The sequence below is a fragment of the Stigmatopora argus genome, chromosome 1, assembly GCF_051989625.1.
Source record: "Stigmatopora argus isolate UIUO_Sarg chromosome 1, RoL_Sarg_1.0, whole genome shotgun sequence".
In the NCBI taxonomy this organism is placed as follows: Eukaryota; Metazoa; Chordata; class Actinopteri; order Syngnathiformes; family Syngnathidae; genus Stigmatopora; species Stigmatopora argus.
In genome coordinates, this window is record NC_135387.1 from 24,811,184 (window position 1) to 24,883,272 (window position 72,089).

Sequence of the window (72,089 nt, forward strand, 5' to 3'; positions counted from 1 at the left end):
TTTGAGGTTATCTCATTCACATCACTACAGATTTTCTTTTGTACTTTACAAATAAGAAAACAAATACAGTAAATCACAGGTGTCAAAGTGGCGGCCCGGGGGCCAAATCTGGCCCACCACATCATTTTGTGTGGCCCGAGAAAGTAAATCATGAGTGCCGACTTTCTGTTTTAGGATCAAATTAAAATGAAGATTATAGATGTATATTATATTTCCTGATTTTCCCCCTTTTAAATCAATAATTGTAATTTTTTAATCATTTTTTTCTGTTTTTAGTTCAAAAATCATTTCGTAAAATCTAAAAATATATAAAAATATTTTCTGTTTTCCACTATAATATGGAACATGATGATTGAAAGAGATTTTCCTTTACAAAAAAAAAAGCTCAAATAAACATTGTTTTAGATTTATAAAAAAATGGAAGTTAGGGCTTTTGATCCAGTTCTTTTAATCCATTTATAAATAAATAAAATCTAAATATTATATCTAAAATGGTCCGTCCCACATCAAATCGAGTTGACGTTAATGCGGCCCGCGAACCAACCTAATCTATTCCCATTTTTTTTACAAAATCATGATGAAATCTAGGTTGAAAAATATTTTCAAGAAAATCATAACAAATAGAAAATGTGTATTCAACCTCAGGACAGCTCCCTGAAATATCTCCTAAGTACACTAATGAGTATTTGTATTCTGTGACTTCCCAACAGTGGTGAAAAAGCACACAATAGTCGCTTTTAAGACAGAGTATAGATATGTAAGGAGGGGCAGGAGAGTGATGAGACCCTCCTCCACGACTGAGTGGCGTCATAAAGAACAAGTTCTTTGTCCTCCCTTTTGTGTCCGAACCTGTGTGACTTGTTTGAATGGCTGATCAATAACCTTTTTTGCTGTCAGCTACGACGACTAAACACTGAGCATTCATGCACGCGCAGGCCACTGACTCAACAGCTGAGAGGGTGACCCCCCCAGGCCCCCCATATCTATGTATATTGATTAAACTAATCTTCCGCAAATCATATTACAAACGCTTGGCAGGGGGGCTATAGAAGCCAATGGAATCAAGCCCATTCCTGGATGTCACCCCCGACCGGTGTTGTGACTCATTTAACCCTTTCATGAACGAGTTATGACTATTATAAAAAAAGGAAATTAAAATCATTGAAATCATGGCCTGGCATTACCTATGTTAAATGTCCAATCTATTTTGACTGGGAGGGATGCATGAACATTTGTTCATATAAAATTTACTTTGTGCAATTCTATTTTGACAATATTTTACCATAATTTACTTTAACGCCTAAAGAAATGTATTTAATGAAGCTCACATGAATGGTTTTGGAAGGTGAGATCATTTTGGAGTAAGAAAGGAACATAAAAACATTAAACAGTTTGGCTAGAGCAGCGAGTCAAATCCAAAAATTCAGAACAGGCAAGGAAGATCAGCTAAAAAGAAGTCCAGTAAGGAAACCCCCCTGAATCAAAAAAATAATGATCACTACAAAATATTTTGTTTAAGGTTGTTCGGATAATGTCTAAATAACTCACTTTGCTGTTAGCATACTGTACTCACAGATTGAAACATTTTGATTCTATTCATTTACAGATAACCAATCATATAGAAGAAACAAAAAAAAGTATTTTCCAAATGTGTTTTAAGATATGGCGTTCCGTATTAAGAAGCTTACTCATGGTGATAAAAATAAGCAATTTCAACATTAATGGCATTTTTTTTATGTCACATTTGTAAAAAGGGAAACACTGTGTGAGCTGAGAAGAATGCAAATGTGAGTTATAACAACTACATAAATCAAGGGTGTCAGACTCGGGTTGGTTCGCGGGCCGCTTTAACGTCAACTTGATTTCACGTGGGCCGGACCATTTTAGATATAATATTTAGATTTTTTTTAAATAAATGGATGAAAAGAACTGGATTAAAAGCCCTGAATATTCAGTTTTTTTATAGATCTAAAACAATGTTTATTTGAGCTTTTTTAAAATATATTTTTAGATTTTTGATTAAAAAATTACAATTATTGATTTAAAAGGAGGAAAATCAGGAAATGTAATATACATCTATACTCTTCATTTTAATTTGATCCTAAAACAGAAAGTCGGCACTCATGATTTACTTTCCCGGGCCACACAAAATGATGCGGCGGGCCGGATTCTGCCCCCGGGCCGCCACTTTGACACATGTGGCATAAATTGTAGGAATAGGCTCCAGTTTACCTCCTCCCCAAATAAGGGCAATCAATTTTGAAAATGGTTAGATGAACGATAAAAATATCAATAATAATTCTCAAAACTCCCCCCAAAACATTCAATCATATGTTGAGTGGATTTCCAACCCAATATAAATATGAAGGTTAAAGAAAAAATACACGCAAAATAATAAATGTGACCTTTAACTACACCAAAACACAGCAGGAAAAAAATGTACAAAAATAACTGAAACAATGTGGTTACACAAGTTAGCAAACCATCATAAATGGGTATGGAGCTGTGTAAATTAAAAAAAAAAAATCACACTCGTGTTGTTAGAATCAGCACACATTGCTAACATTTACATGTGCTCGATTAACTCTAAATCAATCCTGGGAGTTTGCACGTTCTCCCCGGGATTGCGTGGGTTTTCTCTGGGTACTCCGATTTTCTCCCACATCCGCAAAACATGCAGGGTTGGCTGGTTGGACCCTCTAAATTGCCCCTATCTATGATTGGTTGTCCTTTGTCTCCCGGTGCCCTGCGATTGGCTGCCCACCAATTCAGGGTGTTTCATGCCTGGTGCCCGAAGTTAGCTAGGATAGGCTCCAGCATCCCCCGTGGCCCTCGTGAAGATCGTGACCGGACGTTTGGTCGACGGACGTTTGGTTGCCGGACGTTTGGTCGCCCGGACGTTTGGTCGCCCGGACGTTTGGTCACCGGACGTTTGGTCGCCGGACGTTTGGTCGCCCGGGTGAATATAATTTTGAGAGCTGGTTTCAACAGTAGATATTTAGATATTAGACTCTTTCAACAGTAAACTCTCTGTCATGTTGTCAAACATCCGGCGACCAAACGTCCGGTGACCAAACGTCCGAGTACCCGTGAAGATAAGCATTTCGGAAAATGAATGTAAAGTCAAAGTAATCTTATAAAAGGGTTTGAAAATATGCCAAGTTCCCTATGAATACAATAATCTGCGGTGAAATTTATGTTACACTGATGATTGTTGTTGAATACCTTTGAATAAGCAGACAAAAAAGGGGTGGGGGGGAAGTCCAGGAACAGACTTTGTGAGGCTTCTCCACATAAAATGATACAAATACACTACTTACTCTTTCCTGCAGATTTTTCTCATAAAATAACCCTTTGATAGTTTAGCCATCTGGCCCAACCGCAGAAAAGGTCCTCATAAAGGAAGCCCAAATAAGGTCAGAGGTTACTCTCTCCTGAGGTCAGGGCCCCTGGAAGGTTGTTCTAGTGGACTTTACTAAAGCTGTCAGCTCAGTTCCTTTTTGACAAATTAAAGTGCATTCTTTTCGTCTAACAAGTATTTCTTTACAGTGAGCAGATTGCTTAGAAGAGGTGGGCCTAAAAAATAAAAAGCCCAATATCCTGTAAACCATACCATTCTTACTTTAAAAAAGGCTAAAATTGTACATAGCATTTAAAGAGCTTTGCATATTAAATAGTCTGTCACATTAAGTATAATGAGCTTTCTTTTACACTGTTTGATATCATGGCACACAAAATTGTTTGTTTGCTGTATAGTTTAAAAAAAGGCTGAAACCATCGTGTTGAACAATTTGATTTAAAAAAAATTGTGGCGGAAAATGTCAGTACAAGGGGATATTTCAACATTTTTTAATCTAGACGCATTTTAGGCGATCAAATTAGACAATTAAACTACTTTAGATATAGTCAGCCATTACTCATGACATTGGTTATAAACACATTTTTTTAGGTTATTGCATAAGCAATTTGGTTTTGAAATTGTTCCTCAAATAGTAATATTTAGCGTACACAGACGTTCAAAGGTCCTGTATTTTTTCATACTCATATGTTGATCTATGCTGGTTCGGTGTGGCGTAGCTCTTGCGCTCCCAGTTGTGTAGTATTTAGTCATTCCATACACCACAACATCTTTAATTATTCTCAGTCTTGTGTTAATATTGCTCTACTCGATTAGACGATATCTCCCATTAGAGCACATGTATCAAAGTGGCGGCTCGGGGCCCAAATCTGTCCCGCCGCATCATTTTGTGTGGCCCGGGAAAGTAAATCATGAGTGCCGACTTTCTGTTTTAGGATCAAATTAAAATGAAGAGTATAGATGTATATTAAATTTCCCAATTTTCCCCCTTTTAAATCAATAATTGTAATTTGTTAATCCATTTTTTCTGTGTTTTTAGTTCAAAAATCATTTTGTAAAATCAAAAAATATATATAAAAAAGCTAAAATAAACATGGTTTTAGATCTATAAAAAACTGAATATTCAGGGCTTTTAATCCAGTTCTTTTAATCCATTTATAAAAAGTCTATCTAAGTTTATCTAAAATGGTCCGGCCCACATGAAATCGAGTTGACGTTAACGCGACCCGCGAACCAACCCGAGTCTGACACCCCTGCCATACACGGTTCTGCTTCGGTTGTACGAAAAGGATGAACGGCAATTACAATATTCCACTAGACATTTCCTTACACTCTTTGTCGGGAAGTTGTAAAAATAATGCCTACGAAAGCCGCGAAAGTCTGTAAGATACATTTTCTGCCCAACAGGAACATATAAAGTCAGGTGGGAAAAAAAGACAACATTTTTAAGGATGAAAGCAAATTTCCCGACATGAATGAGCTTTCATCTGCATCCAACATGGGAAAAATAATTCTAATGGGATTTGTAGGTCTGAGTGTAAAATGTTAGGATTTTAACAATAATTCATGATGAAGTAGTTCCACAGACTTAAAGTGAGTCAGCCATTTAGGGTCCATGAATTTTCACATACAGTAAGTGGCCAAACTTGCCATAATGATTAAAGCTTTTTCTCAGGACAAAAGCATGGGCTGTAGATGGGGTGAGCAGGAAGCCTTTTACTTAACACATACTACATTAAAGGTGCAATGGCAGCCTGTCATTAACCCTGACCCGTCTCTGTGTCTGGTCTAGTGTCCACAGGATGAAAGGCTACTGACCAACTTATCTCATTTAGTGGGCTGCACGCTGGATCAGCACTCAAAACAAGCCGGCTAACAGAATAAAGACGGTGTGAAGTTCTCACAGAGGTAAACGAGATTGAAAATAGAGTTGAAGGAAAATGATCACCATTTGACCATTTACAATATGACTATCAATAAAAATGTCATATATACCACGGTGAATCAGCAATTATATATCAATAAGATATGGCCATTACAACAGCTCCCTGAGGCAATCTATAACAACAATATGGTCCAGGATAAGGATTATTTTGATACTCCTGCAATGTATGTAGGGACATTGTAGGAATATTAGGACAATTGGATTGGATTGGATAACTTTATTCATCCCGTATTCGGGAAATTTCATTGTGACAGTAGCAAGAAAAGGCATAGTTATAAGTTAGACAGTACAGTCGCAAAGGCCGCAGAACAACAAAGCAAAAGCACAAAGTACAAAGCAAATCAAAGTGAATGGGATCATTGAGAATCACCAAATCAAATCATTAAGACAGAAAAGCAGCAAAAACACAAAACGAGCAAGAGTGGACGGGGCTACCGTCACCGGCTGCCACTTGAACGGCGCCATCTTGGTTGCGGTAGCAAAAACGGATACAGACTCAAAAAGATGCTGTAAAGTTGGACAAAAACTGGAACCACACACAGGAAGTCTTCCACAAGATGGGCAACTTGTGCAGACTGTGACCGAGGTCGAGAATATGCAGAGTCACTCTTCCAAGCTTATCCGAGCAGTTCCTCAGTAGTCTGGAGCTGAAGACAACAGTAGCAGAGTAGAGCCCCTCGACTCCGTTGCTGGTAAGCGCCGACAGCTCTTCCATCTTATCCCATGATGGAATGGTTGGTCAGAAGAGTTGCCTCTTCTCTCGGCACTTTTGTCCAGCTCTGAATTTCCAGCGGCATTGAAGTGTTGCTCCTTCTGCTGCGTATTGTAACAGCTAGTCCCATGTGTGTGACAGCATAGGCATGGCTGAATGGTTCCAAAAAAGAAGTAGCCGAAAGAAGTCAGGCCAACAGAACAAGGAAAGTTGTAAAAACATTAAAGTAAAAAGTATGACGTACAAAGTAAAGTAAAAAGGAATGTATTAAGAAATATTAAAATGTAATTAAAAAAAGATAGAAGGGCTGTAAAACACGAAAAACATAAGCGTGTACAGAGCTACTGCCACTGGCTCCCGAGTGAACGGCGCCATCTTGGATAAAGTAGGGACATCCTATGGTAAAGGGCATAAAAACAAGAAGTCGAATGAACTGCCATCGTACAATTTTAGTAGATGAACAGTATACATAAACATAATAGCATTTTTTTTCCACAAAAAGTTGACTTTCCAACATGCATGAGTTCCTTTGGTTGTGACACATTTGGATTCAAAGAACCATTTTGTACATGACACTCTTAATGAAACAAAACAATGTCAGGCAGAACACCTCACTGGCTGAATCGGACCCCCTCCTGGCCCCCGGGCCATATGTTTGACACCACGGATGTATGTATGTATTTGGCACTACACAGTTGCAAATCTGTCCATTGTGCGACTTCCGAGGAGACGCGTTAACGCTCGCGCTCCATGCTCCACTCGCTTCCCAGAAAAGGTTCTGCCGGGTGATACACGGGAACAAGTGTCCAATTACAGCAGAAAACCACCAAGACAATAGTTGGGGTGGGGGGCATGAGCTCCATTAAACACATCTGAACAGGTCGCTCCGGCAATAGGCCATCGATACCGCACACGCCACAGGTGGAAACCGTGGACAAAAGTTGAATGAGAAATACACCGTTGGGGACAACCTTGATGTTTCCGACTGGGCTCTCGCCAAGTATTTCATTTTTAAGTGTTTATTGGCACGAAGTCAAATCTATTTAGAGAAGTGGAAGAGTTTTAAATAAAGACATTTTTGGAATTGTGTGTTTTTCTCAGGTGCTGTTAAAAAAACTGATGTATAGGATCGAGTCACTCAAGTGCAAGTTTCAAGCAAGTCCCAAGTCATTTTGTCTTCTGCCAATCAAGTCATAGGTTATCTAAAGTTAAGTCGTATAGTAAGACAGGTCAAGTCTTCCTAATAGTGCACTCTGCAGTGTCTGGTCTTCTTCAAAAGGCAGAGAGAAACCATACGACAAAATATGATATTGGACAACTTATGTCATCGGTATGCATGCAATATGTAAAGCAGCACTTAAGAGAATAGCCTCCAATTCAACAACAGCTTCATTAGTTATCATGTACAAAAGTTGATCAAAACAGCCTAAATAGTGCGAACAGGCTTATTCAGTTGAATGCGCATCAATGCCTCAATAATTTTGGGGATTTTTAGATCCAAGATGGCGTTGCGTGGAAATGCAGCGGAATAAGGCTCTCCCGATTTGTGTACTCTTTTATTGTGTTTTGTTGTGTTGCTCGTCATAACCGGACTTAATTATTGATTATTTATTTATTATTCTTTGTTATTATTTATTATTTATTGATTATTTATTTATTATTCTTTGTTATTATTTATTGATTATTTACTATTCTTTGTTATTATTTATTGATTATTTATTTATTATTCGTTATTATTTATTGATTATTTATTTATTATTATTTGTTATTATTTATTGATTATTTATTCATTATTATTTATTATGTATTGGTTGTTTATTAATTATTCTTTGTTATTATGTATTGATTATTTATTATTCTTTGTTATTGTCTATTGATTATTTATTAATGATTCTTTTTTATTATTTATTGATTATTTATTTATTATTCTTTGTTATTGTTTATTGAATATTTATTTATTATTCTTTGTTATTATTTATTGATTATTTACTATTCTTTGTTATTATTTATTGATTATTTATTTATTATTCGTTATTATTTATTGATTATTTATTTATTATTCTTTGTTATTATTTATTGATTATTTATTCATTATTATTTATTATGTATTGGTTGTTTATTAATTATTCTTTGTTATTATGTATTGATTATTTATTATTCTTTGTTATTGTCTATTGATTATTTATTAATGATTCTTTTTTATTATTTATTGATTATTTATTTATTATTCTTTGTTATTGTTTATTGATTATTTATTTATTATTCTTTGTTCTTATTTATTGATTATTTATTTATTATTATTGTTATTATTTACTGATTATTTATTTATTATTCCTTGTTATTATTTATTGATTATTTAGTTGTTTGTTTGTTGTTGTTATTTGTGCACTTTGAGGTGAATCTTTAAATCTCATTATACTTGTATAATAATGACATTAAAAGCATTCAAATCAATTCAATGCCAGTAAAAAATCATGGTATATAAAATTGTGTGTGCTTGGTTGTTGCTTGAGCAAAATGTGACAGTGTATGACACAAGTGTTTGAACTCAGAACCAATTTTACATGACACACTTTGCAGTTTTGACAAAACGCGACCTAGTTTCTAGCCAACACTAATTATTCTCGGCACACTGATAGGCCATAAAAAGCGGCCTTCTTTTTCAATATCTTTGTTTTCAACTTTCTTAATGTCCAATATCAAGTGTTTTAGAAAAATATATATTGTATCGGAGTCTACAATTAAGACAAAAGTGCGACGTGTAAAAACCACATATGTTCCCATGCAGCAGAAGTAAAACGACCCTTGTCTGATTCTGTTGTCAAGTTTTGCTCACTTTGGGAGCCAAAAAGAATGCCAGGACTCTAATGACTTATAATCAGCATGACTATGAAAGGAGAAAACAAAAAGAGTGGTGCCTTGGGGGTCGCATTAAGGAGGGGCTTCATTTTAGCACACTGTTATTAATCTCAGCTAATTGCGGCCTCTTCCATTCAGACGTCCTGCAGCTGTACTTTTGGTGACTAAGCTTCCGTTTATACTGCCAGGAACTTCCACAAATCATCAACAAAGGTTTTTTTTTTGTCTTTTTGCTGCGTATGTGATATTTCTACTCGGAATAAGCCACTTTTCTCGGGTGACCACCTGCTTTGACTGGCAGGAAGTGACGAGAAGAGGGATGAAATTTGCATTCCAGGAGGTGAGCCGATGATGGTCTCCTCTTCGGAGGAAGGAATGCATCATGGTGAAATAATTGGCGTCTCACTCCTCTCTGACTACTAGTTAAAAGGGATTCAGATGCTTTGGGATGGCTGTGTGCAAGCACCCCTCCTCCCATGGGGCAAGAGAACATGAGAATTGGGGGATGGGGTTTGTTTGACTTGGGAAGGTTGAATTTGGAAGTCCCTGGAAGCATTTACATACAGAGGTCAGCCTACACGTGCTTATCTGTGCCATTAAAATATATTTCATTTCACCTTTTTGGAACCCCCCGCCAAAGTTAACGGCAGAAAATCACCAGTAAATTATAATAATTAATTGTTTTTAACCTCACGCATTGAATTAATATACACAGCAAAAAGTGGTGCAATAGAAAAGCGCCATTATCACAGGAAGACGCGATAACAATGGAATAGAAATTGCTCAAAGGTAAAACTTGAATAGGGGGGGATTGAGAATGCAATTCGCTGTTGGGGGGGATTTAGTCATCGGAAAATGTTGCATTGATTATTCACTCATAGTGTCGTCTTTGTTACAAGATGTAATAGTTTCTGCCAATTAGATTGCGGCCTTTGTGTTAAGCCTAGATGGAGCGTGCTCATTCTAAGAGATGCAATTTATTATTATTTTTTTTTAATACCTTTTTTTCTGGTGCATCACATTATGTCTTCATTTGAAATCCGCTCACGACCGGTTTGGGATTGCAAGGGACACAATTTTAGTTTCTAGGACTTCGTTGTAGACAAACTGGACACAAATGAGTAATTTACGTTGAATTTGTCTAGTTGAAATTATTCATGAGATAGATTGTTATAACGCCTGACTTTTTCTATTAGAAGTAGTCCTATTTTTTATCACTAGATAGATTTATAAAAGTAAATTGATTACAGCTTTTGTGGTGTGTGTGATAATGATCAATCCTTTTGACTGTTTGCAGCCACGCCCCTGCAAGCGGGGTAATTCAAACAATTTCAAGCCGAGGAGGAGGAGAAAGAGGAGGACAAGGTGGGGTGACGTGGCTTTGGGAGGAGGTTCGAGGGGGGGGAGTTATTAGATATCAAAACAAGGAGCAATGCAACAGCTTTGCTGCAACAAGGACACACTAGTGGAGGATTAGCGCCCCCTGAGGAGGGGCACTCGGATGAGTCAGCAATCTCACATGTTCGTGTGAGCAAGACAAACGCTAACAAATGGAACACTAGTCAGATTGTGAGCGGGGGAAAGTCATCGTCGTCAATTTGCCGCTGCTAATAAAACATTTATCGAACCAATAAGAGTTATTGTTTTCTGATTTGCATTTTTATGTAACCACACCAACTCCTTGGGCGACAAAGCATCCCTTTACCAGTTTGTGTGGGAATAGTCAATCCAGTTAAATATGATTTTGAATGGATTGAAACGACATTTAAGTGTCACAATAGATTCCAATTTGACCCCAAGATCGGTCACATTTGCAGAGGATTTAGACTTTGCAGCACGTCTGACCACTTTAAAACTGCTTAATTCATTTCTTCTACCTGCAATTTTTAATACTCCGTGACCGGATGTTTGGTCGCCGAACTTTTGGTCGCGGACGTTTGGTCGCGGACGTTTGGTCGCCCGGACCCAAACAACCGGCGACCAAACGTCCGGCGATCGTACCTACTCCGTGACCGGAGGTTTGGTCGCCGGACTTTTGGTCGCCGGACGTTTGGTCGCGGACATTTGGTCGCGGACGTTTGGTCATGGACGTTTGGTCGCGGACGTTTGGTTGCGGACGTTTGGTCGCCCAGACCCAAACAACTGGCGACCGTACCTACTCCGTGACCGGACGTTTGGTCGCCGGACGTTTGGTCGCGGACGTTTGGTCGCCCGGACCCAAACAACCGGCGACCAAACGTCCGGCGACAAAACAAGGTAAAACAACATGGTCTACGCATGAATAAAAGCCAACAATGACCCTGAGCAGTTTCACTGAGCAGACGTGTGAGTGTATAAGAGTTTGTATGTACATGCGTTGTCCCTTTAAGAAGCTACGTCAGTCAGGGTCTTAACAAGTTCTCCAACAAAACACAATAAAAGTACGGGAAATTTGGAGCTCTTCTTTAGCGTAATAATTAATAGGGCATTAAGAATGACTAAATAATAATTCACAGTTTGTATTTAGGGAATTTGAGCAACAATTTTAAATGGTAATGATCAATAACCTTCCGGGCGACCAAATGTCCGGCGACCAAACGGCCGAGTACCGAATACTCAGCATGGACTAAATATTTTTTTATATTCTGCTAGGCGAAAACTGACAACCCAGACACACTGGTGCCTTTTTCCTTAAAGTGGGAAATCTACTGGAAATGCCCCAAAATGAATCTTCCTGCCTTTCAAAGCTGAGTCGAGTTGCAATCTGACAAAATGCATTACATCCTCCAAAGAAGCACACACTCTGAATGACACTACTTTAGGTCCAGATCATGTTCACCCTGCCGAGGACCAAGTGGAATAATTCTGAGCGGACGTGTCGACAGCCGACGTCTCATCCCGGCCGGCTCTTAGTGCCGTTCTCTTATCTCCCAAAGCAGACCAGATTTATCTTCCCGGGAGGAACTGAATGTGAGCAGAAACAATCAGCCTGATTGAGAACATTCCCTGAAAGGAGTCGAGTTACCAGGGGCGCAATTAATAGATGAAATCTGTCTGCAATGTGATCTTTGTCACTTGAGGAATAATGCATCAAATACATAACCCAATTATTTATGTGGCGTGGAAATGTTGAAACGGGAAGTGACCCCAGTGTATTTTGGGTCAAATCCCGACAAAAGAGTGTAGGTAAAAGGATCTCTTTTTCTATTTGGAGGAATAATCACATTTGGCCTTCGCCAACCTCCTCCCCCGAAAAATGGCTCATTTCCATTTGAAGCCTCTCGCCCATAAATGAATGTACAACCATACACAGGCTCACCTCCCCCACAAGGATGCAATTAGCCTAACAAAGGCGATGCTAATCCAGCGGCCGGTATGAGTGCATGGGTGGGATGCATGTTTAATGAAGACCTCTCACATTCGTACTGGCCAAAGAGAACATTCACAAACGTCACACCTTAAAAAAAAAAGACGGCTTCCTGTCCCTCTAAGACCCTGCCTGTCACCCCCACTTTGCACCCGCTGGTCTGTGTGAAAATATGATTAGGAGCCATTCATCAAGTTTGCAAACTGATGTAATCTGAGGGACGTTATCAGACCACCAGCAGATTCATAGCCGGGGGTGGAAACACAAATGCGAATAAAAGAGATGTCTGCAAAACATTCCAGGCAGCCAAAAAAAAAAAAGAAAACAATACCAGACCCCCACAACCACCAGACCCCCATATGGGAAAGAAGCTCCATAGTAATTAACAATCACAGTAAGAGAGGTACAATGTTTTCATCAGATTAATGATTGAATTTGACCTCAAGCTTATTGTATTTGTTTACAAATAGTGTTTGCCAAACATCACTGACATCTTTACTACAATTTAAACTACAACAAATTAATATGCATGTTTCTATAATGTGAGCGGATCAGGAGTAAAAGCTACACAAACCCTTCAAAAGACTACAAAGTTGGGTTATTATTTATTAAACATGGTGGTATTGTTATTTTAGCGCCTTGTAATTTACTTTTTTATATGCTTGGATAAAGTCAGTGTGTAAAACAAAAGTTTGAATGTGTAATTTGCACAGTGCTGGGACACCGTCACATTTTAAGATCGATTATTGTGTTTGTTCAGTGCAATGGCTCAATATCCACCGAGTAGCCCATTTGGTATCCACATTCGTCAAGATCACCCCTATTTTGTTTTAAAATGTTTTTTTCCCGTGTTTCATCACTTTGTTTCATTGTCGCCATGTGGTGATGGTACAAGGTCGATTGGTCGCCGGTCTTTTGGTCGCCCCGAAGGTTATTGATAATTATCTTTTAAATCGTTGCTCAAATTCCCTAAATACAAACTGCGAATTACTATTTAGTCATACTTAATGCCCTAGTAATTATTAGGCTAAAGAAAAGCTCCAAATTTCCCGGACTTTTATTGTTTTTCGTTGGAGAACTTGTTAAGACCCTGACTGACGTCGCTTCTTAAAGGGACAACGCATGTACATACAAACTCTTATACACTCACATGTCGGCTCAGTGAAACTGCTCATGGCCATTGTTGGCTTTTATTGATCTGTAGACCGTGTTGTTTTACCTTGTTTTGTCGCCGAAAAACATACTACCACCACTCTGTGCGGTCGATTGGTCGCCGGTCTTTTGGTCGCCGTCTTTTGGTCGCCGGTCTTTTGGTCGCCCCGACCGCGACAACGGGCGACCAAAAGACAGACGACCAAAAGACCGGCGACCAATCGACCGCACACGGTGGTGATAGTATGTTTTCGTCAATCCACCAAGTAAATGCTCCTTAAAATCTGTTTTCAGTCGTTGCACCTAGCTCGCTCAACGCTCGCCATACTGTCATTATAATCAAAGATTGCAATATAAAATCCAAAAAAAGCCTCGATTCATAGCACCACTTATATCTTTGTCTGACCAGAAATCTTTCTTCATTTTAGGGAGTTTAAAAAATAAAATAAATAAATAAATATTTTTTTTAACCAAGTTATGGATCCTTTTTTGGAACTTTCCACCTAAACGCAAGTTTCGGGTGTCGCTGTCTTTCAGTCTGCCTGACTAACTGTGCTGGAGTCTCACGGAATTCATCAGCTATTGTTTCCCAAGCGCAGGCATTTTATGATGTCACTGCAAACATAAGCTTTGTCCTCCGATGAAGGATCAGCCGGCGCTTGTGCCCCGCTGGGGTCAAACAAACAGCAAATATGACTCGATGACACAGAGGGGGTTGGGTGCACGCAGGGACAGATTCCAGCTTTTTGGAAAATATAAGTTAGAACTATACAACCAATGTTAAGAAAAACATATGTCATAGCTTAACCTAGATCGCGGAATCCTACACGCAATAAAAGAGTATTCACGCCGCAACTTTTGGTGTAGAACTCCCTTGTTGCGCTCGCCTTAGCATCAGTTCATAAATGTCAAACGGCGAAACATGATATAAAGAACATTTTAACTGCTTGTGTACAAATCGTAAAGTCTCTGAGCTCCCTGTCCATCTCCAAGGACAGAATCGAAAAAAACGTCAAGATTATTGTGACAGCATATCCTATGGCGCTAGCTAGCACCTGTGCAAGTTTTTCCTTACACAACTGAGACCAGACCAAATAAGAAATGCCACTTTTTTGGTTCTCTTATCACAGTTGGAAGAAGAGCCCCCAAATTTTTATCTCTTCCTCTACCTCTAATCACTACCTCACTGCCCCATTCATCAAAATGATCCTATCACAATGAAAACAAGGATATTTCCTGGGTTAGACACCGACGGCTCAATAAGAAGTTCTCCAAACTATCAGAAAGTTCTAACAATACAGTTCCTTATTCCAAACAAAGATACGGTTTAAGCCGTGTCCACTATTATTGTTAAATCTTTAGCATAAACACATGACTAACATATCCAAATAAAGTGAATACACAATGCAGTCCACTCCACCCCAGTTTAACTGCTTTTTTGTGGCGTTCTAGAAGAAGCCCTGAAGGAATTGTGCTAACACTGATACTATTTGGAACTGGTCATATTCCTTCCGGCCTAAGGCACAAACAAAACAAAAAAACCAAAACCAGTTGTTTGCCAAACAACTTTTAGAATGACTTTAAAAAGGTTCAATCTTGGTTACATTGTTCCTTTACACATTGTATAAATGTTTGGGAGATTTTGTTTAGTTGTTACCAAATAATTACAAAGTATCTAATCACATTTTTTGACGTTATCTTTGTTCTACTCAGAGTGCTGCGAAGGTCAATTTGTCTAGTACTATAGGGATTGTTGTGAGTATATTTGGTGTCATATAAGCTCTTTTGTTGATAGTATGTGTGTATGTATATACGTATATGTTTATGTATATATATGTATATGCATATATATGTATATGTGTATATATATGTATGTATATGTGTATATATGTATGTATATATATGTATATATGTATGTATATATATATGTATATACGTATATGTATATACGTATATGTATATATGTATATACGTATATGTATATACGTATATGTATATACGTATATGTATATATGTATATACGTATATGTATATATGTATATACGTATATGTATATATATGTATGTATATATGTATATATATGTATATATATATATAGCAATTTCTTAATTGCAAGAGGAAGGTTATGGCTACTGCATTCAAAAAAACAGGCAAGGTAAACACCAGCAACATTGCATATTCATTCATTCATCTCCAACCCCCCCACACACGCACACAATGGCTTGCATCTGTAAAGATCAGATTTCCATCATGTTTGTTTTCTTAGGATAAGGCATGTGAGAACAAAGACAATATTTTGCTTGCTAATAGCCATCTGTTGAAACATGAGGAATTCCTAGCATTGTTTTGTTTTACATTTTTAAAAGAGGACTTTTTGTTGACCAAACAACAGGTTTAACAGAAGTATAATTGACATACAGTGTTGCATATTAATTTAAAGCAATTGTACATGGCACAAGTACTCTACAATGTTTATTGGGAAACAAATATTTTTTGCTTTTTTGGTGTCTAGTGTTAAAAGGAACACGTCCATTTGTCTGACTGTCTATAGAACACCCATTCTAATAAGAACCAGATCATTTTTCTCAGAGAAGAAGAGTGAATCCAAAGAATGGAGTAGTAGTGGCTGCTGGAACGGCTGGAGTAATTGTCCTCCAAATGTGAGCATGGAAAAGACAAAGAAACATGCTGACAAGCCACAACAACACAACTAGGTAACACCTGCAAAAAAACCCATTTGTGTCCTGCCAAAATATGAAATAAAAGACGATTGTTTTCCAAAAATAACAACGTACTGCCTTTTGGTGAAGCGCAAAACCTGAAACATTTGAACCAAAATATACAAAACGGTGGGACCATAAAATCATTGCGTCCCTTTGACAATCATACGAATCCAACTTTAAGGACTAGTTGTCACTACTCATCTTGCATTGCCATTGGCAGTCCAGTCATAATGGAATGGACGTCCAGGTCCGCCAATGGCAGCCATTTAGTCAAGGAGCCCACTGGGTAGCACACACGCTAGATACTACAGCATTCTTTTGTCTATTAAAGGACTTTTATCAGTGTTTCTGTTCCCACCAAGGCACTGCCTATTGTCTCACTCATAGAATTTTGCCGAACCCCCCCAAACTTTCCCAATTGCTGTTTTTAGTCTTAAATCAGCAACAATAACAAGTCAGCATGTCAGGATAATGCTTCCTGACAAGTTGTCTGAACTAAAAAAGACAAAGACAAAACGTTGAAACAGGCTACTCAACATTTTTGGATTAAAAACCCTGAATTATAAAAAGTCCTTCCTTCCCGGGAAAGCGGATTTGGACATTTATTTTGTTTCAAGAGTGAGAAAAAAAGGGACACGTATCAGCATTGAAGGACGTACGCGTCGTAAAAGCCGAATTGCAAAAAAACAAGGAGAGAAAATGGGATAAGAACCCAAAATGGAACTCAAAATTGACCTTATTAGGTGGCATACTTGTCAAGTATCAAGTTACCATACAGAAGTACTAGGTTAAACAATAGCAGTATGTCGCCCTAGTGTTTAACACAGTCCTTCAATCAAGCCTTCATCCTGAGTTTGCATGTTCTCTCATGTTTCTGCGGCTATTCTGGCTTTCCTTCACATTTCAAAACACTCTCGATAGCTGCACTAAATAGTATACATAGTGAATGTGAGCGTGAATGGTTGTTTGTATATTTGCATGGCGACCAGTCCAGAGTATACAACCTCATCTCTGTGAAAACCAGAAAAAGCTGAACGGACGGAAGTTTAACTAAACAACAGTTGATTTGCATCAATATTATCAGTTATGAATGTGAAAAATGTAATGCCCACATATTGACAAATCTCATCTCACAAAATTCTACATCATCAAAAGGTGCATTGTTTCATTTCTTCTTTTATATTTTCACATTCAGCAGTTACTACTTTTTACACTTGTCTAACCACTACGACAACCAGAATAAACAACAATGAATGAAGTGCTTTTTTGATGTAAATCAACTTCGCTGTTACGTTTTTGTCATTTAAGTTAAAACACAGCACTTTGTTTCGAGGTTTCAACATTAACTTTCCTTTTCATAGTGCTGGTAAAAAGTTGACAGACACTGGAGTAAGTGAATGAAATCACAGAAAATGAGGGGCCAAAGAATAGTGGAAAACCAGAAGGTACATTTGAGCCAGGGCTTGAGCAGGGTTTTCATTTTTTATTCTTTAATCCAATTTCCTTATGGGTAAAAATGTTAATATGCTACGAAAATGCCGTTGACGTTTTCAATTTCATGATAGTGACAATTGAACTGTATAAAGGTTTAATTATATTGAGCTGACCCAACTTTCTTAAATAAACGTAGTACTTTGTTTTGCACAGCATTAAAGGGTTCACTCAATAGGTTGTAAAAAACAAACAAACAAACAAACAAACACAAACAAAAGAATGGTGTTTCCTTTGGGCCATCCATCCAATTTCTCTTATTTTCTCATGCATGCTGTTGCAAAATAACCGATATAACCTACAGAAAAAAAACTAAAATTCATTTTCATAAAGAACTATTAATAATAAATTGAATAATTCATTTTAGTGACAGTGCTCAATAACAATAGTGTTGAACTCCAAGATGAGCAAAAAGTAAAATAATCCTGTATTTTTATCTTATTTTCTCATGCATGCTGTTGCAAAATAACCGATATAACCGACAGAAGAAAAAAACCCCATTCATTTTAATAAAGAATTATTAATAATGAATTGAATAATTCATTTTAGTGACAGTGCTCAATTACAATGGACAGGTCTTCAAGAATAGTGTTCAACTCCAAGATGAGCAAAAAGTAAAATAATCCTGTATTTTTTTTTTAAAATTGGACATAAAAATGTTACGATTACAAAATGTAATCATAATTGTCATATCATAAAGGCTCATTATGCCATATTACATGATAGAAAGTAGCCTGTGAGCCATACCTCGTCCAGCAAAGATATGGCGTCACTGTCATCAATATGTCAACAATCACTTAATTTCATTAGTGGCATTTAGTGGCTAGATGGCGCATTGTGTGCATACAAAGCAAAGGTCACAATGGTGGAGTTAAAGTTGTCACATGCAAACACACATGATCAGTCATTCTGCATCAAGACATGTTGACACTTTTTTCAATGGCGTGCTTGTGCTCGTTATTTATGTCCGGGAGGAATGCATCTCGCAAAACTTACGATTTCTTTAAGCAGCTGGTGAGTGGAAATGGCTTTTTTTGGGAAGGGGGTGGCATTTATGACCCCACTCAAACACAGGAAGGAAGGAAGTGAAGACGTGCCAAAACAATATCAAACTGCAGCAACCTTCAAGAGGAACACACACGCGCGCTTGCATGCATACAAAAGTCAATTGTCAAGATTTCTCTGGAATAGACAAATAAATAGACATATCAAATAATGCTACAGGTAGAAAAACTATTGACTGGAATTAGTCAGGACCACTGAATACACATTTCACAGAGGAGGAAAAATTCACGTCATAGTGTAGTTCCTAACGGGTACCGTTCTGGTTTGGAAGAATAAAAGTTCAAAGATTGGTAGAAGTAGCTGAGAATAGAGGAATAAATATGCTAAACCAATCTTTTGGAATGAGAGAAGCGTTTTGGTGACCTATTATGAATGGAAACAAAACAACAACAAACTATTCAGTTCATTCAAATTTGACATTATTATCACAGTGATCAGCTCAGCTATGCAAACCTACGACTCCTAAAAATTATTGTCAATAATCAAATAAGAAACAGAACTCGCAACTCGAGGACCGTATCAGTCTAAAGCACATGTGTCAAAGTGGCGGCCCGGGGGCTAAATCTGGCCCGCTGCATCATTTCGTGCGGCCCGAGTAAGTAAATCATGAGTGCCAACTTTCTGTTTTAGGATCAAATTCAAATGAAGATTATAGATGTATATTATATTTCCCGGATTTTCCCCTTTTTAAATCAATAATTGCAATTTTTTATCCATTTTTTATTTGGGTGTTTTTAGGTCAAAAAGCATTTTGTAAAATCTAAAAATAAATACATTAAAATATTTTCGGTTTTCCACTTTAATATTGAATATTATTTAAAAAAAAAGTTTCCATTTGAAATGAAAAACAAATGATTATTAGATGTTTTCCCTTATGAAGAAAAAAAACTTCAAATAAACAGTTTTATATCTATAAAAAACTGAATATTTAGGGCTTTTGATCCAGTTCTTATAATCCAATTTAAAAAAAATCTAAATATTATATCTAAAAATGGTCCAGCCCACATGAAATCGAGTTGTTACTGCAGCCCGCGAACCACCGTTTGATACCCTTGGTCTCTAAAGTATCACATATAACATTTGCCACCTCTCGGATACTTATAGTATGTCTCCATTTTCTCAAGCGTTTCTCAGAAATTCCTTTCTAGGTGAGCAGAATTCTTGTACAATCAGGATTAGCTGCCAGTTCATTGCAGGCAAAATATAGCCAATCATTCGAGTTTATATTCCCAACTATGGACAATTTAGTACAAGAGTGTATAAGGGCCAAATTTCAAATTCCCTAACAGTCGGATAGACCTGACCAAATTGGTCATCCATTCATTTTCCTTTCCGCTTATCCTCACGAGGGTGGCAGAATTGCTGGAGCCAATCCCAGCTAACTATGGGCAAGACAAAAAGTATTACATAAATTTTGATTGTATACATTTCTAGTGAGCCAGTTTAAGAGCCCAAACAAAACACGAACCGCAGCACTTTGTTGCAGAAATGTTAACAACTGTCACCGTGCATCACTATTTTGAAGAAGAAATAGACAGAAAAGTCAGAATACTGCCCTCATAAAAGGACAATTATCTAAATATAACTTATTCAACTTGTATTCGAACAGTTCTTTTGTACAAAGGTAATGTTGAAATGATTTTGTTAGCCTTCCACACAAACTAGCGGATTAGAAAGAAAAGAAAAATCCACTGCCAAGTTCAAGTGCAACCTTAACCTTTTTAAAACCAAAATAAATATCTATATGAAGTCAAGAGATGAACAAGAGGCCAAAAGATGGAGGTTAGAAGAACAGCACTTTATTGAAAAATCAATCAGTGCAGAGAAACAAGGCTTTTAAGGAAGACGGGCCATTGTGTGCATTATAAGATTTTCTATTTGCAAGACGCACAAAGAAAAGGACCTGAATGGATTCATCTGAAGAGAAAAAGAAATCAATATTAAAAGCCTGCATTTGAGGACTCTATTAGGGGAAGTGTGTCAATCTATCTGCTGCCTTCTTCTGGACTATCTGGCCAACTGCAGTTCAGCTATTCCATTCGCGAAATTTATGAAGGAAAAAAAAAAATCACACTGCGAAGAGCTCAATTAAAAAAAAAAAAAATTAAGTTGTAGTTTTTAAAAAAAAAATCGCAATCAAATAGCTTTTGCATAAGGGGAGCATTAGGAGTATATCCGTGTAGCAGTACACTTTTTGCATCATTAGTCAAATTAAGTTACATTACGGAGAAATACTGTTGTCTAGGTGAGGACAAAAAGTGTATGATTACAAATAATGTATTTACTCCCCTTGATGGTCAAAGACAAAAAGCCCCTGGGCCCCTCTGGCATGAGTGATTTTTTTATGTTATACTGGAGGGTTGGCAGCAAATTGCTGCCAACCTCCGCAGTCAAAATGCTTTGGGTGGCTATCAGCATCAATTAAAGCCAATGAGTTAAGATGGATATCAATGATATAGATCAGGGGTCGGGAACCTTTTTGAAAGAGAGAGCCATAAACAATTACTATTTTCAAATGTTATTCCCTGAGAGCCATACTCACAATTTAAAAGTCAAAATACATGAAAATGTGCTAATTTTTTAGTCATTTTAACACTTTTAAGGTACAAAAAAGTCTTTGAATTCTTTTGACAACATTGTTACGCTGTTGCTAATCAATGAATATCAATGAGTATCAATGAGAGAATAGATGCAGAAGACTCTAATGAAAAAAAAAAGTCAATGCCACAGTGCCGATGTGACGTTCCTATTGGTGCATTCGGGACTCGGCTCTCTCACCACCGGTTTCCATATTTTAGCTCAGAGCCATATGCAACCATCAAAAGAGCCACATGTGGCTCCCGAGCCATAGGTTCCCTACCCCTGATATAGATGTTTAAGTGACTTTTCATACAGACATGCCTCAAATGGGTTCCCTATCTCTGCTGAGAGGAGTACATGGGTCCACATGGTCTATTTTCACAGAACCTCGTAATCAATTAGTTATTCTAAAAGCTTTAAAAAAAAGCATAATCGCAAGAAAACGAAGGTGAACAATTGACTTCTAAAAAGTTCTTTACTGTACACTGCAAAACCTAACATTTGCTCATTATACAAATAAATACACATAACTTAACCTTGTAAAACAGAGTCACTCTTTCCAATCCAAAACAAATGTAGTCCTAACTAACTTGATGTTAGTACAATAACATGTTGGATTATTTTAAGAACTGTTAATAGAATCAAATGCTTCCTCAATAACTTGATTTACTGTTGAGTTTCTTTGTTTTAAATTTCAGAGAATGTGGTTTGGAATTATGAAGGGAACAACCAAAACGTGTCGCTCAAATGACGCCTCCAATGATAATGTTGCGGTGCTCACATGCTAAGGCACTGCCCTCGACCGTCCCCACCTGCCTGGGCCGGTCCGGTCGGACATGTGGCGTTCACCGTGCTAGCGTTCCCTTCTGTCACCACTGTCACCTCTGCGCCGCCTTCCTGAACCAAGGTGCCCAATTCCTCCAGTTCAGTACAGGAAGTGATGAATGTTTGGGGAAGGACGCCAGATGCCTGAGCGCCTATCGTCGGGTGAACTAACGTCTGCTGCAGACGGCTATCGCTGTCCTCGGTGGAGTACAGCGGCGTCAAAAGGACCGTCTGGGGTACCAAAGTGGCGTCTGTGCTTTCGGACAATCCAGGGGGCTGCAAAGGCGCCAGCAGATTGACCTGCTGGATCACCGAGTTCACCACCACATCCTGGTGTTCGGGACTCAAAAGAACCATTTTGTTAGGACTTTCCGCAGAAGAAAGGATAATTTTCAGCTGCGTGCTATTGTAAGGGACCAAGGAATCCACGTGAACCGGGACTTCCGGCGGGGGGGACGTCACACCCAGAAGCGGGGTGGTCCCTTGCACTCTCGGTGGGTTGACGCTCTCCTTGTGCTGCTTTCGGTGGCTCCTGAGCGAGTCCTCCCTCACGAACGAAGCGCTGCACGAGTCGCAGCTGAAGGCTCGGGCAGCTTCAAGTTTGGCCCGGTACCGAGAGCTGATGGGTTTCGGGGGTTCGTCGCTCGCCCTTTTTACGCCGGGCTTCTCGGGCGTGTTTGAGTGGAACCTCTTCCTGTGGATGACCAAATTGCTCCGCTGTTTGGAGGCGTAGTTGCACGAGTCGCACTTAAAGGGACGCTCCTCAGAGTGGATCCTTTCGTGAACTTTGAGGGCGCCGCGACTGGCGCAAGAGTACGTGCACTTTGGGCACTGAACGGGCTGAACGGGCCTGTGCTGGCGCGAGTGCTGCCGGAGCGCCATTTTGCTGGCGCACGCAAACTCGCAGTGAGCGCATTGGAAGGCGTTCTCGGTCCCGTGTTTGATCTGAACGTGAGACTTGAGGTTACCTTTCATGGCGCAGCGGTACTCGCAGAGGTCGCATTTGTAAGGCTTCTCTCCCGAGTGCACCCGAACGTGTCTTTTCAAGTCGGAGTTGATTTTGAACTTGGCCTCGCATTGTTGGCACTGAAAGGGTGCGTCTCCTTGGGGAAGAGACAACACGAGACGTCAAAAAGGATGGCCTCTCAATCCGTTGCCTTGCTCCAGTTCCAATCGCGCTTCCCTTTCATTCAACACCAAAGCAGTTGACGTCAATTTCTTCTCATATTGCTCACAGAAAGCTTTACCATCAAGGGTTGGTTACATGACCATGACAACCACAAGTCAACTGTACCACATTTAGGTTGAAATCTTTTTTTACTGGATCATCCAGTATGCGTTTGAATCAGACCACTGTGTTTACACTCGACTAAACAAACGCCTCGGGAAAGGAAAAAACTGCAGCTTGGAAGTGTACATGCTGATAAATCGTAAGTGTTGAGGAAGGATGAAAAAGGACAGCTATGTAAGCGATGTAAATAGTGGGATGACGTGATTTAAAGCACCAACGCGTTCAATGAGGATGAGGAAATCCGGTGGATACAGTTGAGCTTTTTTTCTTGATGCTTGAAGCTTTACCAAAAAGAAAAAAAACAATATACGATTTTTTGTTGTCTTTTTCAAAGCACTTTATCCCTTTATCAGGGTGTAGGATGTTTCAAGATGACTGGTGTTTGACGAATTCTCACCGGGCATTACAGGTAGTCCTAATTTTGAATTACCTTAAAAGGTAATCATCATTTCGTGCGGCATGACAAGGTAAATCATGAGTGCCAACTTACTGTTTTAAGATCAAATTTCAATGATTATAGATGTATATTATATTTCCTGATTTTCCCCCTTATATAAATCAATAATGGCATTTTTTTTCTTTTTGTGTTTTTAGTTCAAAAAGCATTTTGTAATATCTAAAAATAAATATATAAAAATATTTTCTGTTTTTCACTTTAATAGTGAAGATAATTAAAAAAAATATTTAGTTTCCTTTTGAAATGAAAATCAAATGATTAAAAGACGTTTTCCTTACTGAGAAAAAAAAGCTCACATAAACATTGTTTTAGATCTATAAACGGAATATTTAGGGCTTTTGATCCATTTCTTTTTATAAGATTTAAAAAAAAAAATCTAATTATATATAAAATGGCCCGGCCCACATGAAATCGAGTTGACGTTAATGCGGCCCGCGAACCAACCTGAGTTTGACACCCTTGCTTTAAAGCGTCCTGATAAAACAAAAATTTTTAAAGCGAAACTGACGTGTATTCATATTCTAACTAAAAGTAACATCCAATTTTTTTAAAGACCTTTCAAAATTGTGATTAAGACCTTTTATGAGATTTTAGGAGGATTTTAAACATTTGGCCTTCAATTCAAATCATTGGATTTAAGGCCTTTTCAGTTTCCGATTTTGTCGCTAAAATGTAGTCGTCCGGAGTGGTTGAGGGTGTCTCGTGCAAATGAGCGACCCACCGGTGTGCGAGCGGAGGTGCACGGTGAGCTGGCTGGAGTTGCGGCTGGCGTAGGGACAGATCTGGCACTTGAAGGGCCGTTCGTCGTAATGGATTCGCATGTGCTTTTTGAGGCTGCTGCTGTCGGCCGCCGCGTAGGAGCACAGTTTGCACTTGTGAGGCTTTTCGCCCGTATGCGAGCGGCTGTGCATGTTGAGCTTGTCCCGCCGGCTGAAGCGTTTGTGGCAAAGCTCGCACTCAAACGGCTTTTCTCCTGAAGGTGTCGATGGAGAAAGGACAGCTTGACGAACAGGTGCAGACGCTCTGATAGCTTTTAAAAGTGAGATAGAGACAAAAACGTACCTGTGTGGGTTTTAAGGTGGCGTTCCATGTCTTTTTGGCCATACTGCGTCTTAAAGGTGCACCCTAAAGAAGAGGAAACGCTACATGTGATACACTTAAGGCCACCTCCAGAAACCCTGCCAAGTTTTATGAAACAGCATTTGAATATTGTTTTTTTCTTTCATAAATAATTGCCCTCTAATTGCAAAAAGATGGAAATGTTATTGGGAAATTTTAGTTATCATTTTTTTTATTCATGCTTTGTTTTATTTTAGGTGCATTGTTTTTTTTGGCTTTTTCTGTATACAAGTTACATCCCCCAAAAGTTGGGACAATGTGAATAAATAGAAATAATAATTCATGGTAACTAGCAATGTTCCCTCTAAACTGCCACGCGTGTGCAATTGCGCAATACTCTCGTCTTCTCTGCGCACAGCAAATCATATGGAGCGCACAAAATAAAATCCCAATTTATTTATTTATTATTATTATTATTATTTTTAGCTGTGAGGCCGACGCGCGAACCACTCATCCGCCGGGCCGCCCATTCATAGATATTAATCATTACATTTTATTATTACTAAATCATTTATGTGTAGTAGACATACACCTGCTTATGGCAGGTGTGATACTGGTGTGTGCCCATAGCGAGCAATGATGATGTTTCTCACACTGGTACTCAGTGTGCTCAGGGAGGTTGTCTTTCTGCCCAGACAAACAACAAATTAGAGGGAACATTGGTAACTAGTCTTTTCAGCTGAGTTCATTTTATGTTTTGTTCTTATGGGATAAGACATGATGACACACCTGAGAAACAGCAGCTGTGCCTCTTTGATGTCAGGGTGTCTTTGAGCTTTTTGGTCTTCTGGGGTTTTGTCAGGATCTTCTTAACCCCTCTCAAAACACACGACTGGAAGGTTTCCTCCAAAACCACCTCAATACTGGCAGCTAAATGGGATTAAATGGGATGGCAAGATGATTTGTGATTCATGACTGTTTTTTAACATGCTTAGTCGGTACACGGTCGATTGGTCGCCGGTCTTTTGGTCGCCGATCTTTTGGTCGCCGGTCTTTTGGTCGCCCGGAAGGTAAGTGATAATTACCATTTAAATCGTTGCTCAAATTACCTAAATACAAATTGCGAATTACTATTTAGTCATACTTAATGCCCTATTAATTATTAGGCTAAAGAAAAGCTCCAAATATCCCGGACTTTTATTGTTTTTTGTTGGAGAACTTGTTAAGACCCTGACGGACGTAGTTTCTTAAAGGGACACCGCATGTACATACAAACTCTTATACACTCACACGTCGGCTCAGTGAAACTGCTCATGGCCATTGTTGGCTTTTATTGATGCGTAGACCGTGTTGTTTTACCTTGATTTGTCGCCGGTCCTTTGGTCGCCCGTTGTCGCGGTCAGGGCGACCAAAAGACCGCGACCAAAAGGCCGCGACCAAAAGACCGGCGACCAAAAGACGACGACCAAAAGCCCGGCGACCAAAAGACGGCGACCAATCGACCGCACACGAGGCTCCAGTACCCCCGCCACCCTTTTGAGGATAAGCGGTTCAAAAAATGAATGAATGAATAGTCCAAACTAAGGGGGTTTATCTGTGAATGAGGAAGACTGTATAAAAAGAGCAAAACAATGTTGCTTGGGTATGGGATGGGATTATTGCGACTATTTCTCAGTTTTTCCCCCCAATATCCTTTAGCCATAGTTCATCACGGACAGGTAACGTTTTAGTCTTTTTAAAACTTCAGTCGGCTCACACTGTTAATTCTCAAATGTTATCGTGCAGGCCTAGTATGAACTGTCTTTTGTTTTTGCGTTGTCACAGAAAGGTCAGCGTTAGGTAGTGTGCAGACAGTGTGTTGTTATGAATCCCACTTGAGGTCAGAGCAGGTCAAGGACGAATACATTATGAAAGAAAAAGTGAAGGAATAAAACCGGGATGAAGAACCTGGGAAGAGAATCACCTGACAGCGAGGGAGCTGCTGATGTTGCAATTGTTGAGGTGTCACGAGAAGGTAGTGAGCATCCATTCTGCTTATGGGCCAGAAACACTTCGAAATTGTTGTATTGCTGCTTGCAGAATCCACAGATGTGGATGTCGGGGCTCATTTCCACCACTACAGATTGTCCTTTCAGAGGTTAAGATCAAAGTTATCAAACACGCACAAGCTAGATGCATAGGTAAGAAGACATGAGAAAATTGATGTTTATTTACTTGATCATGTTTTCTTCTTACCTTCTGCGTCGTATGCTGCCATTGTGGGGATTCTTTTGCGACAAACAACGTCATCTTCTGGCTCCTCTTTGGGAAAGCACGTTTGTTACAGGCCGGTCCAAAGCACGGACTAGCCTCCTCATTGTGGATTATAAATTGCGAATTGTAAATTACAATAGCGGAGGAAATACACAAAAGTACAGAAGGCAAAACGTCTGTTTGGCTGTGTTTTGCGACGGGCTCACTGTGTTTACGGCTGCATTACACGCGCATGCGTAAACAAACTCCAGCTTCCTCGGACGGTGACGTCACTTGACATCGCCTATTTAAGTTATTTTATTTTGTGTTTTCATCACTAGTTTCAATTTGAGTTGACTTTAATCTATAAGGCAATATAAAAACAACATAACGACATCATGTAAAGCCAAATGCACCCTCTTTGCATATTATATTCACACTTGATCAGTTATTGTGAATCTATATGAGAAATTAGTTTGGAAAAATACTTAAGGGCATTGTCGGTCACCTATATAAATCTGAAATAATAATAATAATAATAATAGTATGTTGTAATATGTCCATTTTATTGCTACTTTAATAAAATAAAGTGTTTATTTCTCAATTTATCTCTTAAATTTGAATTTAAAAAATAAAATAAAAAGCCAAAACAATCTTTTTAGGCCACTTGATAGTGTAGTAGTTAATTTGCCTGACTTTGATGTGGGAAAACTCGGATTGATTACTGCCCAGTCGATAAATGAAATAAAAATATTATAATATATATAAAAAAATGACAGGTTATGATAAATTAGAACTATAACACATTTTGACAGATTTTTTTTATTAGATGCAATAAAACAATAAGAGAAAAATTCACATTGATCAATACAACTAACACACATTGCCTTAGTGTACATTATGCCAATGCAGAAAGCACTTTTAATTTTGCAGGTATCTACGTGTGTATAAAGCAAATGTACTCCATGAGTAGTTTGCATTTGAAGTCATTTCTTTGACCAGTTGACGTGTTCACCGACAACTACTGATGTCTACAAGGCCCAAACAACACATGTCAGCACATGGCCCTGAAATATAGCACTTACACATTTACACACACGTACACACATACATACACTTCCATCTCTCAAATTATGGCATTTTAGTGGCTTGTTGGGGCGAGTGAATGAGAAAAGCCTCGTTATGCGCTGCTGGTGTGAATAAGCCGTGAACGTGACTGACGCGCGGTGCTATTTTCACTGGCAGCTCCTTAACTGGTTCACTGCTACTGGGAGGCTGAAGACTTTGGCCTGATTCCCACCCTGCTGAAACAGCACAATCAGGCAAACAGGAAGTCCACGCACACACAGAAATATAGAACATAGTAGCTGTTAACACCTCGGACTTGTCACATAGATCGCGTCTCCATGGATACACGTGTGGCAAAAACACATCGCGTCAATCAGGGACTTATTAGTTTGGCGGACCAAAAATCTGATGACAAAGCGGAAAAAGGCAGCGACCAGAAAGGCGCTTGAGCAAATAAATAATTAGACGAGTGTGAGTGAACGGCGTGGAAATCTCATCCACATAAATCTGCTGCGGTTCAATGTGCATCAAAAGAGCACATTTAGACGCGGCATACGAGTGACCCACAGACAAACTCATTAGAAAAGATGCGTGACATTTGACTAAATTAGAGAGCAAGGCTTTAATACTGTACTTTGATCAATTTCTTCCAGTTTTGAGTAACTTGCCTATGCCAACATTGGCAGTAGAGGTTGTAACCCCTGCCTCACGGTCCAAAGATTCGGGGTTCAGATCTTCCTGTTAGGGTTTGGCATAGTCATCTCCGTGTGCGGTCGATTGGTCGCCGGTCTTTTGGTCGCCATCTTTTGGTCGCCGGTCTTTTGGTCGCCGGTCTTTTGGTCGCCCGGACCGCGACAACGGGCGACCAAAAGACCGGCGACCAAAAGACCGACGACCAAAAAAACGGCGACAAAACAAGGTAAAACAACACGGTCTACGCATGAATAAAAGCCAACAATAGCCATGAGCAGTTTCAGTGAGCCGACGTGAGTGTATAAGAGTTTGTATGTACATGCGTTGTCCCTTTAAGAGGCTATGTCAGTCAGGGTCTTAACAAGTTCTCCAACAAAAAACAATAAAAGTCCGGGAGATTTGGAGCTTTTCTTTAGCCTAATAATTACTAGGGCATTAAGTGTTATGATCACGCTGCGTCGCTGGGTCGTCGCAGCGCAATCGGGGGTATCAGTTACGGTCGCGCCGCGTCGTATGACGCGACCGTGGAAGTTGGTCGACCCAAATGCAGGAGGCAGGAGAGGACGAGGCATTAGCGTGATAACGAGTCCTTTAATGCATCAACCAAAACGTGGGAAACAAACGTGGCCGCATGCGGCGCGCATACGGACAGAGGAAAACAGAATGGCAACAGCATAACGACCGCTAACTCCCGCTAGCAGCTGCTAACAACAGTCAATGGTGGTCATCGACAGTGCACGATAGAGGGATGATCCGGCGACGTGTGATGACGCGTCGCTTACTTAAATACAGGAACCGAAAGTAATCATTGAATTGGCTACAGCCGGTACGTGTCGACGGCAACCCAGGAGGGCCAAAAGGGCACTCCTGAAATTAAGTATGACTAAATAGTAATTCGCAGTTTGTATTTAGGGAATTTGAGCAACGATTTAAATGGTAATGATCAATTACCCTCCGAGCGACCAAAAGACCGGCGACCAAAAGACCGGCGACCAAAAGATCGGCGACCAAAAGACTGGCGACCAATCGACCGTGTACCGTCATCTCAGACATGCGTCCATTTTCATCAGGCAAAAAGGTGCATACTAGGTTTCAGTGGCGGTCCGTGTTGTTGATGATGACGACAGGGCCTATGTCCGATTATTATTATTGGCAGATGGAGCTCACATCTTTTTTTTTAATATCTTATAATTTCACCCAACGGTCAGAAAAATGCAATTTTCAATCGATTTAATGATGATTGAAAACTGGCCGAATTATCACATTTTCAGAAGATCCTAAGGGGCCTTCAAACGTATTCATTATAAGGAAAGCAGCCAAAACTCTTACAAAATGAACCTTGGGTGACTACTTAGTACGTGTGATGGGATGAACATTTCGCTTCCAGTCCAAACCGGGGGCACTGGTGGGACACGATAGTAATTTGGAAGGTGTGTGCAAGTTTGCGTCCATCGCATGATTTTCTCCGGTGGAGGTGTGCCAGCTGCTTACATTTGCTTAATGGCTCCAGGCTGTCATCAGACATCAAGGCCTGCTGCCACACAAGTGCAACAACACACGCTTTTATTGCCCACTGACTTGTAGGGCAACAAGAGCAATAATACCTGGCCTCCACCTGAGGGCACCCCAATAACATCCAGTCTGCTTTACAGTATATGTCCTCCCAGTGTCTTTTTTTAACCCCCACTCTTCAAAACTGCTCCCATCATATTTAGGCATCAAATATTAATCCAGCTTTGTCACCTAAGGGCACGCTGCTGCAGGTTTGGCTTTGAGTCATTTTGCTCATTATTATTTGATGTCATTCAGGAGAGCCTCATTTAAGATGATTAGGAGTTAAAGGAGACGCATCAAGTCAATGAGTGCAAAAATAGTGCACTTTGATTTTATTTGGGTGGGTTTAGTGCATCCACAAATATGAACTTTATTCTTGTATAGTATTTGTGAAATGTTATTTTATTAATGTATATTATAACTGTTGACATAGGGGACAATTTGGGGTATTTTATCATTATTATCTTGGCATGGGTATGAAATCTCCATCATCTTTGGTTTTGGACATTTGTAAATTGATTAGTTTGTGAATTTTGAATAAAGGACAATAGTATGCTATTTTCCTTTATTCAAAGAGACCTTAGTATTTCCGCTAGTTTGTGTGAATAACAATTTTCTATTATTATTATTATTATTATACTATTATTGTTTTAAATGAAATTTGACGATTTTTGGATGATTTTGTTTATCCTACATTTAATTTAAACTATTGAAAGAAAATCAAATGTCCATAAAAATTCAGTTGGTACATTACAATACACTAGAAAACACAAAATAAGTGTAAAGTATGCATAAACGACCACAGAAAAGTTACAAACCAAATTCTAAACTACTCTTTATAGAATATTATCTGCACAATAGAGACCAGTCAATAGTGACAAATTCACAAAATGTAAACATAAAAAAAAAAAAGTCTAGCCAATCATAACTCAATAATGTGTGCAAAATGTGCCCCCCAAAAAATTACAAATCAAAGCAGAAACAGCCAGTGTCAACAAATTCAGCAACTTTCACTTGACAACTACAAGATAACAAAAAATCCCATTTGAGTTAAATCCAAAGGTCATTCCTGAACCAGGAGTTCAAGTAAAATAAGCTTCTCTTTTGGCCTCGGTTCAAACGAAAAGCAGAACAGGCATTTCAGACCTTTCAAAACGCAAAGCAGTCATCAGTTCCTTTCCTTATTCCATATTTACAACTAGCGCTGCTTCTTTTCTAAACAAAATAACCAATCTCATTCAACCACTTTGTGGCCTGCAGTCTGCAATGGCATATTCTTTCATGTTCCATAGTTACTTTCTCAGCATCAGGTGCCTCTTAGGTAAAAGGTTTACATGCTGTCAGCAGCCTCCACACACTTCATCATCCTTCTGACTTGGACACGTGAGCAAAGCGCAGCCATGGCATGTAGAAAAAAACCACACGTGCTCACAAGCTATTGTCTTTGTATGCGTGAAGTGATGCGGACGATATGGCTGCAGAACACACAAGAGCTATTAATGTGCCCACAAGAGATTATAAAATCAATTCAAGAAGCAAAAGGACGCCACGTTCAACAATACCTATCCTTATGTCATCACATGTCCAGTATCAGGTCAATTAAATTTCGTATTTTGCCATTCATGTTATAGAAACAGCTATTCTGGGTGGATAACGCCAGAGCGGTGTGTTTTTCGCACAGCCAATAGAGGGCCTGCTACATCAGATCAGCAGATCGAGTCGTTTTGAGGCCTGCAAACTAGTGCTCCACTTTGCTGTCGCTGACATTTTGGAAGCGGCGGGTCAGCAAAATGAAGAAAGCCAATTGAAGAATATAAAGCACTGACATTTCTTATCACGGAGCACCCCCATCTATTTACATGGGTTTTAATTAGCAACATTGCTCTGGGATGTCACAGTTTTTGTGTTTCAGGTGTCTGCATCATGAGGACACCAGAAAATGAGGCCAGGAGCTGATCCAAAACCAGAATGCACGGGAGCAATTCCCACGGCCCACATGGAAATTTAACCTTCAAAATTTATATACCATTCCCTTTACAGTATTTCCTTTTCTGAAACGGCCTTTTTGTAACACACAGTATACAGTGTACAGTAAAAAGCGACTGATTTCATCTTGGACACACTTGGAATTTAAACGATTGCCACATTGAAACAAAAAAAAGCAAATAAAGTACGACAACAATTCTATAAATATGAAAAATGAGTTATTTAATTAGGGATGTTTACAGTAATAGTTTATTTGTACATAAACTGAGTGACATCATGACTAATTGGATAAGAAAAACACTACTAGAATGTCAGTAGTTGTGAAAAATGCGTGGAATGTGTGGAAAATGCACACTTGCTCAAGTGTTGAAATTTGTGTGGCCCTGAAAATTTGGTGGAAAAAAATGTCTTCTCAATGTAATTTACTGTAGTTCAAACTCAAAAGTCATATTTTGACTCCATCGGTTTAAATGTTATTGATTTCTTTTTGATAAATAAAACCGACAACTCCCTGAACACGGAGTAAAAAAAGGAAGGTTTTTAAAATTTGTCCCTAAATTGGTAATCATTTGACCAGTGTTTTTGTCATCTTTCAAAAATTTAAACGCAACTAGCCAATCAAAATGCATATAACCAATTTTGGTACCACATGCTGAAGGCCTTTTGCCATTTCCTGGCTAACTCATAACCTATGAGTAATTATAAATCCACAATTGATTAAATAGCCCTGAAAAAAAAGAATTAAAGATCCTAAATTGAGCTGCAAGGAACGATTTCATTGTGATCTGTCCACAAATAATAGAGGAAAGACTTAAAATGATAGCGTACACACCAACAACTACCACAACATGAGCGGAGAATTTACCAGCCTTTAGCCTGGAAAAAAAAGGTTGAAAGTAGACTGGTGAGTCTATGGAGAATGATAAACAGGCAGTTTTAAGGAGATTGGGATCCAGCATCAACTCATGTCCTGCTGACCTGCGACATTGTAGGTCATCGGATGCAATATTTCCTCATTTCCTCAATGCCACTGTGGCCAGAATCTCTGAAACCTCTGGTTTGGGTTGCCTAGGACAGGGGTGTCAAACCCAGTTTGGTTGGCGGGCCACATTCACCAGATCTCATGTGGGCCGGACCATTTTAGATATAATATTTAGATTTTTTGTTTAATAAATGGATTAAAAGAAGTGGATTAAAAGCCCTGAATATTCAGTTTTTTTATAGATCTAAAACAATGTTTATTTTAGCTTTTTAATATATTTTTTGATTTTACAAAATGATTTTTGAACTAAAAACACAGAAAAAATTGATTAAAAAATTACAATCATTGATTTAAAAGGGGGAAAATCAGGAAATTTAATATACATCTATCCTCTTTATTTTAATTTGATCCTAAAACAGAAAGTCGGCATTCATGATTTACTTTCCTGGGCCACACAAAATGATGCGGCGGGCCAGATTTGGCCCCCGGGCCGCCACTTTGACACATGTGGCCCGAGGAGGTGAATTTTGAATTTGGGGATCTTATTGAAGCAGATCCCTTAAAAAAGTCCTATAATAGAATAAGTAATGTAACCTATGTACTGTACAAGTCAATTTGCATGATAGTCGGCAAATACTGTAAATATTTTCGACATGTCTATAGATCACTTAATACAGATATCATACAGTACGGAAATATTTTCTGGATGGTTGCACAACAAATAATAAGCTTAGACACCATCACAGTTGGCATCCCAATGTCAGGCGAATGAAGCTTTGCTCATAATGACTGGTAAGAGGTATTCGGAGATAATAATGCCAGACCTCACACCTGCCAAATTTTGACTGCCCATTTAAATCTCCCCATCTTAGCCGTGCAAGAAAAAGAATAAGGGAGGGAAATAAAGGGAGGGTCCCTGTCATGGCCTTCCCCCCACTCACTTCACTCCACTGGAAATCCTCTCGTGTCAAGGATTTGAGACAGAAAACGATGAAATGCTGCAGCAGCTATTTTGTTTCAAACTCTCCAAAATAGTTGCGAGTCGTCTTCTGTGACAGCGTGCGGCGCCAGCTCTTAACGGCGTGTCACACACTTGCTGTGCCAAGAGAGCGGGAAATCACGTTGACGCTTCAAGAGAGAAGCGTTCACCTGACAGTCAGCGCCCGAGTTGTGACGACGCAAACGGCGTTAGCAAAAAGCAACGTCAATTAGGGACGGAGCTCAAAACCTCAACCATTCACCACCAAAGACAAAAATGGACTATTTTCAATAGTACGATAGAAATAGTTTGTTTCGCATTCTCAAAACACTCAAAACAGAAGAGACAACCTGTAGTCGTCTTTCTTGGCTTACAGTCAATCATTTTCATCATTTTATTCTCAATGCTAAATGCTAATCAAATCTTTTGTTAAATTCAAACACACACGAGTGCACACTGATGTATTTAGACATACAGTGGTACCTCGACATACGATCTTAATCCGTTCCGGGACTGAGATGGTATGTCGAGCTTTTCATATGTTGAGCTTTTCGTAACTCGAGCGGACGTTTCCCATTGAAATGCACTAAAAACAAATTAATTTGTTCCAACCCTCTGAAAAAACACCAAAAACAGGATATTGGATTGGAAAAAAATGTTTTATTTCTTCTAATTCGACCATCTATTAACAAAGTAACACATAACTAGTGGTTTAATAGTAATAAAATGTGTTTAATAGAAGTAAAATTAGACGCATTTCGCGGAGGGTAGAGACAGCGACATACACGGAGGCGGGGGGGGGGGGTTGTTTCGGGGGGACTTTATCCACGGCACTCGTAAACAAACAAACAAATTTAAATTAACTTGGATTAATATATACAGACACCCTCAAACATACGTTTAATGTAACTTTACACAAAACTGAATTTGAATTATTTTTTTATTTTTTTACCTTCGTTCTGGGCGGGTTAGCTGTTTGCCACGCCTCTACCCTCACGTTCGCTATCGATGGGCTGTTTGCTGTTGTACGTATTCCCTTCAAAATATTCCGAAAATGATGCACACAAATGTCCTCACAATGGGATAACGCACGACCACTTGCCAACGAGAAGTAGTCTTGAATGAGCGATCGCGGGAGTTAATAGGCTAACAAAGGATTGTGGGTAATGGAGTTTTATTCTGAGAAAGGGTGCCATTGGCTATCGGTGTTGTGTGCACGAGTATACTTCATTATGAATATATCGTTCAGTGCTCGTAGATATCTGTTATACAAAAAAGACATGCGGCAAAAAAAGACAGTGCGCTACAATGATAAACAGCCTCTCATGTCATGGCCACCTAGCTTGGTCGCATCTCAAAATTTTGATCGTATCTAGGGCGAATTATTCGATCGAAATTTTCATCGTACCTCGAGCATCTCGTAGGTAGAGCTGATCGTAGGTCGAGGTACCACTGTATAAATAGATACATATACTAGAGCTATCAAGCGATTACATTGGGATTATTCACATGCCGTCCACAGTTGAATTGGCAATAATAATAATGATTGCATGTTTTTGCAGGTTTTGAAACCATCTACGATTATATTTCATTTTTGGAAGTAATATACATATTTATATTTAAATAAAGAAACCCACATCAACTGCTCCAGGACTTTCTTCAACTTTGCACATTTCTCCAGCTCAGCTGTGTTTTTTTTCATGGAACGCTAAATAATAATATTAGTGAAACTTGATTTTATCACAATATGTTTGATTATTTCCAGTGTATTGTTTCATCTCATTGACACTTGAATGAGTGTCTCTTTTTTCATTTGGTGCACAGTTTGCTGCTGTTCAAGCTCCACCACCTTTAGTGGGCTATGTTCAAACTGGCCCAAGACAATTCTGCTTTTATCCGATACGCTGTCAAACAGACTGTTTTGTAGTGAAACGGTTATGGCTCAATGAAAGCTAAGTGCAATGCAAGGTAATGTGGTCCAACGGAAAGTGTCTGGTGGCTGCAATCATCTTGCGTGCGGCGCCAGTAGTCACTGTGTTAATTTTACCTTCAATTTTACGCTTTTGGATTATTACACTTTGATAGATCTCTCTTTGTGACCATATCTTCTCAGAAGTGGTCATCCAGTAGGTATTCTTGTGTGACATTGGCAGTGAATATTATCATTAAAGGAGCTTGTTTGTAGCACTGATATTGGATTGGATAACTTTATTCATCCCGTATTCGGGAAATTTCGTTGTCACAGTAGCAAGAGGGTGAGGATGCAGAAATAGGAAATGCATTTTAGACATAAATAGATAGGTAATAAGTAAGTTAATAAATACATATATAAATAAATAAGCGTGTCTCTGAAGTATTGGATTGGATTGGATTGGATAACTTTATTCATCCCGTATTCGGGAAATTTCGTTGTTCCAGTGGCAAGAGGGTGAGGATGCAGGAATAGCAAAGGCATTTTAGACATGAATAGATAGGTAATAAGTAGGTCAAGAAATAAATACATGAATAAATATATAATTAAATAAGCGTGTTGCTTAGCACATATATACATACATACATACACATAAATGTAGATGCATATATATATACATATATATATATATATATATATATATATATATATATATATATATATATATATATATATATATATATATATATATATATATATATATATATATATATATATATGTTAGGCAACTATTGTGTGCTTACTTCTGTTTTAAGTATTACAATGGAAGCACTTAACATTTGAGAGCTCAAAATCAAATCCCCCCAAAATGTCTTCTTGCGTTTCAAATAAGAAATAAATTGGCAATTCAATTCAATAAAACATTTTTTAAAAAAACTTGTGGCATGAATGTATAATAAGTGTAGTACATAGGGGATGGAAAAGCACAATTGCTTGCAAAAACGTTTATTTGCAAATTAGGAGAAAATTTCGCTCAACATTCTTCACAACAGAATATTCTATTTCAATAATCTTTCGAAAACTTCACATCATCTGGCCTTGCTTAGGATGAAAAGGGTACATCCTGATTATCTGTGTGTGTGGCTGACTCAACTTTCGCGAATAAGGATCCCTTTGCACGTCTCCAAAGATAAGCAGCATTGAAACTAAATAACATGGAAAGCAAAAGCTTATCAAGATGAAACAAAGCACAACAGTACAAAAATCATCCATCAACATGCATCATGTACTGTATTTGTTTGCAGGGCACAGCGCGCTCACCTCATGATTGAAATATTATTTTACCGTCATTTGAATTATTTATGGAAACTGGATTCATTGTTTGCTAAATGTGTTTTTGACATATATTATTCAAAGGGGAGGTTCAGAATCTTTGGTAGTGAAGTTATCTGAGGGACTTGAGAGGTCTTTATTTTCGTGTACTTGTGTTTTTGTCCCGGACGAACACGTTGCTGAATGCATCACAACTAACTCCTTTCACACCAACTGAGCAGGTAGATTCACATTCCCTATAAATGCAGTATTCTGATGAGACAGTCCCTCTCCGTGAATTAGAAACTGATCTGAAATCATGCATACATTCACCTTCCATTCTGCCTATCCTCATGAAGGTTGCAGGGGTGAAATTAGGTGTATACGGTCGATTGGTCGCCGGTCTTTTGGTTGCCGATCTTTTGGTCGCCGGTCTTTTGGTCACCGTTCTTTTGGTCGCCCGGAAGGTAAATGATAATTACCATTTAAATCGTTGCTCAAATTCCCTAAATACAAACTGCGAATTACTATTTAGTCATACTTAATGCCCTATTAATTATTAGGCTAAAGAAAAGCTCCAAATTTCCCGTACTTTTATTGTGTTTTGTTGGAGAACTTGTTAAGACCCTGACTGACGTAGCTTCTTAAAGGGACAATGCATGTACATACAAACGTCGGCTCAGTGAAACTGCTCATGGCCATTGTTGGCTTTTATTGATGCGTAGATCGTGTTGTTTTACCTTGTTTTGCCGCCGGTCTTTTGGTCGTCGGTCTTTTGGTCGTCGGTCTTTTGGTCGCCGGTCTTTTGGTTGCCCGTTGTCGCGGTCGGGGCGACCAAAAGACCGGCGACCAAAAGACGGCGACCAAAAGACCGGCGACCAATCGACCGCACACGACCCCCCATACACCCTGAACTGGTTGCTAGCCAATCGCAGGGCACAAGGTGACAAACAAACAACCACACACACACACAGAGCTAAAGATAATTTTGAAATGGTCTATCAGGGGTGTCGGAGGAACCCGGAGTGCCCGGACAAATCTCACACGATGAGTGTACTCAAGCTTCACAGGGAAAGGGTGGAGCTGCGATCAACCATGGATCATAGAACTGTGAGACTCATGTGATAACCACTGATTCACTGTGCCACTCCTTATTTAAAATGAAAATGAAAATTCCCAGCGTTTATGATCAAGTGGAGTTTCCCCGCTTAAGAATTTCAAGCCCAGCGTCCCTCTCCGAGACATTTGACACGAAATCTGGCGGCCAGAGCGAAGCCATCCGTTAGCCTTGTGTCACTAATGTGACGGGGGTGGGGGGTAACATTGAAAGCGGTGGGCTAGCTGTCAACTGCTAGGTGATGTTTTAGGACTAAGCAGTGATACTTCGTTAATTAACCTTCACATTCTATGTAGATCCGCTCATCAAGATCCAGTTAATTAAAGAAAGGTCATTCCAAGGGCTGCGTATTATTACAATGGAGGGATGGGACTGCTTTGAGCCAGATAACACCAGGGAAAAAGGACGCAAGAGAGGAGGCCTTCCGTTGCGGTTTGAAATGGCAGACAACTCGCCAAAGCCATTTTCTGACCCCTGGTCGCGTTGCACACAAAAAGGGTTTCAAAGGTGTTTTTTGTGTGTGTTTTTACAAAGAAGCATCTTGACTAGAGACTCTAATGGAAGAAGCTACTGTAAAATATTCAGTGCACTCAATCGACAGCATCTATCTTTTAACATCTCCACAGTTTATTCCACTCATCTTTCAACTTTTAGATGGACAGCCTTTTTCTAAAACTTTAGTCTGTCTTGTTGATAAAACTCAGAGTTAATAATTAAGATAATAAAGGACTACTCAGCTTACTCATTGAAAACAGAAAAAAAACACAATTGAAGGCCAATGTAGAAATATTGTACTTTAAATACACATCCAGGAAGTTAAGGTTCGGGGGAACTTTCCACGACAACGCACTCGTAACCGAACAAACAAATTTAAATTAACTTGGATTAATATATACAGACACACTCAAACATATGTTTAATGTAACATTACACAAAACTGAATTCTATTTTTTTTATTATTTTTTTACATTCGTTCTGGGTGGGTTAGCTGTTTGCCACGCCTCCACCCTCACGTTCGCTATCGATGGGCTGTTTGCTGTTGTATTCCCTTCAAAATATTCCGAAAATGATGCACACAAATGTCCTCACAATAGGATAATACACGACCACTTGCCAACAAGAAGTAGTCTTGAATGAGCGATCGCTCTGCTAACGGGAGCTAACAGGCTAAGGAAGGAAAAACAGGAAATGCAACAGCTCAGCCTATCCATGTATTGATTGTGGGTAATGAAGTTTTATTCTGAGAAAGTGTGCCATTGGCTATCGGTGTTGTGTGCACGAGTATACTTTATTACCCAGAAAGCCCTCTTTTTGCCCGCGCATGCGCATTGTGCGTTTTCTGGTCCATGTGTAGGAGAAACTTGTGTGAAGAAATCGTTCAGTTCTCGTAGATATCTGTTATACACGAAAGAGATGCGGCAAAAAAGACAGTGCGCTACAATGATAAACAGCCTCTCATGTCATGGCCACCTGGCTTTCTCGCATCTCGAAATTTTTCTCGTATCTAGAGCTAATTATTTGTTCGAAATTTTCCTCGTAGCTCGAGCATCTCGTAGGTAGAGCTGCTTGTATGTAGAGGTACCACTATATTAAGTTTCTGGAATATGTTCTCAAAGCTGATTGGTGGTTAACTAGACAATTTTTGTTGGGATTATTTTGCGAAACCTGGTCTTTGATTCTAACCATGTAAACTTTCCCAATTTACTCAATGGTAAACAATGGGTGTTTTGTTGTTTCATCTTTTCTTGGGCCTCAAAGTCAGTTTCAGAACTTGTTTTTGTTTAGAACATATATTGAGTGCATGTGTGTTAAGTTTACAGAGATGGAGGACCACATCCTGGAGCTACACTTTGGGTGGCAATAGGCCGTCTTTTACCATGGCCACTGCAATGGGTTCACCATGTGTGCTCCATTTGTGGATAATGGCTCTCACCGTGGTGCAGTGGAGTCCAAGAACTATTAAGAAACATAGCGTTGGACGCGACCCTATGCAATGTTTTCTATTTTCCCCTCGCCTCCGATGCCAACTGAGTGGACAATTCTGTAAAATGTGGAAGTAATTGTGCATTTGGACACTGCTACATGGATCATTCCCACCTACCTACACACCAGAACTGTTAACTAGGCGTCATTATGGCGGCCCCCGGCAGTGGCTGGTTGCTAGGTGTTAGAGGTTAGCTCAAACCCTGCAAGTAATTGAGTGCGGCGAGGCGCCACGTCTCCTTCGGCGTACCGCCACAGCATCGGGCCGGCCGCCTGCGAGTCAGACGTATGTGGGTGTGCGAGCCACAATGTTGCAGACACTTATAATTTGCAGCCTTGCTGATGGATACGGTACCGACACACATCAGAACATTACATCAACCGCGGATGTGTTAATTAATGTCTGTCAAATGAAGAAATGTAGGCATGTTTGTGTTATGGCATTTTAGAGGTTTTGTTGGGTGGTCAAAGTGAGGCAATATTGAGTCAGCTATTGACATGGGATTATTTTGAGTTGGTCAATAGTACAGTACAATCTAGGCTGTAAACCAGAATTATACCCACAGATATGCATTGTGAAGAAAGGTTTGTTGCAGGCAAGTTTGATAATCCAAAAAAGTTCATGAACTTGTTGAATGCACTGTTTTTGTTGCACCTGCTAAGGTTTTTAAATACAAATTGCACATGTTGAAGTATAACCACGAGACGTAGCTCCAGTTGTACTTTCACCTGGGTTTCTTTGTAATGTTTTCATGTTTGTACATGTCTTACAATATGGTGGCACATTTCTTTTTCTAGTATTCAGTATTACACAAATACTTTTTATATGCATTCTGGAGGCGCACTGCCCCTTTACCTCTAATATTGAATTGCCAAGAGTCAATATTATTCAGAGAACTTGAATTTCTTCACTCAACATTTTATTTGCTTCTTACTTTTTATATGAAAGCGAGTCAGAAATTCAAATCGAGTACTTAAGGTAAAGCATCTTGGACCCTGTGATAGCGAGGACAAAAAAATAGCCATTTGTTTTGACAAAGTCTCACATTTTGAATCACAGTGTACATCAAAACAGAGATGGAAGGTTTCTAAGTGTCCTTCAATCCTATTGAAAATTCACCCAAATGCTATTTCAATGCAAGCTTGAAGACGAATACATTTAGGTCCCCTCTCCATAAAGAGATGAAATGTAAGCCCGCATCCGTGCACTTGTATCTTTTCATCAAACATATTTACTTTTATTCTATTCACGGCTCCCCATCCAATCAAAGTGAATGGCGTCCCTCTCTAAATTGTATTCTTGGTCGTTTGCCGGCTGTGTGCACAAAGGAGAGCAATGTCCCATCCAACAATGCCCGTGCCATTTGTGCCACTCAGCTCTGGAATGTCATTGGCTCGAGTGTGACAGTCCGACACAACTCTACCTTTTTCCCCAACAACACAGCCCCCAATTATTCAGCTCCGAATTCAATAGCAATTTTCCGCTCAATGAAATAGTGGTTTCAATCTCGAGAGTAATGTCACTTTAAAGATGTTTCTGCGAATGGCGTGTCTGCCGGCGGATGGATGGACGCGGGCGAGGGTTCATTTCGAGCCGAGGAAATGATAGTCGCCTGGTCGAGCTTGTCATTTATCGATGAGATGCTCTGTGGGGATGTTTTGGGCCGTGGAGTGGTACTCCTAAAAAAAAACCGGCACTTGTCAGCTTTCAGTCAGAGCCGCTAGAGAACAAAAAGATAAGAAAAACCCCAGTTTATCGTTGAGTTAGGCAAAGACCTCCGACCAGGTTGGACTGTTACATACCTGTCAACCTCTGCCGATAACTGCCCTTATAAATGATTATGATTCCCCTTACAAACCCCCCAAAAACCTTACAAACACCGTACGAGTCGTACGGTGTTTGCAAGGTTTTTGGGGGGTTTGTAAGGGGAATCATAATCATTTATAAGGGCAGTTATCGGCAGAGGTTGACAGGTATGCTGTTAGATAAATGAAATGAAAATTTGCATTACCATCAGTATGAGAGAGGTAAGAGCGATGGATAAAAAAAGACAAATAAATACATGAGTATGCACGAACTTTGCCGCAAACCTCAAAATTCATCTTATTCAGGTGAAACATGGTTGCACTATTGGAGTCCAGCTGTGGTAAATTCAGTGGACTGGAGATGATTTCTGGAAAAAAATGGATTTAAAAAAAAAAGAAGCAAAACACACCTATTGATTTTGTTTTGAAACGTGTGAGTGCCCGTGTCATTTTATCCAATAATTTTGGGAAATTTTACCCAACAAATATTGAGCTAATGCACATATTTCGACTAATTTATACAAAATAAAAAGGTATGTCAGTGCCACTACCAACAAATTAGGCTACATGAAACTGATGATAATGCAATTAGGTAGGTTTCAAAAAGAGCCAAAAGCTCAGTATTTTAGTCTTTTGTGTGTGTGTGTGTGTGTGTTTGTGTGAGATCTTGCAATTGACAGTCCAACTTTAAGCACAATCAAAGCAGAAAGTCAAAGTCATTATTGAGATATAGATTTGGAGAAGGAAACATTTCTGCTACTTGATTCCAAACAGAAGCCGCTCTTTAGTGAAAGGCACACTCAAGGATTTGGTTGAGAAAAAAACAAAACTCTGGCATGAATGCTTGGCATCAAGGTAAAAGGAGACCAGGCTCAAAAGATAAAAAATAAATGACTTCATAGAAAAATATATAATAAAAAAACAAAAACACCTTTTGAACTGTGATTTAAAATGTGGCAATGTGTATACTAGTTGCAGAGTTTATATAGTTTTCAATCTAAGGCCACTCATTTCACATACATTCAAATATATATTCTCTATATATTTCTCTGAACACCAATTATTGAAAAACTAACTGACTAACCATCTACCTAACCAACCGACTAACGAACGAACCAACCAACCACCCAACGAACCAACTGACTAACGAACGTACGAATCAACTAATCAACGGACCAACTGACTAACGAACGTATGAACCAACCAACCAATCAACCTACCAACCAACCTACCCAACAACCAACCAACCAACCAACCAAACAACCTACCAACCGTCACCGGACGTTTGGTCGAAAGACGTTTGGTCCCCGGACGTTTGGTCGACAGGACGTTTGGTAGAACGGACGTTTGGTAGAACGGACGTTTGGTAGAACGGACAATTGGTCGCCGGGTTCACTCGCTGTCAAATTATGACAGAGAGTTTACTGTTGATATTTTGATATTAGATATTTAGATATTAAACTCACTCTCTCTCTCATGATTATAATTTTGTGAGCTGGTTTCAACAGTAACAACCCGGCGACCAAACGTCCGTTCTACCAAACGTCCGTTCTACCAAACGTCCGTTCAACCAAACGTCCGGTCTACCAAACGTCCGGTCTACCAAACGTCCGTTCAACCAAATGTCCGGGGACCAAACGTCCGGGGACCAAACGTCTTTCGACGAAACGTCCGAGTACCCCTACCAACCAAACAACTGACTTGCTAACTGACCACCTGGCTAACTAAATAACTAGCTAACTATCAAGCTCCTTACCTAACAAACCAATCGACCCATCCAGAACAACACCTTTCCTTTTCTCAGTCGGTGGAGGTAAAAGAAATAAAAAGCAAGCAGATGCAGAATCCCGTGATTGCGTTTGATCACAGTCCGCTCGTTTTGCTTCAGTGCAGCATTTAAAGTAGCACACAACAATAATAATGAAGAAAAAAAATGCAATTATAAGCAGTGTTTGCGCGTAATATATCAGCGGCCCATCCAGGGGCCCCCGTAATGAATGCGATGCAACGTGCGAGCACTGAGCCGTGAGTGTGCCCAGCTCGGTGCGTCTGTGGAAATAAACAGAGCAATGGAAATGCTTCTCATTAGTGTTGTTTTCATATGAAGTCCCTCGCACGAGCGAGACAAAGCCGACTCCTCGCGCCGATCTCCTCCGGGACTGCCGCGCCAATACGGTGGGGGGCGAACCGCGGCAAGCCCTACCGACACCATTACAACCTTATGTAGTTGCTTATACTTAACCCCACCCCCTCCAAAACACTCTACTACTTCTCTCTGTGGAGTTCTCTGCGTGTGTAGGTAAAGGACAGCAAAGCACAGTAAGATTTTCCAGGAAGAGTTCTTTCATTTTTCACCATTACCGGTGTTCTAAAAGGGACAAATGTCTCCATTGTTATCATTTTGTGTTATTTATATCGTGTTATTTTATCATTTTTTGTGTAGATGTCTATGTGTATTGTTAAGAGTATATATGCTGTACTACGTTTTATAATGAATACTGTATGTGTGTTAAATCCATTTGTGTGTTTAAGCCTAGAATGATAACCCTCTATTACAGATGCGAGAAAGGTAACCCCTTTCACGCCCTGTATCTAACAGTTGAGTGTATGTATAGTACTGTATGTGTTTTATTGATGTACTTTGAGTCATTTGAAGCATAATTTGCCATACTGCAAGCAATGTTCCCTCTAAGATGCGCGCGTGCGCTATTGCGCATTACTCTCGTCTTCTCTGCGCACAGCAAATCATATGGAGCGCACAAAATAAAATCCCAATTTTTTTTTTAGCTGTGAGGCCGATGCGCGAACCACTCATCCGAACCAATCATTACATTTTAGACATACACCTGCTTATGGCAGGTGTGATACTGGTGTGTGCCCATAGCGAGCAATGATGATGTTGCTCACACCGGTACTCAGTGTGCTCAGGGAGGTTGTCTTTCTGTCCAGACAAACCAAAAATTAGAGGGGACATTGACTGCAAGTGTTGAAAGGAAAACAATTAATTTGGTACCTACTGAAAAATGTACCATTTTTTGTCTGTCTCCCATACAGATTGTAGACACCCGGTCACCCCAGGTTACCGTTCTGGGGTTAAGAGTATATGCTATACTGCATGGCGGCCCGATGAGCGAATGGTTAGTGCGTTTGGCTTCACAGTTCGGGGTCGAGGGTCCGATCCCAGGTGGGACGTCATTGTGTGGAGTTTGCATGTTCTCCACGGGTTTGCGTGGGTTTTCTCTAACTCCTCCAGTTTCCCGCCACATCCCCAAAACCATTGCCCCTAGGTACTTAAATGGTTCTCCGTCTGCTCGTGCCCTGCAATTGGCTGTCCAGCGACTCAGGGTGTCCACCGCCAGGTGCAAGAAGTCAGCTGGGAAAGGCTCCAGCACCCCTCACACAGGCACCAGTAGAACATGCAAAGGTCGGAACCCACCAAGGATTGAACCCTCGATCTTATAACTGTGAGGTGGACATGCTAACTATGCCCCCGCATTGCCTAATTAATGAATTATTGAATGAATGCATTGCAGATGTGTCACAACAAAGTTGTTGGGAACCATTGTTTGAAAGTTTGTTTTGGCATTTTGTGTAGTGAAGGAATGGGTGTGTGGAGGTGTGTATTAATGTTAGTGTGTGTTTAACTTTGTGTGAACGTGGGTGTTAGAGTATGTGTGAGTGTCATAGTGTTATATAGGAGAAGAGAGTGGTCGAGAGAATCCACTGTAGTCAGAAGAGGGGAGGTAAGTGGGGGGAACAGGTGTGCCGAGCTTCTGGCTTGCAGCATGTGTTCCACTTGTTTCATGTGCACCTGTTTACCTTTTGACTCCTGAACTACAAAGGAGGCGGACACACATCGCTCAGCTAAAAACACAACTAACATACAAATGAATTTCAAACCTCAGACACATACATCATGACATTAAAATGCAGAAAAAAACTCAGCTGAAATGACACTTACAGCTCGTAGTAGGCAGGCCAATTGATTAGGAATACCATTAAAGTACATCCAATAAAATGGTTTCTCCTAAGAATATTGCCTTAAGAAAAACAACAATGATCTGATTAACATTTTCAGTAGTCAATATTTTAGTTCTGGTAACCTTATTTAGTGCCATGGTATTTCAATTCACTGTAGTGTAGATTTAATGAATTAATTGCAGGGTCAACGTCTAACATAAAACCTTTATTAACTGATTAAGGATCATTTAATATAACACATGAATATTATTAACATATTAAAATGGAAAGCAGTAGTTAACAATTTCCATAAAAATACATTTGAACGCTGTATTGAACATATGGAGTGAGGAAAGAAAGAGGATGCAAGACACTGAATGTTGAACAGTTTCGAACCGCTGGGCCACTTGTACTTAGTATCCGTCAGCGAGATCATCAGGAGCGCGGCAAGAAATTATCTCGATTGAATTAATTGTTCCAAAAGCCATTATTTCTTCCGTGTGCGGTCGATTGGTCGCCGGTCTTTTGGTCGCCAGGGTCTTAACAAGTTCGCCAACAAAAAACAATAAAAGTCCGGGAAATTTGGAGCTTTTCTTTAGCCTAATAATTACTAGGGCATTTAGTATGACTAAATAGTAATTCGCAGTTTGTATTTAGGGAATTTGAGCAATGATTTAAATGGTAATTATCACTTACTTTCCGGGCGACCAAAAGACCGGCGACCAAAAGATCGGCGACCAATCGACCATGTACCATTTCTTCATATGAACAATATATCTATGCTAATTGATCTACTCCAGTGGCTTATGTATATATTTGCATGCAGACCAATTCAATTGCGTTCCCACTAAAAGGCAGAAGGCCCAAATTTTAAACGTCAACTTTTAAAATTATGTTGCCTCTCAACATTTTTTTTTGCAAACATAAACCTTGACTAAATTAAAGTTGGGGAACACTACATTTGACCGTCGTGCAAGACCTCAAGACCTCTTCCCGACCTACTCAATCCTCTTAACATGCCACGTATTACACAGCTGCTGCCGGTGACCAGAAATATCACCTTTCTCGCTTTCCTGTGCTTTTCCAGTAAAAAGGGGCCAGGAAAGTTGATCTGGAGCGTGGTGCTGTGATTTGCTCTCAGAAGGTGACATGAACAGTGGCTCCTGAATGCACTTGGGGATTAATAAGTAATGCTGCAGAAAAGATGATAGTTGCACTCAGATATCTCTGAATGTGCTTTATCATGGGGAAAGTGGTCTGGTCATTCTAAACCAGAGGAAACTGAAAACTGCACCATGATTGCAGAGTAGATCTGGGTATCTTCAAACTTTATTACTGTGGCTATTAAAGAGGAGGATAAAACGTTCAGGTGTAATGCAATCGGACATTTGTATTGAGGTTATAAGTACAGCTATGTCTGAAAGCAATGGCGACAATTCAGGGTTCAATACTTGGCAGAGGGCACAGTTAATTCAAGGATAAACTTCTTTAGTCCCTCAAAATGCACGAATGAACATTAAATAGAAAGTTCAGCACATGTAGGCTTTTGGGAATACATTCACAGTCTTGTCTTGAAGCTTCCATTACATTTTAATAGCAAAAACTTCAAGCAACGTTTTTATCTATACAAATAATGAATGATTATGAGTGCAATAGTCAGGCTATTTATGTTGGTCATGGGGATCTATTCAACAAGGTGAAGCATTTCACTGAATTAAATATTCATTTTTATTAGTTTTACAATTTTATATGTCATCTGAAAGCAGATAGATCGATATAAGGTAGCCAGGTATGTTTGTATGTTTTAAGGGGAGAGTATAGCAGATGGGAAAAGTGGTTGACATTTTGGTGAGCGTATGGAGAGTCTTAATGTTGCTATCATTGCCTACATCAGCATATCTATAGAATGAGCAGAACTTAGCATAACACACGTGTCAAAGTGGCGGCCCGGGGGCCAAATCTGGCCCGCCGCATCATTTTGTGTGGCACGGGAAAGTAAATCATGAGTGCCGACTTTCTGTTTTAGGTTCAAATTAAAATGAAGAGTATAGATGTATATTAAATGTCCTGATTTTCCCACTTTTAAATCAATAATTGTAATTTTTTAATCATTTTTTCTGTGTTTTTAGTTCAAAAATCATTTTGTAAAATCTAAAACTATATAAAAAAAGCTAAAATAAACATTGTTTTAGATCTATAAAAAACTGAATATTCCGGGCTTTTAATCCAGTTCTTTTAATACATTTATAAAAAATTCTAAATATTATATCTAAAATGGTCCAGCCCACATAAAATCGAGTTGACGTTAACGCGGCCCGCGAACCAACCCCAGTCTGACACCCTTGGCATAACATGTTAATGTAGCTTTAACCTTATGGTTATGCTATTTAGATAAACTGGAGGCCTTAATTGCTGACTGAACTGAAATCTGAATGCTCAATCTAAGAAGTGTGAGGCCAACACGCCAGAGTATAACATTTTTTTTCCCACGACACATGACCACTGCATCTAATCTTCGGTCAAGCAAGAAGTTGCCAGAATGGCACAGTCTGACTTTGAGCAGAGAAAATGAAAAGATATTTTGGTCGTCCTCGCAATACTATTGTTGCTCCCCCTGGCATTTTGTAATTTCTCGCCAGGTTTCTACTTTTTCACACCTTAATATTGCTCTATTGGTTCAATTTGAGTTGCAGGATCATGTTGTGTTTCATTTTTGGGGGGATTAACTTAGCGAGCGGAACACGTCTCAAGGTATTTGTTGTGTTTTGTTTTATCTATGAATTATTTAAAAGCCTCAAAAATAGCGAGTGGGTCGGAAGCCTGGATGTCCCGTCTTTGCCTGCAATTCCACGTAGATTTGTTTAATATGTTCCTTGACACATGTGGGGTTAGGCTCTTTAATTTCCCTGAAGGAGACCCCTGTTGAATTGAATTGTAATGATGAAAAGCAGGAACTGAATGCTGTGTTTGAAGTTGATTTTAGCTGGAGTATGAAATATGCTGCCTTAGTTATTGCCTACTCCAAGCAGGTTATGTTTTATTTTTCCTTTTTTGTTCGGGTTGCTGATTACGGTAGTATTTTTTTTTTTAAAACATTCATTTGTAGGCATCTTTGCAACTACAGTCCCAGTAAATGAAAAACGCTTACATAAAATATGCTGTAAAAAGTTCAAAAGTTCATAAAATGTGAACAAATATTTAAAAATTTATCTCATGAATTAACAAAGTGAATAGGTAATGTAACTTCATGACTCAATTATTGCAATTTGTAGTTTCATTTTTTTTCTTCCAATTTGGTTTGAGAACCCTACATTGAAATAACATTTTTATTTTAGAAATTTTACCCTGCAAAGTCAGTATAGGTGATTTTGAAGATGCCCAGCTGTTTCAATGCTATATTACTCCTCCATTGGGTCATTTTTCATCATTTAGTGAACACGCTAAAGTTCACCGGGTCTATTAATGAAAGACTCCTGCTTTTTCTTTACACACCGTAGCACTTTTTAAAAATGCTAATGGACTTCAGCTAGCACCTGAGCAGGGAAGAACGTGCCCTAATTCTTGCTCTAAAGGTCACCGGGATGAGTTATGGCGCTTTGAGCACCTGAGAGCTATTCCCTTGTTACATTTGACAAAGGGAAGCTGCCATTTACTCCCTTTAAAAATAGTGTGCTCTAATAAATGATCACTTGAGGAATGTGGGCGCTACAAGGCGGTGACTTCTACTCAGGTAGAACTTTTCTCGGGGCTCATTTCCATCCCGAAAATCTAATCCCCCTAATTTGGATTCATGAATTTCTCCAAAATTATTTTTTTCAATGTGAATCCCTGCAGCAAAAAACACGATCTATCAGTGGTGTGCCTTCTCTGCTGGCCTAAGAAATATCTGAATCACAGACTGATGTTAATTATATTTTGTCCATGAATACTTATTAAATAATTCCAAATTGTCTGTTAGCTTCCTTTCATAGCTTTTCCCCCTGGTTGCACTGCTTCCAGATGTGTGTTTTCATATTGAAGCATTTAACCAATCACATTTCAGCCATTATTTGTTGCCAGGGTCAGAAATCTGCCTCAAGGCCTTCACAATCAGTTCTGCAGGCTCTGCTGCATTAAACAAGTGTCGATAAGACTGTCACTTTAACCAATCAGAATTTGATTTGGTGTCACCAAGGCCTTCTCACAGGCGTAGGAATATGTCATTGCCTTCTTGCAGGCGTACAGATACGTCATCGCTTTCACCAACTATGATTGGCTAGTGATAGAATGAACTAGCCAGAGCTACCAAACTATATCTGGAGCGACCTGCACAAGCAAATATATTGTTGTGTTGATTCAATAGCATTTTTGTCAACCCGCAATGGCCTAAGGAGGAGAAGAAATTGATTTGTTTGGAAATTTACTGTCAAAGCCATTTTCAAGACGGACTTTTCAAGAAAAAAAGCTGGACATCATTAAGAAACATCGGACAACTCCAAAGCAAGCAAGCCTGTCACAACCGGGAACAAACATTTTCAGCAATAAATCGAATAAAAACGTATGCCAGAAATACGACAGGACAGGCTTGACTTTCAGCATTAGCTTCGATGGCGATAGAAAAGAAGGAGGAAAGAAAGGAGGATGGATATTGTGTAAAGGTAAAAAGGATTTTTTGGTGAGTAAAATATGGCTATATTCCTAAATAATATTTCAATTGTATGAGGTTAATATTGATGATTTTTTATGTGTCGCAAGCTGTAGCTGCAGTAGAGGTTTTAAAGACATAAAATAGTTTTGGAGGGTTGGATTGATTCCGACAGTTGAAGGCGTCGCTAGAAAATTCACGGACCGCCGCTGCAATCTATATAGGCTACTAAAATAAAACTGAATAAATGAATTTATTTGGAATCATTCCTTGGTTGGGAAATAATTAAAAAATATATGTCAGATTCATATTTTTTGTATCTTGCACTATAAACACTATTCTTGTCCTGTGCCACAACATACCTGTGATGATCTTTTATGCTGGATACCACAATATTTCATGATAAAAAATCTTTATTAAATCTCCTGCAAAGCTGAAAAAGTGCTGCTGAAACGCAAAAAAATGTTTCTTATGATGTTTTTATGATCATTTCTTGCGCTGTGCTGTGATTACATCAATGAGTACATAAGTTTCAAACACTAATACAACTTTTGCCCCAGGTTTTTTTTTTGCTATAGGCACTGCACACCCACATATGGGAAAGTTGCGCTGGGTGGCCCCTGAAAGGTGTTCATTGTCAGGGGTGCAAGAGCAGTGGGATGTAGGTGACAGTTTGAGGTGGGTGAGGCTATTAATAGTTTTACCTCTCAGCCTGAGCACTCCATCATTTTTGGTGTCTGAGGGTTTCTTGCGCAAAAAATAAAAAGTGAGTCAAGCTATACCATCATAATTCATGTGGGTGAGGATTTTGAATAAACTGATGGTGCCGTTTTGAATCCTTTTAAAAAAAAAATTAGATTAAAAAACAACAACTGGATTCCTCCAAAGATTTAGAATAAATTTGTGACTGAAGTGCAGTAGATGATGAACACTTTTTAACGTCGTATAGAAAGTCTTATGAGAGGAGTGTTAGCTGTTATAGTCTTCAATGCATTGGATCAAAATGCACCATCCTAGACAGAACAATAAGACAGAGTGCTTGGAGTAACAGCCTCAGGGCCACAAGGAGATATGAGCATCAGAAGGAGGCCAATTCTTGCAGATGGTAGTAAAATTAAAACCTTTATTGCCATCTTTATGGCTTCATTCTCGATGGCAATGACATTATCTATGGAAAATGGCTGCTCTTTCGTCATATTATCAGTGAAATCCGTCGCAAAGAGGGTGTGAAGGGCAGCAAATGAAAGTGATGTATGCCCTCTTAGTCTAAATGGTTGTCGGGCCGTGAACCATATTTGGTGACATATTTCATCTCTTCCAGTTTACCATCATTCAATATAAGGCAACAATGATAATGTAAAAGATCATTATAAGATCGTTAATAAACCATGATTGGGATTTAACTCATTGGCTGCCGTTGAACAGAAGGTTATGATAACAGCTGAAAAGTTCAAATTGTGCTCATTTACAAGCCTAATTTAATTCTATTGATGCAAAACATTAGCTTGTTTACATATCGTTACTGAATTCTTAAAATTCCAAAACGTTTGGTCGCCCGGACGTTTGGTCACCCGGACGGTTGGTCGCCGGACGTTTGGTCGCCCGGACGTTTGGTCGCCCGGACGTTTGGTCGCCCGGACGTTTGGTCGCCCGGACGTTTGGTCGCCCGGACGTTTGGTCGCCCGGACGTTTGGTCGCCCGGACGTTTGGTCGCCCGGACGTTTGGTCGCCCGGACGTTTGGTCGCCCGGACGTTTGGTCGCCCGGACGTTTGGTCGCCCGGACGTTTGGTCGCCCGGACGTTTGGTCGCCCGGACGTTTGGTCGCCGGACGTTTGGTCGCCGGACGTTTGGTCGCCGGACGTTTGACAACATGACAGAGAGTTTACTGTTGAAACCAGCTCTCAAAATTATATTCATGAGAGAGTTTAACATCTAAATATCTACTGTTGAAAACAGCTCTCAAAATTATATTCACCCGGGCGACCAAACGTCCTGGCGACCAAACGTCCGGTCACGGAATGGTTATAGAGTACCTAAACAACGACCAAAAAAAAGAAAAAAAGAATCAAATAATGGAATGCGCTTGCCCATCATAACAATGACACCATTTTCTGACTGACGTTGCTTCCGTGAAGTATAATGATTTTACTTTCAATCGCCAACGATCTCAAACCACACACATTGCATATTGCAACACATCCATTTTTTAATTGCGCTCGTTTTTACCTGAGTCCCACCGGGCCGGCGGCGGTGGTCGTTGTCATCTGTCTGGTCTGACAGGAAGAGAGTGTGTGTGGCATGACGCCACTTCGCCGGCCCCTCCACCCCCCACAATCTGATGTGTCAGGCATATCACACGGGCGAGCGATCGCGAGGTGACATCCTCCACTGAATCAGTGACATTTCACGGACGGTGCAAATCTATCCATCTTTGTCAAGCATTCCGCCTTCATTTGAGCATTTCCCGGGTTAGCATATTGATCAGCATCAGGCGTTTGACTGAGGACTTGTTGTTTTCTGCCCCTTGAATAGAGAGCCTTCTGTGAAGGGCTTCTGCTGCCTACACCCCTCCCTTCTCCATCATGTTGCCACAAAAAACAATGCGGGGTTCAAACCCTCATCATGCCAGTACCAACTAAACACAATTAGCATAAGTGCTAATGAACGCAATTAGAATCGTGTCATTTAAACAAAATGCCTCAGCTAAAACATTCCCACACTGTTTTAGAGACAGAATTAAATTGTTTCTAATAACAAAATGTTGGTGAACAGAGAACTGTAATTTTGCAAAAACCAAATTGTCTCCAACTTGACAAATGATTCATCCATTCATTTTCTGACCCGCTTTATCCTCATTAGGGTCGCAGGGGGTGCTGGAGCCTTTCCCAGCTGACTTTGGGCCAGAGGCGGGGGACACCCTGAATCGGTGGCCAGCCAATCGCAGGGCACGTGGAAAGAAACAACCATCCACGCTCACACTCGTACCCAGGGGCAACTTAGAGTGTCCAATCAGCCTACCATGCGTGTTTTTCCGTGGTGTGCTGTCAGGGCCTTCAAAGCCTTCTCTGCTGGCCTAAGAAATATCTGAATCACAGACTGATGTTAATTATATTTTGTCCATGAATACTTATTAAATAATTCCAAATTGTCTGTTAGCTTCCTTTCATTGCTTTTCCCCCTGGTTGCACTGCTTCCAGATGTGTGTTTTCATATTGAAGCATTTAAACCAGGGGTGTCCAAACTATTCAAAGGGCCGCAGTGGGTGCAGGTTTTCATTCCAACCCATCAAGATGACACCTTTACACCAATCGGGTGTCCTACAAGTGCAATCAGTGGATTGCAGTCAGGTGCTTCTTGTTTTCTTCAGAAATCTCATTGGTCAAAATGTCTGTGCTGGATCGGTTGGAACAAAAACCTGCACCCACAGCGGCCCTCGAGGACCGGTTTGGCCACCCCTGATTTAAACAATCACATTTCAGCCATTATTTGTTGCCAGGGTCAGAAATCTGCCTCAAGGCCTTCACAATCAGTTCTGCAGACTCTGCTGCATTAAACAAGCGTCAATAAGACTGTGGCTTTAACCAATCAGAATTCGATTTGGTGACACCAAGGCCTTCTCGCATAAAAACAAATAGCATTTTAGACGCTTTTTAATGAGATCAGAACTAAGGTCGGGAGTGATAGTTGATTTAGTTCATTTTGTTTTCTTTAATTGACAACCCGGTCAGGACCCCATACTTAAATGATACAACTAAATAATTGCATATTATGTTGCCAACACCCAACTCACAGATTTCCAAAGGCAGCGTCCTTTGAGAACTACTGCTACTCTAAACCCCCAACCTCAAATCAACCGGAAAACTTTCAACTTTTGCTCTTTGAGTGATCATTTACTATTACCCTTGGCGTTCTTTAAATTGAACTGGATTTGTCGTCTCCGTCAAGGGCAGCCATTCAGTCACCAATTTCACTTGTAGTTGACCTCATGGCTACAACCTCGTTTAACGCATTTGTAGGTTCATGGTTCCATACAAATTGTAGATACCGTACGTTCAGAGCATTTTAAAAGGGTGAACGTTTGGTACACAGTATTTTCATGTGTTAAGCAAGATGGTGCTTCCGCTTAACTAAACAACAATGGATCTTTGTCTCCTCGCTTAAACTGCAGCGGCGTATGAAGCCAAAAAAAAGCATTCACAGGCTAATCCTGTTTGGGGTGAGCAAAGCAGCATCTGTGAAACTACAGGAGCGTGTGCTGTTTGTTTTTGAGCACAACAATTGAATAATAATGCAAAAGGGAGACACGACGAAGGCACCCTTGCCATGAAGAATGAACACAGCAGCATTATGGGGGATTCAAACATCTGCAATGGAGGTCAATGTGTCTCCTGGTGACAAAATCCGTGTTGTCACTCGGAGAGAGTGGGACGATGGCCATACCGTCTTTAGCAATGACTCTTCGACCCCCTCAGAGGTCCGTTTGTGTGAAACCATGAATGGATGGAGACACGATAATGTGTTGAGTTTATCCAGTGCGGACTGACATGTTCTCAGTGTAATCTCTTGTATTGTGCTCTGAGCGGGAAGATTATCCTCCTCTGACTGGCTGTTAAAAGGTTGCTAGGCTGTACTTCATGTCTGCGTGATAGGAGGGTGGGGGGGAGCATATGCCTCTGTGTAAACGATGCTGGCTGCCCCGCCTCCTCTCTCACATGCTGGATTATGTCCAACATTATCCACACCCCCGCCACCACTTCTCACACCAGATTCTAGCAATAAAAGCCTTCCTCTTCCGTCACACTTTCAAAAAAATGATCACCATGTGTGACAGTGGCTTTCAGAAACATTCGGTAAGATTCCGAAGCAGGCAGCAGGATTAGAGAACCAGCAAGGCTACGGAACTGTCTCAATGCGTACATGCCTCAAACACTGAGTAAGAAAACCGTGTTATTTTTGTTGTCAAATAAATATCATTAAAGGGTGCAGTGATAAAATGGGTAGCACATTTAAAAGGAAGTCATGTGAGCAGTGCAACCAGAAGTGTGTCCATAGTGGTCTGGTTTGTCATCCCTAGGTAAGATGGTGGCACCCGACCAGGCACAAGTGAGATTTTTCACATATTATGCAAGATACGTTTTTTTTTTTTTTTTGAATTTCATTCATAGATGTCAAAATTTATTTGTCTTGCGTTATGGCGTTTTGTCCCTGTAACCTTACAGTTTTGTGCATGTCAAGTCTAATTTGTGCGCATATAAGCCCTACCCTCGATTCAGTCATTTTTTGGAGCGACGAATGCGGCGTATTTGCGAGAAAATACCGTGTGCGGTCGTTTGGTCGCCAGTCTTTTGGTCACCGGACTTTTGGTTGCGGTCTTTTGGTCGCCCGGACCCAAATAACGGGCGACCAAAAGACCGGCGACCAAAAGACAGGCGACCTAAAGACCGGCGACAAAACAAGGTAAAACAACACGGTCTACGCATCAATAAAAGCCAACAATGGCCCTGAGCAGTTTCACTGAGCGGACGTGTGAGTATATAAGAGTTTGTATGTACATGAGTTGTCCCTTTAAGAAGCTACGTCAGTCAGGGTCTTAACAAGTTCTCCAACAAAACAATAAAAGTACGGGAAATTTGGTGCTTTTCTTTAGCCTAATCATTAATAGGGCATTAAGTATGACTAAATAGTAATTCACAGTTTGTATTTAGAGAATTTGAGCAACGATTTAAATGGTAATTATAATTTACCTTCAGGGCGACCAAAAGACCGGCGACCAAAAGATCGGCGGCCAAAAGACCGGCGACCAATCGCCCGTGTACCGGCACAAGTGAGTTTTCTCTCGTATTATGCAAGATACGGGTTTTTTCTTGAATTTCATTCATATTTGTCTTGTGTTACAGCGTTTTGTCCTTGTCACCTTACAGTTTTGTGCATGTCAAGTCTAATTTGTGCGCATATAAGCCATAGCCTCGATTCAGTCATTTTTTTGAGCGACAAATGCGGCCTATGTGCGAAAAAATACAGTACCGGAGTCTGAACCGCCCAACCTGATTGCAGATTTCAAGTTGTTGAGGTGTTTTTGATATCTTTCTTTCTTCCTTTTGTGTGTGTGTGTGTGTGTGTGTGTGTGTGTGTGTGTGTGTGAGAGAGAGAGAGAGAGAAAGCTAAAGAGAGAGGGGCTGAGGAAGAAATAACAAGTCTGTAGGTATGCTTGTTTAAGTGAGCATTAGAAAGCAAAGGTACAGAGCAGACAATGTTCGCTTAATAGAGCCTCAAGCAACTCCCGACTCTGTCCTTGGAGATCACTTATAGGCAAGCAGCTATCACAAAGTGGTGCAGATATAATTTGTCATCAGGGATTTCCCTTCTGTAGGATCATAGAGAAGATGCAGGCCAATCAATACTATGGATTTTGCGCCGCACTGGCTGATTGTCCAATTGCTGTGAAACATGTGGCGAGATAAAGGGGCGCGCCTGGCATTTTTTTTTTTAAACAGACCGCCAAGTCAGCATGAGGCTTGTCACATGCTCAAAGGCCCGCAGTGACAGAAAATGATCACGTCGCAGTATCCGCTTAACAAATGTTCTTTCCCTGTCATGTAATTCATCAAAAATGCTACATAAGCACCCGCGTACCCCTTTTCTCCAATTTTTAAAATGACAGCTTTACGCGACATTGTCAACTCATGCGACGACCATTGAATTCCTCACCCCTCTTTTTATGTTATCAACTTAGAGCAGAAATGTCTACATTAATATACAAATACTACCCATCATTTGCCAAACTGAACACGGAGTAAATGTCAAGTGAGCTGAAAATGTTTGTCCCTTACGGTTACAAAACAGCAGGACTTTTAGCTTTTAAAGGAAACAAGCCAATATTCATCCGTAAGCATTTCCTCATTTACTACCATCCTCATACTCAAATGAGTCTGGGGTCATTGCTGCACGCACTTAGCCGGTTTACACGCCGTGGGTGTGTCAGAGGTCTGGACTGCGGCGACCCTTGAATATACGCAAGCCAAGCACATTAAATGACACCACGAGTGGCAGAATATGTCCCCCAGGTGAACATCTTTAATCCAAGTTAAGAGTTTCATCACAACCTCGACTTCCACACCCAGCTGAGCGAGGTACACGGTCGATTGGTCGCTGGTCTTTTGGTCGCCGATCTTTTGGTCGCCAGTCTTTTGGTCGCCCGGAAAGTAAGTGGTAATTACCATTTAAATCGTTGCTCAAATTCCCTAAATACAAACTGTGAATTACTATTTAGTCATACTTAATGCCCTAGTAATTATTAGTCTAAAGAAAAGCTCCAAATTTCCCGGACTTTTATTGTTTTTTGTTGGAGAACTTGTTAAGACCCTGACGGACGTAGCTTCTTAAAGGGACAACGCATGTACACACAAACTCTTATACACTCACATGTCGGCTCAGTGAAACTGCTCATGGCCATTGTTGGCTTTTATTGATGCGTAGACCGTGTTGTTTTACCTTGTTTTGTCGCCAGTCTTTTGGTCATCGGTCTTTTGGTCGCCGGTCTTTTGGTCGCCGGTCTTTTGGTCGCCCGTTGTCGCAGTCGGGGCGACCAAAAGACCGCGACCAAAAGACCGGCGACCAAAAGACCGGCGACCAAAAGACTGGCGAACAAAAGACCGGCGACCAAAAGACGGCGACAAAAAGACCAGCGACCAATCGACCGCACACGGCTGAGCAAAGGCTGGCAATGTGGGCGTATCAGAGCACTCAAACCGGGCGCAAGGCCTGTCGTTACCGTAAACTGGAGGCAAGTGGCAGTACTCAGAGCAAACGGAGAGATAATTGAATCGGTGGCTTGGTCCATTCCCACAGGCGGCCAAGTTTAAAAAAGGTCAAGCCTAGGGTATCAGGGGGGAGGGGCAAACTGGTCCCGCTGACCTCTCCCAATTATGGGCACTCCAGCAGAACATATCACAGCGTTGTCCGCGGTGACAGTCATTTAGCACCAACTCATCCAAGGGCTCGGATTGGGAGATGGATGATCAGGAAATAAGAAATGATTTGCCGGGACCCGTTAAGCTCTTTCTCGCTATCCCTCCACCCATCGGTGTCGTCCCGCCGCCTCCTGCTGCCATCTCCTCTCTTCCTCCACACAAAACACACAACTACACACACACACACACACACACACACACACAAAGACCCCCGCCCCAGACACATGCACGTGATACTGCCGCCGCATGATTATTGGCGCAATCACTCATGTAACAGCCCGGCACGGCTTTGTGTGGGGGCTCCAGTATTTGTCACTGTCACTTTCTCCCAGTGCTCCGCCATTGTCTTGGAAATTGTATGTGTAAGGCAAGAGATGCCTGTGACCCACTTCGACAAGCGGGCCGGCTCTCACGCAAGCACCCCCGTGCACACATACACAAACAGCAGCTTGATGTGTCCTATTATGTGTCTCAGCGAGAGCCATAAATAATTGTGACAAGTTTTTTTGTTGCGCGTGAAAGTCCTTGACTCTACCTCCTGTTCCAGCACCTCCTCTCTTGTATGGATGCAGTGTCAGACCACCAGACCCCCCCCCACGAAACAAACCCCAACCCCTCCACCCTGCCCCCCTACTCCCCTCACTCTCCTTTCCCTGGCCTGATGATAGATGGCACGGTGCAGAAACTGACAACGGGATAGATTTTTAGTTTGTGCTTTGGAAGGGATCAGTAATGGTGCTTTGCTGTACGGAGTAATAAAGAAGGAAGACGGAGTGGGAAACAACAATACCAGAAAAAAAGAAAGAAAATGATTGGACAATGGCAAGGACGGTAGAATTGATGCTTGATGACGAGTGATTGTCAGCCACATGAGCTCTTAGAAAAATGACTTGCGCAGATAAAATGCTGCAGTCTACCTTTTGGCTTCAAATGGAATACGTGTATTGCCTCATTGTTGATTTGATTTTTTTGAGCGGCACAGGTCACCCTTTGTAGAAAATGCATTATTGCACTCTTTAAATTGGAGATAAACGAATCTAACTTTGAAGATGTCATTCTTTCTGTCAAGAAAATGAATCTATTGTGTTTTTGAAGAATGGGGCAGAGGAAAAAATGTTGATCTCATCTAAAAAAAATGAAAAGTTCGACTTACTCCTGCATCCTCAGAATAGAGTGATACAACATGCTCGTCATACAACATGCTCGTGGTACGACGAAAATGTCGATCGAATAATTCGCCCGCAATACGATTAAAATTTCGAGATGCGATCAAGCCAAGTGGCCATGACATGAGAGGCTGTTTATCATTGTAGCGCACTGTCTTTTTTTGCCGCATCTCTTTCGTGTATAACTACTATATCTACGAGGACTGAACAATTTATTCAGACGAGTTTCGACCAGGAAACGCACAACGCGCATGCGCGGGCAAAAAGAGTGTTTTCTGGGTAATGAAGTATACTCGTGCACACAACACCGATTGCCAATGGCACCCTTTCTCAGAATAAAACTTCATTACCCACAATCAATACGTGGGAAGCTCAGCTATTGCATTTCCTGTTATTCTTTCTAAGGAAAGGAGCTCCCGCAATCGTTCTTTAAAGACTATTTCTCGTTGGCAAGTGGTCGTGCGTTATCCTATTGTGAGGACATTTGAGTGAATCATTTTCGGAATATTTTGAAGGCAATACAACAGCAAACAGTCCATCGATAGCGAACGTGAGGGTGGAGGCGTGGCAAACCACTAACCTGGAAAACGAAGGTAACAAAAGATTAAGACAAAACTAGAATTCAGTTTTGTGTAAAGTTACATTAAACGTATGTTTGAGTGTGCCTGTATATATGTATCCAAGTTAATTTAAATTTGTTTGTTCGTTTACGAGTGCCATTGTCTCTCCCCTCCGTGAAATGCGTCTAATTTTACATCTATTAAACACATTTTATTACTATTAAACCACTCGTTATGTATTACTTTGTCAATATATGGCGAATTAGAAGAAATAAAACATTTTTTCCAATCCAATATCCTGTTTTTGGTGTTTTTTCAGAGGGTTGGAACGAATTAATTAGTTTTCAATTCATTTCAATGGGAAACGTTCGCTCGAGTTACGAAAAGCTCGACATACGATCTCAGTCTTGGAACGGATTACGATCGTATATTGAGGTACCACTGTAGTCATGTCAGTTTTTCACAGTTTACTAACTAACTTGTCCTACCATGATATTACTAGTCTTCTCGTTTGATTTGAGAATGTTTCCCCGCCGGGCGTCAAAAACCAAATGTTTGGTGAACACTAAGGAAGTGGCGTGAGACAGAATACTAAATAGAATAAAATTAATATCAGTACTTGGGGAAATCACTTTTGTAGCGTGCATACCTTGCATTTTCATTCACTTTCTATCTAAAAACAAATAAATCACCCACAGGGCCTGTAAGTATATATTAAATGAAGTTAGTAAAATATTAGCGCTAGATATATAGTTATTTTAGATACCTGGGATCATTTTTTATAAGTTGTATATTTTTTGCCCTGAATTTGCAGGCTGCCACGTAAAAACAGACATCCTGGAATGTTTACGCTTGGCTTTACACAGTCATTTTTAACGCTTTCTGCTTCCAAACAACATCGTCCATGAAAAATGGACCTCGGCATTAGATAGAGTACCTCCTGCAGGTTTCAGTGCCAGGCAGCCAGGATGTTCACTGACATCATTATCAGTCATGAAAATGAGCACTGGGCTTGCATGCAAACCAGCTTTTGAATTATGGCACTTGAAGCCTTTTTATAACCGAAAACCGTGGGTATAGTTGAACTGTTACACCAACCTGAGGGGCTTGATCTTCGCCCTGTTTGTACAATGCGATTAGGTAGTGTAAAATGCTCAAAGTGTAGCCATCTTCAACATCACCTGCTTGATTGACAAACGATGCCGGGCAACACTGTAATATTCTAATCCATTTCTGTCGGTTTAACCTAATCTGCTTAGTCTAGTGACGGTTCTTTGCTCTAAAGCAGGGGTGTCAGACTCGGGTTGGTTCGCAGGCCACGTTAACGTCAACTCGATTTAATGTGGGCCGGACCATTTTCGATAAATTTAGATAAACTTTTTATAAATTGATTAAAATGTTTTTTTATAGATCTAAAACAATGTTTATTTTAGCTTTTTTAAAATATATTTTTCGATTTTACAAAATGATTTTTGAACTAAAAACACAGAAAAAATTGATTGAAAAATTACAATTATTGATTTAAAAGGGGGAAAATCAGGAAATTTTATATACATCTATACTGCTCACATCAGCATTTCTATAGAATGAGCAGAACTTAGCATAACATGTTAATGTAGCTTCAACTTTATGGTTATGCTATTTAGAAAGACTGGAGGCCTTAATTGCTGACAGAACTGAAATCTGAATGCTCAATCTAAGCCAAGGGTGTCAGACTCGGGTTGGTTCGCGGGCCGATTTAACGTCAACTTGATTTCACGTGGGCCGGACCATTTTAGATATAATATTTTTTTTTTTTCATTTTATAAATGGATTAAAAGAACTGGATTAAAAGCTTTGAATATTCAGTTTTTTATAGATCTAAAACAATGTTTATCTTTGCTTTTTTTAAATATATTTTTAGATTTTGCAAAATGATTTTTGAACTAAAAACACAGAAAAAAATTGATTTAAAAAATGCAATTATTGATTTAAAAGGGGGAAAATCAGGAAATGTAATATACATTTATACTCTTCATTTTAATTTGATCCTAAAAGAGAAAGTCGGCACTCATGATTTACTTTCCCGGGCCACACAAAATGATGCGGCGGGCCAGATTTGGCCCCCGGGCCGCCACTTTGACACATGTGCTCTAAAATCTTGTACCTGTATTTGCACCTTTTACTCAGCTGATCCTCAAACATGACTAGCTCCTTCCTACAAACAGATTTTTCCCTCACTAAGATGAAGACCGAACTAAGCTAAATAATCTGTTTTACATTGCTTTCAAATTATTTGGCAAGACTCTTTTGCTCCAACCCTCTAGGTGGTGGTAATGAGCATTACATTGCTGGATTTTTTTGGCTTATTGCCTTTCTTGATCTCAAAGCTGAAACAAAAAAAAATAAAAGTGGACTTTATTTTCAAACTTATGGTAGAGAAGGGCTACTAACTACAACACAATACTAGTCCCTAGCAAAATTTCAATAAAATAATTACTGGCCTTTTTACCTAGCGATACTATCGTACACGTTGGCGGCTTTGTCTTCTTTATTTGACCGCAGATGCATCTGCTAATTGCATTTTGCTCTCTCCATCAACGGCCATGATCATTCATGTCGCCGCATCCGATAGTTAAGGAGCGGGCTTCCGTAAAAATCCATCACGTACATCAATGCGCATTACGGAGGTAATTAAACAGGAGGTAACGCCGCCAGATATTAAAATATCACGGGGTGATCGTACGCCCCTTCAGGCTGTGCAGCCTCAGCACTTACTGCAGTGGAAGAGAAATCAGCTGTAGGATAAAAAAAAAAAAAATAATAATCCAAATGGAAATGTAATTTGTCTGCTTTAGAATATCACTTCCTTTCCTGATGAAAAATGATTAGGAATATAGAGATTGCGCTGCACTGAGAAAGCGGCATTCAAATAATTACTGGCAAACCCTCTCTGAGTTTGTACATTTAGCAATGCAGCACCATTAGGAATAATCTGTCCAATTAAAGGTTGTGTAATTAATTAAACGCACGTTGTGTGAAGTGGAGCAAAAGGAGGGAGACAATTTATCAAGTTGCTGAATTACGACCTATCTTGTCCAAAAGACTAATATGTTTAAACAAAAGATGAAAATGGATGACAGCGTTATTTGTAACAAAATGCTCAATGCGCAACTGTGATACATCTGCACTTGGATTGTCCTCATAAAAACTGTGATGTATTGAGCCCGACCGCGTTCAGTGAAGGGCGCCGAGCTCGAAACACTCGGTGACGTCATTTTGCCTCAAAATTACGGCTTGTTTTTTGTCATTTGACCTGCAAAAACCAAAGCTTTTCAGGCCTTTTTCAGACTGCCAATCAGACCACGTTCTGGGGAAGGACCTGACTCGTGTTTGGCACGGAACAAATGACCTGATCACGTCACCTAGAAGAGCAGTGGAGCAGAAAATGTCTGGCTGTGCAAAAGCTGTCGGTTCATTTGTGCTATTGTAGGTAAATGTGAGCCCTTGTCTCACCTGTCGATGTAGAAGGCTGCCAACTCCAGGGTAGTCAATAGAACTGACATTACATACCACCACAAATGCAAATACCTTTGGTACAAAACACGTGTGTGTGTGTCCCCTGAGTAGCCAACATTTACCCTATTTTCTTACATATACCCCGTATTTGTAACTAAAAAAAGAAAAGTTGAATGAATCAAGGGTACGGCTTATATGTGCACAAATTAGACTTGACGTGCATGAAACTGCAAGGTGACAAAGACGAAACGCCATAGTGCAAGACAATGCGCCCGGTACGGTAATTTATTTCAAAATAGAGAATAGATAAACAGATATAACGCTAAACTTAATTTATTTTGACATCTATAATTGAAATTCAAGAAAAAAAAAACATCTTGTATAAAACTTATTTGGGCCTGCCATTGCTTGGTCAGGGCGCCGCCATCTTACCTTTTACCAGTAGTGAAACATGCTCTCACTGCCCAGATGGGCTAAAGAAAAGCTCCAAATTTCCCGGACTTTTGTTTTCTGTTGGAGAACTTGTTGAGACCTTGACTGACGTAGCTTCTTAAAGGGACAATGCATGTACATACAAACTCTTATACACTCACACGTCGGCTCAGTGAAACTGCTCATGGCCATTGTTGGCTTTTATTGATGCGTAGACCGTGTTGTTTTACCTTGTTCTGTCGCCGGTCGTTTGGTCGTCGGTCTTTTGGTCGCCGGTCTTTTGGTCTGGTCGCCCGACCGCGACAACGGGGCGACCAAAAGACCGGCGACCAATCGACCGCACACGGCCCAGACGCTAGTAGCCTTGATACATGTGTTCGTAGTGTTTACCATGTCAGCACATCCCAATAGTTGTTAAGGCAGATTGAAAGTCTTGAGGTCAGTCATTAAAATATCAGCCTTGATACCTGCGTAGTGTGTATCTCATGCTATCATTGCATCCAGAGAATTGGTGATTAGGGCCAAAACTAGACTGCTACAGACACACTTCCTGGTTGTGCTCACGTGACTTCGTTTTTTAATTTAACTTATGATATTGACCCAAATATTGTGATATATATCACATGCAATGATTTTTCTTAAGATTTTCCCTTCAAAGTAACACATTTGCACTCCCTATTAAAACCATGAATATGGAGGTGAAAATTGTGAATCAGGGGGCATCTTATACGAGAGAAATCGTAAAATTCAACAATTTTAAGGGTACGGCTTATACACAGAGGAGGAAAATATGAGAAAAAATACGGAAATTGTGATTTTTACCAACTGGTGGTTTTTCACTCGAACAAGCACTAAAGTTCACTTCAAAGAGATGAAAGTGGTTAGCAGGTTATTGTTTGAGCTACATAATTTCATTGTGGCCCATGTGCCAAAAGGTGGAAGGTTGCGCTCCTTCAACAACCCAAAGTGTCAATCAATCGATTTCTTTTTTGCCCAAAGTTGGCAGTGTAAAGGACCGAGGGGAGAGGAGACATAAATCCCGAGTCGCCTATAAAAAGGAATACTCGGTGTGTCAAGCAAACTTGAAATGCCTAAAATGAATGATAACAGTCTCATTAAAAGTAACCGCCTACTAAATGATGAATAAATCACCTCTTGAAAGCTGCCCAGGACAACAGATTTTAGAAATTAAGACAGTAGAACACCGTGACCATATAAACATGCAGTCAATCATATCAAGTAGTGCTTTACCCCCATGTTGTGGCATCAATAGGCAATTGGAAATTTTAGAGAGCGGTCTGTCGATGACTTATAGCAGGGGTGTCAGACTCGGGTTGGTTCGCGGGCCGCTTTAACGTCAACTTGATTTCACATGGGCCAGACCATTTTAGATATAATATTTAGATTTTTTTTATAAATGGATTAAAAGACCTGGATTAAAAGCCCTGAATATTCAGTTTTTTATAGATCTAAAACAATGTTTATTTTAGCTTTATATATATATATTTTTTTAGATTTTACAAAATGATTTTTGAACTAAAAACACAGAAAAAATTGATTAAAATATTACAATTATTGATTTAAAAGGGGGAAAAAATCAGGAAATTTAATATACATCCATACTCTTCATTTTAATTTGATCCTAAGACAGAAAGTTGGCACTCATGGTTTACTTTCCCGGGCCACACAAAATGATGCGGTGGGCCAGATTTGGCCCCCGGGCCGCCACTTTGACACATGTGACTTATTCACCCATTGGTCTTTATCCACTGAACACACTTGCTGGCCAAATTTCATTATTTCCCTTTCTTGCATTTAAAGCGAACAAATACATTTTGCCAGATTAAGTTCGGCTTTTACTTTTTTAATTTTTTTAACGGAGTGAGATTTTTATGTATTACTTTGCACACATACACGAGACTGAGCTCAGATCAAATCGAAGTTACGATTGCATGACACAAAAATGTGTGAGCAAAACGGTTTCTAATATTCTGAATGATGCCAGTAAACTAATATACATCTAGCATCATAGCGCAGTCCTTTTTCAGTCAGTTAAAAAAAAAAGCAACGAGCGTAAACATTTACATCTGCGTGATATAAACACATCCCATCAGTGTAAATAGTTCCGAGAAGAGACAGAACTCTGGCCTGTCACAGTGAATGAAAATGAGAAATGGATGAGTCGTGCGAGCAGCGGAGTTCCAAACTGATAGACGTCCACTCCCAAACAGGCTTGACGTGTCCGCCAGTGCACCCCTACGCTGTCTCTTCTCTAAACACTGACATTCCGCATGGATGAGATGTGCTTTTTGAAGAAAGGCCCTCTGCCATTTCAGCATTTCTGAGCACTATTAAAAAAATAAAAATTAAATAAAAAATAAAAAACGCACACACGTTTTGACATGTATAGACTTGTAATTCTGAGAATAGTTTCTGTTGTTGCCGTGGCAATGTGTATCACCCATTGCGGTCAATCGTTAAAATATCAGCCTTGATAGCTGCGTAATGCTATTACAGTGCTACCTCGACCTACGATCAGTTCTACCTACGACATGCTCGAGGTACGATGAAAATTTCGATCGAATAATTCGCCCGCGATACGATCAAAATTTCGAGATGCGACCAAGCCAGGTGGCCATGACATGAGAGGCTGTTTATCATTGTAGCCCACTGTCTTTTTTGCCGCATCTCTTTCGTGTATAACAGATATCTACGAGCACTGAACCGTTTCTTAACACGTGATTCACCTACAGATGGACCAGAAAACGCACAACGCGCATGCGTGGGCAAAAAGAGGGCTTTCTGGGTAATGAAGTATACTCGTGCACACAACACCGATAGGCAATGGCACCCTTTCTCAGAATAAAACTTCATTACCCACAATCAATACGTGGGTAGGCCGTTATTCCTTCCTTAGCCTGTTAGCTCCCGCGATCGCTCATTCAAGACTACTTCTCGATAGCGAACGTGAGGGTGGAGGCGTGGCAAACAGCTAACCCGCCCAGAACGAAGGTAAAAAATAAATTAAAAAAATATTAGAATTCAGTTTTGTGTAAAGTTACATTAAACGTATGTTTGAGTGTGTCTGTATGTATTAATCCAAGTTTTAATCTAAATTTGTTTGTTCGGCTACGAGTGCATTGTTGCCGTGGACAAATTGTGAATCAGGGGCGGCTTATATGCGAGAAATTGTAAGATTCAATAATTTAAAAGGGAATTTTAAGGGTGTGGCTTATTTGCGAGTAAATAAGGTATTTATTTTATTCATTGAAACAAATTTTCTTGTGTCAGTTTCTCCCCGAGGCCATGTGATTTTTGGTTGAGTTTTATTTATAGCAAACCAGGTACACTAAGGGCAGCTACAATTTGTAATGGTTCATTTGTAAATTGGGTCTCATTCCAACTGCAAATTTAACAAAGCAGCACATTTCATGAAGTTGCACATGCCGAGAGTTTTCAAGCATTTTGTTGCTCGATTATATACCACCACAAGGCAACATGACTTCATTGTCATGTACATGTCGTCTACGCCATATGGACGTGCCAAATGGGGATCACAGACTGGTAAAAGGCAATCAGCTTTTTAATTAAGAGAATTAACAGTGCGATGTCAACGCGTAATGACAGCAGTAAAAAAAAAGGTTGATGTAACAATCAAAAGTGTACCATAAACAATCACACACCCAAGTTTCATTCGCTGCCAATGAAAAAAAAAAACACAATCTGGTTCACATTACTCTAAAATATCCTGTAACCAAGATCTCAAAATATTTGACTTTACATCTGATTTCTCTCGTTTAAGACGCCCCCTGATTCATAATTTTCACCTCAATATTTATGGTTTTAATAGGGAGTACAAATGTGTTTCTTTGGAGGGAAAATCTTAAGAAAAATCATCACACGTGGTATTTCTGGGATACCGTATGAATCGAAAGGATAGTCTGCTGGATTTTCAAAAGGGTGTTACCTGCACGTGGACAAATTGAAAAAGAAAGTCACGTGAGCAGTAGAAACAGGAAGTATGTCCGTAGCGGTCTTCTTTTGTTATACCATCGCTAATCACCAAATCTCTGGGTGCAATAATAGCATGAGATACACATTACGCAGGTATCAAGGCTGATATTTAAATGATCGACCGCAAGACCTTCGATCAGCCTTAACAACTATTGGGATGTTCTGAGATGGTAAATACTACGAACACATGTACCAAGACTACTCGTGTTTGGCCATTCAGAGCACATTTCACTATTGGTAAATGGTAAGATGGCGACGCCCTGAGCGAGCAATGCCAGGCACAAGTAAGTGAGTTTTTTCACGTTTTATGTAAGATAGTTTTTTTTCTTCTTGAATATCATTCAAAGACGTCAAAACAAATTCTGTTTAGCGTTTTATCTGTTTATCTTTTCTTTCATTTGCAATAAATGACCGTATCGGCCGCATTGTCTTGCGTTATGGCGCTTTGTCTGTCACCTTGCAGTTTTGTGCATGTCAAGTGTAATTTGTACATATATAAGCCATATCTTTGATTCAGTCATCATTTTTTTAGTTACAAATAAGGCTTATATGCGAGAAAATACGGTAAATGTTTTTTGGTGGCTCTGCGATTGACTGGCAACCAATTCAGGTTTTTCCTCGTCTACTACGCAATGTCTGTTGGAATGAGCTCCAGCACCCCTGCGACCTTTGTGAGGACAAACAGAACACAAAATGAATGAATAAATATATTCTTGTTTCCTCCCCATCGTTGCAGCAGCAACTACAACAAAAAGCATCTATTCCAGGTTTTCTATGTTTGCTTTGGTAAAGCGGAATGAGAAAAAAAAAGAGAATTCTGACCTCTGTGGAAACACAAAAGACAGACATTTTCTCTGAGAGCTGATTGTTTGTTTGTTGAATTGTTTGTTCCCATCCAGCACAAAGTCCTCCGTCGTACTTGAGAGCCTTGCAATCGGTAGTACTAGACTCAAGCAGAAAAAAAGGTGTTTATTGACCATAAAGCACGTCGTACAAAGAGCCACAGATGGCGAGATGGACTCAGTGAGCACCATCCCCTCTCGTCTCGTCCCACCCCCCGGCACGCGGCCCAACAAAAGAAAGTCAAATTATTAGAAATAATGAAAAGCCATCAATATGAATTCAGCAGAGACTCATTCCATTCTGTTTTCGCCGGTGCTTTTCAGCCCATTATTTTCTGTAAATGTTAACACGGCCGAGCTCGCCTATTGATTCTATTATTTTTGACCTTGCATTAGTGTCGGCTAATCTCGCTTGCTATAAAATTTCATTTCATGCTGAAAAATGCTGCGGGGCCCTCAGGGTGAGTTATACGCAGGTTGGGGGCGCCCCTGGGATTCATAAGTGCACATGCGGGTAAACAAACGGCACATTTAATGTTTCTTAGATGAGTGAGCAGCGCCCGCACTTTCATTTTTTCCTTTTTGTTTTTTTTCCTTCACAGCGAGGGTCAGGTCGAGAAGCTCATTCCAAGACGAATGTGAGCATCTTTTGGAACATTGCTGTATTTTTTTTTGCTGATCCCGAGTGAGCATTGTGCGAGGCACTGCTTGAAGAATATATCTTCTCCGCACATTTAAGATTACTCTGAGACGTGACCTGGGCCTGACCTGGATTAGAAAACGAGTTCGCATCTACCATGTTTACGATGTAGCTGAAACATTCTCCACCGGTCAAGTTAATCTAATTCAAAATGTACTGGAAATACCCCCAAAATGAATATGGAGTGACTCAAAATGCACAGGAAGTGTTGTGGGAAGGTCCGTAAATCAACAGTGTACCTGTCAATGTATACATTTTTTCACGTATTTTATACGTTTTGATTATTTCAAATTGTGTACGCCATATAACAACTTTTGTAAGGCACTTTTTAAGTTTGTAAGTTTTTTTGTAAAACCGATCTCGTTTGACCCATTTCGGCTCTAATCCAAATCGTGTTGGTCACTGATAGCAGACGAAAACGTCATCAACGACTGCTAATTGTCATGCTTTAAGCATAATATGCTCACATGCACTCCACTTTCGCCCGTACGGTTTTTCACTATATAAATATAACACGTCAGCAAGCAATCTACCCAAAAAGTCATGTACATGTTGTATGTACATGCGTTGTCCCTTTAAGAAACTACGTCCGTCAGGGTCTTAACAAGTTCTCCAACAAAAAACAATAAAAGTCCGGGAAATTTGGAGCTTTTCTTTAGCCTAATAATTACTAGGGCATTAAGTATGACTAAATAGTAATTCACAGTTTGTATTTAGGGAATTTGAGCAACGATTTAAAAGGTAATTATCAATAACCTTCCGGCGACCAAAAGATCGGCGACCAAAAGACCGGCGACCAATCGACCGTGTACCCTGATTGGGCACTCCGTCCACTTTGGAGAACATTTTAGACTTTTAAGTGCGCTCTATGTGTGTAAATATGAGGCTTTTTTTTTTTTAAATTCAATTGCCAAAGGTTTACAGGTATGCAACAGGAAAAGACAAATGGACAGGGAGTGACCCGCAACCACCTTAACGCAACAAGAAACAATCTGAAATTTTCAGGAAGACCCCCTAGAATGCATAGGGAGTAACTCAAAATGCACAGGAAGTTTACTGGGAAAAGACCAATGGACAGGAAATGACCCACAAATGCCTCAACCCAACAAGAAATGATCCGAAATGTGGAGGAAAGGCTCCGAGAATAACTCCCTCGACCAATTAGACAGTAGGCGTGGCCATGGTTTCTTCTTACCAAATGCAGACAAGCCTTATCCATTATCATGGAAGTATGTGGGCAATGAATCATGTTTTTGAATAGATGAGGATTTTATGATGCAATATAGGTCCAGTGATTGACAAGCGACTTATCCAGCAGGCCTTTCACCCATAGTCAGCTGGGGATAGGCTCATTATTACTATTATTTTGTCCTCACCACTAAGCTCTACTTATGTCCTGTTTAGCCTTGCCTTCTTGCGAAATGAGTCTGTAATTACTTCCTTTGTTTCAGTTCACTTCTTTTGACGTTGCGTGTTATTTGGCTGCCTGTAGTCCCGCGTAGCGCTCCAGTACATCTCACAGTCATACTCTAGTCTTTGAAAAAAAATATAAATCAACCATTTGTCTTATGAGAAAGATGAAAGAAATCAATGGGGTACCGCTGATGCATCTTTACATGCAAGACGAGACCCAATAAGTCATGATGTGTGGTTCCTGATCCGCCCACAACAGGGTTTAATTAGTAACCTAATTCCAATCTTTCAACTGGGCTGCGCGAAGGGGGCGCTCCAGAGCGTGAAAACATCTGGTTGTTTGGGGAGCCTTTGCCTGTCCATGATGGGAATGTCACACAAGTCAGTTGTGTTGATGTCTCAATTTCAATCCCTACCTCTAGC

General features: G+C 40.0%; 1 protein-coding gene across 2 annotated transcripts; it reads right to left on the reverse strand.

Moving 5' to 3' along the window:
- Window positions 1-20,428: 20,428 nt before the first annotated feature.
- On the reverse strand, window positions 20,429-27,360 carry zfp64 (zinc finger protein 64 homolog (mouse)). Of its 2 annotated transcripts, none has more exons than XM_077611542.1 (6): window positions 27,099-27,360; window positions 26,827-26,991; window positions 25,653-25,793; window positions 24,867-24,929; window positions 24,526-24,777; window positions 20,429-23,159 (listed from the first exon to the last, which is right to left on the reverse strand). In XM_077611542.1, the coding sequence occupies exons 1-6, from the start codon at window positions 27,118-27,120 to the stop codon at window positions 22,009-22,011; spliced, it is 1,794 nt and encodes a 597-aa protein (XP_077467668.1). In that variant the 5' UTR covers window positions 27,121-27,360; the 3' UTR covers window positions 20,429-22,008. The 2 variants fall into 2 exon arrangements, with proteins under 2 accessions (XP_077467668.1, XP_077467678.1); XM_077611552.1 differs by having other exon boundaries at window positions 27,078-27,360.
- Window positions 27,361-72,089: the final 44,729 nt, after the last annotated feature.

Bases quoted from the DNA above. Each gene is read 5' to 3' on its own strand.
- zfp64 (XM_077611542.1), bottom strand. From the start codon at position 27,120: ATGGCAGCATACGACGCAGAAG. The intron at 26,992-27,098 runs GTAAGAAGAAAA...AACCTCTGAAAG, and splicing joins GGCAGCATACGACGCAGAAG to GACAATCTGTAGTGGTGGAA. The intron at 25,794-26,826 runs GTGATTCTCTTC...AATCCCATTTAG, and splicing joins AGCAGCTCCCTCGCTGTCAG to CTGCCAGTATTGAGGTGGTT.